At 44.5% G+C, this 72,089-nt stretch overlaps 1 protein-coding gene across 2 annotated transcripts; it reads left to right on the top strand.

Moving 5' to 3' along the window:
- Positions 1-13,392: 13,392 nt before the first annotated feature.
- DPT (dermatopontin) lies at positions 13,393-56,367 on the top strand. 2 transcript variants are annotated; one of them, XM_074947281.1, is made up of 4 exons: positions 13,393-13,716; positions 20,318-20,443; positions 36,376-36,483; positions 56,255-56,367. In XM_074947281.1, exons 1-4 carry the CDS (start codon positions 13,418-13,420, stop codon positions 56,262-56,264), a joined length of 543 nt encoding a protein of 180 aa, XP_074803382.1. In that variant the 5' UTR covers positions 13,393-13,417; the 3' UTR covers positions 56,265-56,367. The 2 variants fall into 2 exon arrangements, with proteins under 2 accessions (XP_074803382.1, XP_074803372.1); XM_074947271.1 differs by lacking the exon at positions 56,255-56,367 and adding an exon at positions 44,103-44,199.
- The last annotated feature ends 15,722 nt before the right edge of the window (positions 56,368-72,089 follow it).

Raw genomic sequence — 72,089 nt, 5'->3', positions numbered from 1 at the left:
AAAAAAAAAGACAGTTATTGGGGCGGGGGGAGGGGGAGAAGCTGCTGTCATCAGATTTATTTAATGTCAAAGAAATTCCTGGGTCTTGAGACTTGTAGCTCAAAAAAGTTATTACCATCCACTGGCTCTCCAGAGGCCCACATGAAAAAGATCAGCTGGGTGCCAGTCCAGTTCCTGGTGAACAGATGCCAACATCATAGAACTCACCACAAGTGTCACATGCAGGTTTGGCAGAAGTTTCCAGGTTTGAACAGGCCACAAAGAGTGAACTATACCCTTATCCCTAGAGGTGGTCCCTTCAGCTATGTGCTGAGGCACATTGACAGGGGACAGTGTGGGGGAAAGAGCTCCCGGTCCACCTGATCTCATTATTTATATTACAATAGCACCCACTGGCCCCAGTTGAGAGGGGGGGTTCATTGTGCTAGGTGCTGTATATAATAAGAGACACTAAGCAGATGGGACAGAAGATGATTGGGAGGGGAAACCAGAAGCCGAGAGAGGTGAAGTGACTTGACTAAGGTCATACAGCAGATCAGTGGCAGCGCTGTTTTGATCCCGTGCTTAGAACAGAAGATCCAGCACCAGTCTCCAGGGCTTAATACCACACCTTTCCCCTGAACTAAAAATAGTCTGAAAAACTATTTTAAAAAAATGAAAATATATGTAGGAGAGAAAGCTAGGAGAACACTTTTCAAACAATTTGCACAGTGTATCTGCTCCATTGGTGTTTTTGGTCACCTCAGGCTCAGAAGGGCAAGTTGCTGTTGTGAATGATTAGCAGCAAAGGGTGCTTCTTGTTCGCACTCCCATCAGCTGGTGCTGAAAACTGGTTAACTGCTAGTCTAGAAGGGCCAAAACCATTTCCAACATGGGTACAGAAAGTGTGAATGAGACCATGTTCCACGAGGTTTCAGTCATGCTTGCTGTGACACACCATCGACATGAGCAGGCAAGCTGAATTATTGATGCAAATTGTTTCCAGTGAATAGTATTTTGAATTATTATTAATAATAATTAATAATGTTGTCATGGTAGCACCAATGCCCCCCACTCATGGACCAGGATGCCTTTGTGTTAGGCGCTATACAGACACTGAACAAGATGGTCCCTGCCCCAAGGAGCTTACAATCTAAGTAGGAATTAAAAGGCAACAGGTGGATACAGACAGACATATGGGGGAACATACAAGGAGACGATGAGACACTAAAATCTAATCTGTTTTTTTTCTTATGCAGTCTCCATAATCATAGACTCTGAGCCCATGTGCCCTCATAATGGGTGCCACATCCATTTAAGTAGATTATTGTTAATAACTGAAGATTTCAGGAATCTTCGGAACCTGGTTGTACTTTACTTTTTTGGCATATTCTGCAACTGGAGAGGCTAGCCTTTGCATTGTGCTGCATGCCACAGATTCCAAGTTTTCACTTATCCTTCCCCCTGAAGTTTTCCTTGGGAAGGCAGCCTTCCCAACCACTGTCATTGTGCTGTCATCTTTCTAAGGCAGCCAAGCAGGAGCTGCTCATACTTAGACAAACAGAACGACAGCAAGAACGAACACTAGCTGTCCACCATTCACAAGATAATAGGGAAGATTTGTAAATGTCTTGTAACAAGGAGCCGGACTACAAAAATTGCCAGTCGCACTCTATCTTGCCAAGAAGGGGAGCTTCCAATTGGCAGTCAGAATATTGGTAGAACACACCCACCTGTAGATCCAAGGACATCTTCAGAGATTAATTCCCCATTCATTTGTAACTACCAGTGACCAGGGGCCCAGCTTAATGATTGGGGCTACAGATTACTTCAATTTCTTCACCTGAAAACGTCATCCAAGTAAAATTTGGGGGCATGTAGTAAGCTATCAAATTCCTTTAACACAGGGTGGCTGGAATAGCAGAACCCAGACATCCTGTCTCCCAGGTGCTCTGCTTAACCGCTAGAAGATCTGCTGCTTCCCAATGCAGCTGGCTTTCTTCTGCCACTCATTTTCCATCTTCCAAGGGGCTGGCATAGCAGGGGGCTGACTTTTCCATCCCAGCACAACATGGTGAACTCCGTCCTGCTCACTGTCAGGCAATACGCCCATCAACTTCAGTGGGTATTTGTCTGAGCAAGGGGATGATCTAATGCCCATTGGCTTCAGTGGACATTAAATTGGGCCCTGCAATGTTATTATTGACTTCTACATACAAAGGTGACAGACATTCTATAAGTACACAGCGAGGCTGACCGATCATCTTGTTAGGTTCAGAGATGGCTGAGTATTGAGAGCAAATCTCCAAATAAGAACCAGAATCTGAGCCACGTCTGGGCTGACTGGGGCTGTCAGAAGGAAGCAAGACCAAATATGGCGGTTTCAGGAAGCAAGACCAAATATGGCAGTTTGTTCAAACCCCAAATTCAGCAGGTGCAAATGTGGAAGGATGGGCCAAGACAGATGGTTCAGGAATGCAAGCGCCACGCTCTAGGGGGTGCAATAGTAAAGTTCTGTGATAGCGAGACCTGTCTTTCGCTTTCAGAAAAGCTGAGAAAGGGGAATTCAGAAAGTGATTGTTAAATTCAGTTACATTCATGTAAATGATCTCTTGTTTTCTTCCACCTTGGCCCCAGTCTATACGTCTCTCTCAGAAACTTAACTCACCCCCTACAGCACCTCTCTCTTGCACTAGTTTCTGAGGAACGGAGTAACACCCTTAATTACCATTTGGGACTCTTATGATTCATCTATGATTTGTATTGCAGCAGTGCCCAAAGGCCCCCGTCTGGATCAGGGCTCCATATGTTAAATGGTTTACACGTTTCATCTCAGTTGCCCAGTGTCACACGATAAGTCTCAGCAGATGTGGTTGCAGAGCCCAAGAGTTCTGAAGCCCCACCCGCCTCCTCTGATCACTAAACCATGCTGTCTCTGTGCTGATGCTCTAATGTACAAAGCTGGGAGTGAATCAATCAGGATGTGTTAATCATGCAAGTCCTTTCCCCGCTCCCACTTCTGAGCCAATTCGATTGTATAAGCTCTTCTAGATAGGTCCTTGCCTTATATTTATATCTAAAGTGTGTCACTTAGGCAGAGGGGATGAGTGGGGCCAGATCCTCAGCTACTGCAAAACAGCACGGCACTTCTGAAATTGATGGAGCGGTGTTCATTTGCACCAGCTGAGGATCTGGGCTTCGGTAGGTGGCATTTTGTTCTCTTTGAGTCAGCACCAAATAGAGCCATGCAAAATATTCACAGCAATCCTCCAGACCATGCAAAACCCATCTGGTTTGGGATTTCATTAAAACGGAGAAGCTCACACCAGGCTCACAAACTATTTCTGTGGCCCTGAGCCCCAAACTTGCTGAAGTGATACCACCCCCCCTTCCCTAAAGAGCATTCCTGTGAAATGAAATGACTGCTTCTCACACAGGTATAGTACTGAATCCAAACCTCAGCATGGTGCTAAGGGGCATTGTTGTTCTCCTGGAGCTGACATGTTTTAAACATGGTGCAAATCCAAGACCGTGGTCATCCATGCCTATTGACTATCCTATGACACTTTAACCCCAGTGTCCTGGTCTAATTCCAGTCTGGGTAATGGTGCTTAGCTGAATTCCCCCACCGGTATCCAATGGATTCACAATGCACCTTCACTTCCTGGCCTGAAATACTGAGTGGAATTCTTGTGTGCTGTTAAACCGATGCTCCGTTATACCCTAGAGGTGGCTGCTGCACTACCGTGTTGGCTGAAGTGGCTCCTGTGCCTTTTGAGTCAGTGTACAGTTTGTAAAGGACTTTGGCATCACTAATGAAATAGAGGATCATTGAAAGTATCCCAATGTGCTCAGCACAGTACAAGATACAGATATTTTTTATTAATGTAGCTCCTAGGAACCCCAGAGGTGGGCCAAGACCCGACTGGGCTAAGTGCTGTACAAACACAGCCCCCAAAGGGTTTATAATCTAGAAAGGAGCTATGGCCCAGATCCACAACGGAATGTAGGTTAAGAGCACAGATACCTATGTTGATCTGGGTCTAGCTGACATTCATGGTCTATAGCCTATAGCCCGAGTGAGCCTACAAGAAGGATCCTAGGTCTAATGGTCAGCTGGAATGGTCACCTTTCCCTGATAGGAATGAAATTACTTTGACGCACCCGCCCTCCCGGGAAAGGGAAGATTCATGGCTGCTCTTTAGAAGTTAGCAATGTAAATAGGGTGACCTGCTGCAGCAAGACTGGGGAGACAAACACATGCACAAATCCACAAGGGGAGGGAGCGGCAGACATAGAAGCACAGAGGGAGGGAGACAGAGAGACACATGCACAGAATGAGCAACAAGGCTTTTTCTGAGCTTCGGCAGATGGAGCTAATTTGGCACGGGCTTGCAGAGCCACATTTGCCATCCGCCTGCACAAACTCCGGGACTGTGGGCTAGATCATGCTCATTAGTTATTCTACATCTCACAGAAAGCACACAGGTGGGGGGATTAGCACAGGGAACAGGAGCAGAAAGGATGCAGAGAGAACAAAACAGGAGAGGCAAGAGTGGTAGATTACACCAAAAGAAGTGTGTGATCATAGAATATCAGGGTTGGAAGGGACCTCAGGAGGTCATCTAGTCCAACCCGCTGCTCAAAGCAGAACCAATCCCCAATTTTTGCCTCAGATCCTTAAATGGCCCCCTCAAGGATTGAACTCACAACCCTGGGTTTAGCAGGCTAATGCTCAAACCACTGAGCTATCATCTGAGTACACCTACTGAAAAGCAGCCACTTCTGGAGCTGGACATGTCAGGCATGCTTTTATCAGCTAGAGTGAACAACGAGTTAGAGCAGGAGCTGAGGAAGAATCCATTTGGAACAGAGGCAATTTTAGGTCGGTAAGAAGATGCCTTACCAGGAGGTTCAGACTTCAACTGGCAAGTATCAGTTGTTAGTGCCTTGATGGTTACAATACCAAGCCAGAGTCCCACAAGGAATTGGGGGTGATTAATCAGGGATGAGAACCCAGAGGCTCAGACACAAGGATTTGCAGAGGATCTTGCAGCAATGAGAATTCTGAGTGTCAGTCAGTGCAGTAGGGGCCCAGATCCCAGTCAGCCCAAGGCAATGGGGCTCCAGCAGTCCGACCCCAACAATGCCCCACTTAAGTCAGTGCAAGCTCTCCTGGTGAGGATGCACACCACTGGCAGAAGGAGGGTAGGGGGGACATGACAAACTGCAGTGATTACTGTGGTGGCTGTACGTTGGTGTAACTTAAGTCAACTTAATTGTTTAGACATTAGTCACAGTTAAGGCAAGAGATTTTGGGCCTCTGTGGCCAGTCATTTCTGCCAGCACGAAGTGGGTGTGGAATGGTTCCTGGTAAGAACAGAAGTATGGTACACTCACTCAGCACTCACTTTGCACTGGGACCAAATGACTGCCTAGAGAGTGAGGCCCATGGAAACATTTTCTGAAACTGAACCACTCATTAGTGAGGTCATTTTTCCCTCCACAGTATTCAGAGGAGCTTGGTTTTGACTGTATGTCATTCCCATGACCAGTCTGAGAATTACAACTACTGTCCCCATTAACTTCAAAGAGCAAGCCAGTGCTGACCTCCAATTTACCTCTGTGGCTCTGTGTAGAGTTACTAAGAGGGATTAGCTCAGAATTACCCCCCAGCATTTTGCAGTGATACTATGATTATTATGTGCTGTAGCTCATAGTATAGGCTTGGGGGAGCCATGTGAAAAATTTCAAATGAAACCCTAATTCTAGAAATAAAACAAGACCCCTGCTCACCATTCTTATACACTTGCTTGCGTGACAAGTTTAGGAGCTAACTAACCACTTAATCCTATTTGCTTTGGTGATGTGGCCAGGATCCCAGAGACCCGCCCACCCACCCCCCAAGCTCAAGGAGACATCCCTGCGCAGGCTCTGATTGAGCTAGACTGCTAAAAATAAAGCGTAGTTTTGGTGTCATGAGGGGCTAGCCACCTGAGCTTGTACCCGTTCGAGATGCTCGGCCTGCACTTGTGCCGCCACAGCTACTTTCTGTCAAGCTAGTGTGGGTGTGTCTTCTCGAACTTGGAATTACACCCCCAACTCAAAGTGTAGGTGTACTCTCAAAGCCCCCCACTGAATCACCAACACCCTTTGCTGAAGCATCCTGGGCTTTCCTTGGAAGTCTCCCATCCAAGTACTGCACCCTGCCTGAGTCTGCTCAGCACATGAGAGCTGATGGGAATGCAGGTTGACATCCACTGTGGATTTTAGTCAAGCCCACATAACTACATAATTGAACAGACTTTTACAAAACAAACGTCTTAGTTCTTAGCAGTTACATGCAATTGGAAAAGTGCTGTACCCTGTTCTGACATCTGAAACTGCAATTGTGCATTTCCAGCTATAGATGAGTTGGCCATCCTCATGTACCCTCTCATGGCTGGGTCCCCCTACATTGCCAGGCTCTTTATTCTCCCTCTTCTAGGCCATTTTACACAGACTCTACCATCTCATACATCCAATCACCACTCGTATTGGGGGCTGGGTTTATTCAGACAAACTAGACTCAGAAGTGAAACTCAAAGTCCCAAAAATCTGTCCCAAGACCTGGCTCTTACCTCAGAGCCTGGGTGAGCAAAAGGGTTTCTTCACAGAGTCTTCTTATCAGTTCTTAGGGGGCAACCTGCTCTGGGGTTTGGCTTGCCGCTGCCCTGCTCAGCTCAGCGCTGACTCCTTTGCAGACTTCCCAGAATCAGCTCTTATAAGGAACCATCTACTTGAAGGTTCCCTCCCTACACCAGGTGTCTCTGGTTGGCTCTTTTAGCAAGCCTACTCCAGGCTTCAAGTCACCTGCAGGCAGCTCCCTCACTCCCTCTGCTTTCTGACTCCATCAAATTGACCCTTCTTCATTATCATAACTCTGGCAGATTGACTGTAATTGCAACAGACTTTTGAGTTAGATACATTTTTAGCCTGATAGGAGTGGTAGGTACTACCGCAATACACCATCTCTTAGAGCCTTCCCTGAGGTCACTCATACTGCTGTTCACACAAAGTGTTCATTATCATTATTGCCACTTCCTGTATGGCTCAGAGGAGGGACAATCTAACCACTTCACCACCACTGGAGCTGAGCAAATAAAGCTCAGGGCATGTCTCCACTACAGTGGCTACAGCAGCATAGCTATGGTGCTGCAGCTGTGCCATAGCGTAGGCGCTTCCTGAATCGATGGAAGGGGTTTTTCATCGATGTAGGTAATCCACCTCTCTGAGGGGTGGTAGCTAGGCCAATGGAAGAATTCTTCTGTTAACCTAGCTATGGCTACCATGAGGGTTAGGTTGACCTACCTACTTCTCACAGGCCATGAAATTTTTCCACAGTCCTGAGCAATGTAGCTGGGTCGATCTAATTTTATGTGTATACCAGGCCTCTATCAGAGTTATCTTAAACAAAGAAATGTGTGTTTACCTCAATGTACATATAAGTAGTAAACAGGGTCCTTGAGACAGCAAGAAGGAGACAAGACAAATCTGCATTTCAGCAAACACAATGGAGAAGAAAGAGGATGGGGGCACCTTCACTCCCAGACTCCACGTAGCTGCACTTACTGTTTGAATAACCTTTGCTTTGAGGGCTAATCCTCAGAAGAATTCATTGCAAAGGGGAACTGGACTATAAAAGTGAGGGGCAAAAACACACCAGGGGATCTCTCTCTCTCTCTCGCTCGCTCGTTCACCTAAGAAGACAAAGCAACCAGCCTTGGGACTTTGTGAGAGATCCTAACTTGAAAATTTGGTCAGCAGTGTTGCTGGGAACCTGTGCTAAAGGATTTCACCTTGAACGAAGTCTAGTTTGTTAAATTTTCATTATTTGTCTTTTTATCTTCATTTCTCTTGTAACCATTTCTGACTGTAATGCCTTATACTTGTACTCACTTAAAATGTCTCTCTTTGTAGTTAAATAAACTTGTGTTATTCTTTAATCAAAACTTTCCAGTGTTGTATTTAAACTGAATCGTTTGGCAACTCCAATTAGAGTAGCAAACTATAGTAAAATGACCCTGTACGTGGGCTACAGATCTATAATATCTGAATTGCCCAGGAGAGGGCTGGACACTGCAGAACATGGAGAATATTTTTGGGGAAAATGCAGGACTGGAAGTGTGTTGGGGTCACCCTGCTGGAAGCCAGAGTGTGGCTTGTGTGTTGCTGACAGGCTCTGGAGTCAGAGTTGCTGGACCAGAGCTGCAGCTATTCACAGACACTCAGAGTGTGACCTGCACGCTGTTTGGCTGTTTGTGAGAGGCCCAGGTTGGGAGCTACAGCAGCAAAGGATTGAGAGACACACAAGGTTGCAGGGCAGATGGTGACACAACCCCTCACTGGTCTGGATTGAGCCCCAGAATATGATAACAACTAAGGGGATATGATAGGGTCTATAAAATCATGAATGGGGTGGAGAAAGTGAATAGGGAAGTGTTATTTACTCCTTCTCATAGCACAAGAACTAGGGGTCACTCAATGAAATTAATATGCAGCAGGTTTGAAACAAGCATAAGGAAGTACTTCTTCACACAACACACAGTCAATCTTTTGCCAGGGGATGCTGTGACGGTCAAAAGTATAACTGGGCTCAAAAAAGAGTTACATAAGTTCATGTAGGATATTAGCCAAGATGGTCAGGGACACAACCCCGTGCTCTGGGTGTCCCTAAACCTCTAACTGCCAAAAGCTGAGACTGGACAACAGGGGATGGATCACTTGATAATTGCCCTGTTCTGTTCATTCCCTCTGAAGCACCTGGCACTGGCCGCTGTTGGAAGACAGAATATTGGGCTAGACGAACCATTGGTTTGACCCATATGGCCATTCTTATGTTCTTATACGCCCTCAGCTGGCCCTCTGTACAGGGGTGAATTTCACCTACAAACAGCCTCATCAGAGTCAATGGAGCTACTCCCATGAGTAATGGATTGCAGAATCAGGCCCTAATCGTGCATGTAATTGAACAAGTGTGCATTCCCCATCATCCTGTTGCTGCTCTAGGATCCTTTTTACATTCACTAAGCAGTAAATAAAGCTTTCATATCCATCCAACTCTAGCATTGGAGCTCTATGCTGAAAACAAACAAACATAAGCAAGTCATAATGTTCCTTTGAAAAATTAGAACTGGATCCACAGCAATGATTCTACACACTAAAAAATATACTACAGTATTTTAAAGCAGTGATCCAAAGCAGTGGTCTTACAGGAGTGTTATTGTAGTGCTATCAGGCAACTACTGCAGAGCAGTGGTTCTCAAAGCCGGTCCACCGCTTGTTCAGGGAAAGCCCCTGGTGCGCCGGACCGGTTTGTTTACCTGCGGGAAGGGCGGCCAGCACGTCCCTTGGCCCGCGCTGCTTCCCGCAGCCCCCATTGGCCTGGAGCGGAGAACCGTGGCCAGTGGGAGCCGTGATCGGCCGAACCTGCGGACGCGGCAGGTAAACAACCTGGTCCGGTGCGCCAGGGGCTTTCCCTGAACAAGCAGCGGACCAGCTTTGAGAACCACAGCTGTAGAAGACAGTATGTGGTTTAGATGGGTTAAACTGTAGCATTTTTAAGTATTGATAAAAAGTATTACTAGTTATTGCATATTTACGGTAAGGCATTGACAACAGGGAGGCTTTAGAGTCTCCTGTCCCCTAACATATTGTTGTTTTCTGCTTTGCTGATTTATGCGTAAGACTGTGAGAACATCAAACCACAAGGCAGGCAACTGACATTTTCAAAGTCAAATTACAGGGCGAGGCATTTCAGAAAGTGCCAGGTTCTGAGATTTTCTCCCAGGCAAACTTCAGCTGAACTCAACACAAGAACTCAGATTTGGCTTATAATGTTGTCCACATCATGCCATGCAGCCAGTCAGACTGCCTGAACTTCGGTTCTGCTACAGCCTGTCTGTTTCAAGACCTCTAATCATTGGCCTTTTAACCACTGTGGTGTCTGTAGACTGCTTTGAGCAGGGTTAGATGACAGGGTGGTCAAAACACCAGGGACCGACTGGAGACCTCTTTATGCTAGCACTTCCCAGCACTGCTACCACTAATGGAACTGCCTTGGTTATAGCAATGATGGAAAGCATTACGGCAAAAAGCCTACTGTAGACACCGCCTAAGTTTTACCCTATGAGCCAGGCAGCTGTGAACTTCAGAGCTCAGTGAACATTGGGTGTTACTCAGAAGGAAAGTTCACACATTTAGGCTTTTCTTTTTAACCCTTCACAAGGGTTCTCGTCCTACAGCTGACCGAGAAACGGAATTTCCCTGCCATGAGAAATTTTGATACTTCAATATTTATTTTCATCCCAAATCAGTGTGAAAACTCGAAATACCAAAACTTCCCGTGGAACTAAGAGTTCAGAAAAAAATTGATTTGGAAATACTGAAACATATTGTTTTGGGTTGACATTAATCTGCATCTATTTGAACTGCCATGGTGCCTCATGGGAGTTGTATTTCCAGATCCCTCAAGGCCCCATTCTCCCCTCTTTGACCCTCCCCTGCCAGACCACATCTCCCAAAATGCAACACAATCATTTCCATGGTGCAGCATGGGAGTCCCACTCTTCTTTTTCTTTCTTTCTTTCTTCCTCCCTCCCTCCCTCCTCAGGCACCCTCAGGTGCATTGGATCCCCACCAGTTTCTACCATTTATTTCAGTCTTGTGCTGGCTTGTTCAGGCTACTGCTTGTCATGTTGATGTATTTAACTTCTTTTTTCCATTTCACAATCTGATTTTCATTACTGATCTTGCCTTGAGCAAGGGACTTTTTGACATGTGGGCTTTGTTATGGGTTTGATCAATGACCGTTATATTCTTCACATGAAGCTGATTTCTTGTTTGGCCTGCTGCACACCGAGATGGCTTTTGGTATTCATTTCTGTAGCAAGTCTGGTCTGACATGATGGGGTTACCAGCCCCATGCACAACTTCAGCTCCACAGCTACTTATTCATTATTCGGAGTTGTCCACATGTGGACATTCCCCTGTCTGGCACCCGGGGGATGCTGTTGGTAGCTTCAGATGCCCCAAGAGTCCCACTCTGCTTTGCTCATATTGCTAATTGGGATCAGGGATCCCAACCAGAACCTAATTAGAGGGTGGTGAGGGGGGAGGGGTTGATCCTGGAGGGGTCCTGCTGTGGAAAACGTGGAGAACCACTGGCTTAGAGCACTGTATAGTTTCCATGTGATAGACACTTGGGAATCGCATGTGGGAATCAGATGGGAAGCTGGTGAGGCTGGGATTTTGCATTAATTGCATTAGGAAACCTACTGTTAGGTTAGGAATGGGGTTGGATCACAGGTTTAGTCCAGAGAAAATATCTAATAAACACTCTGTGATGGCTTCCTGATTTGATAGTGTATTCATAGTAAGATTCATTCATAAAGCCTCACTCATAAATTCACTGAAATAATTTAATTTTGAAAGTTAATTCCAACCCTCTAGAGATGTACTTTTTTTGCTACTGTTCCTTGATGTTGTACTTCATGGGCCATATCCTCAAGTGGTGTAATTCCACATTGCTCTGCTGAAATCAATAGCGTTCCACTCATTTTCACCAGCTGAGGGTCGAGCACCATATGTTGTGTATATGCGGTTCACTATGAACTTCGATAGATTATTTTCATAGCCGCTGTCAAGCAGACACAGAGTAGTGCACCGTACTACAATATGTTGAGCACATGTATCTATGGGGTCAGGCATATGCTGTTGCATTGTGAGAACCAGTGTGAGATCATATAATTAAAGATGACTGTAATGCATATGTACATGGGGACACGTTGTCTTCTTCATCCCAAGGACTCTTCACATCTCTTCCAAGACCCTGGCCATCCAGGTCCCCTACTGCTGCAGAAGGCCTAAGATCCAGAGGCTGGAAGCTTCACTTTAAGATGGGTGCAGGTCAGGAGTTCTATTCCTGTGGAGCTTCTGAGAGCTGGGGCCAGCTGGTGAACCCACACACGTTCTGGGTGTGGTGTTCTGTCCAATCTAGTGGCACCAAGACCACTAAGAGGGAGAGAGAGTTAAATGAGTTTGCTCTACAGCCTTAGCTTAGAGCCAGTTGGCTTTTAGCTCATGTGGTAGAGGCTCATGCTTTAAGCTCCAGAGGCCCTAGGTTCAATCCTGCCCACCGACAACTTTGGTCTGTTGGCGTTACAAAGGCACGTGCCCTGTGGAGCTTCTAAGTGTCATCAGAGCAGTCACCCTGCTGTAATGGAGCTTGGATCTCTAAAAGGTAGTTGGCTTTTCCAGCAAGTCCAGCCCACTCACCGCAGAGGTGTGCTTAATTGTGAATTCTAGGAATAGCAGCAGCTGGGGATGGGGGCACATGGATGTTTTAAGATCTGCATGATATGCAGTGAATGGGCAGGCAGGGACACGTGGGGATCTTTGTCATTTGGATCCTCTCACTTGGGGAGTAAGGCGGCTCTGCAGGCAGTGATTCTGGAGCCAGTTCACTATAAAGTCAACTTAGGCCTCCATGCCTCCAGTACATCATTCCTTAGTGCTCCGATTCAGGAAAGCCTTTAGGCACATGATTAACCTTAAATTCATGCTTAAGCCTCGTTGACTTCTATGAGACTTAAGCACATACTTAAAGTAAAACTGGTGCTTAAGTGGTTTCCTGAATGGGGATGGTTTCCCAAATCAGGGCCTAGGAGTACACTTAATGACCTTAGCAACAATATCTGCTGAACGCGCGGCATATGTCATTTTCAAATGCTCTTAATTCAGTCATTGCAAAATCACTTTCCTCTTGAAACAGCTTGTGCTCTGCTCCTCAATGAGGGCCATTCCCATGCTAGATCAGGACAATCAACCATCAGTCATTTGGGCTCCAAAAAGTCTAAAGGATATTTTTATAATGGGAAAATATTTTCCCCCCCACTCTCTTCTCACTCAAAAATAATAGACCCATTTTTGTTCAAGATGAAAAAAGATGGACAAATGCCAAGAATGGAAAATTGCAACCTAAAGATCAACATTTCACCAAATTCTGTCCATATGTAATAGAGCTTGAATTTCAAATGAAACTGTTTTTCAACCTAACGATTGCACAATGGGTTGCTGCAGCTTATGTATTATCGATGTGTGATGTATATGTGCAACCTTTATAGACAGTAGTTTTACAGTAAGGGATTGGAGAAGGTTCACACTCCTGGGAAACCCCAGCTCCTATGCTCCTAAGCATGACTATGCTTGCAGAGTTCCACCTTAAAAGTAACTGAAAGTGTCTGTAGCCAATATTTTAGGTCAGAGAACTTTTGCTAAACAATGACACATTGCACTTGGATCTCGATATGAAACATCTGGAAGCCACATGTTAGAGGCAATATAAAAGGGCCAGCACACCAAACCAGTGGGGCATTTCTAAACCAGAAACATATTCAACATGGACCTTGTTCTTCTCTGTGTATTCCTGCCACTGGTGACAGTGGCTTGGGGCCAGTATGGGGATTATAACTATCAACCCTATGACTATGGGGATAATGATGAGTGGGTCAATGTGTATCGTCAGGGCTTCAACTTCCAGTGCCCACATGGCCAGGTGATAGTGGCAGTAAGGAGCACTTTCAGCAAGAAGGAAGGCTCTGACAGACTGTGGAACTATGCATGCATGCCTACGCCCCAGAGTCTTGGGGAACCAACAGAATGCTGGTGGGAAGAGATCAACAGAGCTGGAATGCAATGGTAGGATACTGTTAAACTATCTTTTGAAAGAGAAATTGCAATGCCCAAAGTCGAAGGGTGCATATTAGCACAGTGGTGATAGTACAAGTGCACATTAATTATCTGCTTAGCCATTACAAATGACTGTCTTAGTCAAATTAGTAATGATGCATACTGATGTGATAATGATCCTACATTACACTTCTATAGCACTTTCCCACTGGAGGAGTCCAATGCACTTTGCGAACATTAAGTGATTTAGCCTCACAACCTCACCTCTGAGGTGGCTTGGTATTGTTGCTGCTGATTTTACAAATGGGGAAACTGAGACACAGAGAGGGGATGTGACTTGCCCAAGGCTAAACGAGGAATCAGTGACCGAGCTGGGAACAGAACCCAAAATTCCTGACTACCAATCTCCAACCCTAATCATTAGAAAAAGCTCCTTCCCAGCTTAGTATTGTTTTTTCTCTATATATTTTTGTTGCTGAAGACTTTGGCTTGGGCCCAGTATGGGACTGTTTACTACTTACATCAGTGTTACAGGGGCCAAAAATGCATGCTAATCTATGATGATGATAGTGAATATTAATTATATGATAATGATGTAGCATGTTATGTAAAGCCTAATATAATCCTTTGTGGTTCATATGTAACATGCATATACACTACTGTGCTTCTGAGAAGGACTTTATAGAAATGATCAGATTTTAGGAGGGGGTGGCGAAGTTTCATGAGACTATCTACAGCATTTCATTCTGCGGCATTACATGATCCCAAAATTTCATTTTCTCATGATGTTTTCATGAAATGGAAAACAGACACATGCTGAAAATGTTCATGTATTCAGTTTAAAAATTTCAGACATTTTAGATTACAGAATTTTTTTGAGCCAAAGAACACAAACTTTTGCAGATTTTGCATGAAACAGGAAATTTTTAAAAAATTCAAAATGAAATTTGAAACCCTTGATTTTCAAAGGTTTTGAGTCGTTTCTGAATGATTCATGCTCCTCAGTTCACCCTGTGATAAGTTCCTATGGCTGATGCAATTGTTAAGAACAAAATTGACTCTTTATACTCACTTTGGAATAAGACTGAAAAGAAAAAGGGAGGGGTAGGAAGGAGACAGAGATGGAAAGATAAGCAAGAGATTGAGATCATTCTGGTTATGTTGTATTACACAGTACTTTCCATACTTTGATGCAATTTTCATTTATTACATAATAATTTTGAATGAGTTCTTTCTACTGTTTAAAAATAAAGAAAACATTTTTTCTTCTCAAACAATTCTTGACAGTAATTGCTGAAGTCATTTCTCACAAACGGGATATTGTGTAATTCTATACAAAATGTTTTCTTACGCCATCTGAACCATCTAGCAACATTCATCATCAGAACTATATGTACCTAGGAAGTCTATATCCTCTGCATATCATCTATGCCTTATTTCCTTCTCATCTCTTAGATCTTTTTACTTTGTCTCTCACACTTCCTCTTCTCTTTCTTTTCTCTCTCTCTCTTGCTCTCCTCTCTTTTTTTCTATCAATTATCTATCTTAGATATTTCTCTCTCTCTTTTTCTGTGTTTACCTATCTTATCTTGCCATCATTCATTTATCTTGGATATTTTATTTAACTGTCTTTTCCATTTGTTGGTCTTATCTATTTTGGATGTTACTCTCTTAACTAACCTGTCCTGTCTAACTCTTTTATCTGTCTGTTCTGTTTCTCTTATCTCTATATTGAGCATTTTCTCTTTTCCTATATGGATCTATTTCAGGTGGGATTTTCAAAAGCACCTAAGTGACCACTGAAAGTTGTTGGGACTTGTGTTCCTATGTCACTTTCTTAGAATTAGGGCTTTTGAAAATCTAATCCTTCTGTATTTTCTTTATATATCTATCTGCCTCTCTTTTCCAGCTCTCTGCCAGGCTCATCACCATGGTATTTGAGTGCCTGACACTATTCTGAAAATACATCCATTCAGGAACTGTGTAGGAACACAAATATGAATAATAAACTGTAGTACTGTGGGTATCTTTCTGGCCATCTCTGTCTCTGTTTTGGCCTCCTGATTGGTCAGTTCTGCTTGTGAGGGACAAATTAGATTAATTTCAGTTGGCAACAATCTTTGCTGGATTATCTAATCTATTTCGCATTGTGGCGGGATGGATTTTATTATCCTTACATCAGCCCTGACTGGTGGGTGGCTGGCCTCACCTGGCATATCACCAACAACAGAGATTCCACAGCCTCCATTGTCAGCCAGCTCCATTGACAAACATAAAACTGCAAAATTCTTCCTAATATTGAATCTACATTTTCTCTGCTGCAGTCAATGCCTGTTACTTCTTGTCCTGCCTTCACTGACTAATGAGAATAAATGTATTGTCTGCATGACGTCCCTTTAGCATATTAGCAGGTGGTTGTTGTCACAGTTTCAGGGTACCTGTACCTGTATTCCCCTCTGTGGTCCCTTGAGGCCACCACTTCAGGTTTCTGGCTCCCAGCCATCACCTCTCTTGGGCAGAGACATACGTCTCTCTCCCTTTGGAGTGGGGGTTCTAAGGCTGCACAGCTCCCTGCCTTACACTGAGATATCCCAAGCAAGCCAGTCTGCCTAAAGGCCAGCACCTGTGCACTGCTTTCTCTCTGAAGGCTATGAACAGTGTTTTTCAAACTGTTACAAGTTATCACACAGCTCTTTCTGAGCAAGCACATTTATTCTTAAGGTAAAAGTATCACAGAGAAAACATATAAAAACAGTAAAAGTTCCTATGCAAACGCTAAAAGCTTACCAGAGGTCACCCATCAGTCTTCCCAAAGTCTTTTCAACTCTTCTACAAGGGTTGGGGCCCTTAGAGAGAAGGTCCTGCCCGTTTCCTGGATCAGAAGGAAAGCCCTGAGTCAGTTTAAATGCAGCCTTTTTATGCCAAAAGCCTTTTTATGCTTTGTCTGCTGGTCTCTAGAAAACCCAGTTTGAATCAGTATATGCAGGCCTACCCATGGTTGGTACCTCTCTGGAGGTGTTTACTCTGTAATCACACCTCACTGTTTTTGGTTCTGGAGGAGCTGTGATAAACTCCCCCGCTCCCCCCACACACACCTTGCCCCCCAGAGTTGCACACAATCCCTGCCTCATGGTGATACATAAACTTAATACAATATGGGCCCCACAGATATTAATGTGCAGTTGCAATATCTGTCACAGTTGCCATGCCCCCTCTCTGCCTCTTTGCTTTCAGCCTGAACATGTTCTCCATTTGCTTAACTTTTCCTTAGAGGTCTAATTTTCCCAGCTCTTTAATCAACCTTTGATCATTTTTGCTGCTCTCCTCTGAATTCTCTCCAATTGCTGGCTATCTTGTCTAAAACATGCATCAGAAACCCCAGTCTGGTGGAAACACCAAAAAGAGACCTTTGACCAATGACTTGGTACTGTATAGTTGTATGTTTTTAACTAATTACCATCTGTGTATATTGTGCAGTTTTCAAAGCAGAAATAAACCCAAGAGACATTCTTTTGAAAAAAAAAATTAGAGAGAAAATGGAGTGGGGATGTAAAGCTCAGAGAGGAAGAAATATTACGACTTTTCACCATTATGACCGTGATTCAGCATGTGTTCACTTAAGTACAGGATTAACTTTAAGTGCTTTGCTGATTAGGGGATGAGCATAAGCATGTGCTTAAAGTTAGGTATACGTTTATGCGCTCTATTGAATAGAGATGGGCTTAAACATATTGCTGAATAAGCATGTGGGCTCAGTACAGGAGTAACTGGATGAAATTCTGTGGCCTTTGATTTATAAGATGTCAGACTAGATGATCTAATGGTCCCTTTTGACATCTGAATCTATGAATGTGTTTAAAGTTAAGCACGTGTTTAAGGACTTAGCTGAATTGGGGCCTATTTATGAAGGGAGAGATTCTGACACCTTTAGTCATGCTGAGTAGCACCCTTACTTCACAAGTGTCTCCACTGGCTTCCCTGAGACTGTTTGGGGACCAAGATACTACTCATTGTTAGGGGCAGCAGAATCTGGCCCTTAATGACTGGTAGGTAGGCAGTGGTGGGGGATTGGAGCAGTGAGAGGTCTGGGGGACAGTGTCAGTTTCTAGTAATTAATAAGCTACACCTTGTTAATTATAGCTTCATTGTGGCAGCTACACAGTGACACGTTTTGAACAGGGATGTGTAATCCAAGGAAGGGTAATGTATGTCTATCCCATTCCCTCTACAATGGAGGGGGCCCTGGGAGTTCAGGTTTAAAACTTTTCCACCGGAATGAAGGGAGGGGTTGGGTGATTTCTCTGCCTCTGGTGAAGTTCACTTCTTCTGTGACCACTGCTCAATTATCTCTGCCAGAGATTATTTAAAAATATATATTTAGGAAGAGCAACTGTGGATGGAATGAACCAAATTGCTCCAAATGGCAGGGATTAAAATAACCAAACAAACAACTCTTGCACAAGAGAGGATGTCCCTTTGTGAGGTCTTCATTCCCCAGCCCCTCTCCTTATTACATAGACGAATGCTGTGCCCTACCCTCAAAAAACTCTGTTTATTTTTCAGGCACAATGTATAAACTTTTCTAACAATGTATAAACTTTTCTAACAAAGTGCAGTTTAATGTAAGTTTGTTGCCTTTTTTCCTTGGTTAGGATTCTAAGAAAGTGTTTTGCTGGAAGTGGGGAAAACAGATTCTGCAGTCTCTGAATCATTCTCTTTCTCACTCACTCACTCACACACACACCCTTGGGGCACAGATTACATCATGGGCTAAGGAAGCAAATGTGTGTGGGAGTTGCCTGTTAACATGTTGGCAGCACAGTCCAGTACATTTGTGGAGGACTGTTTTTGTGCAGACTCTATGACCAACACCGGGGAAGCATTACACAAACCTGGGAATCACGCTGCCTGCTTTTTAGACTGCCCTTTCCACATGTTCCCATTTATGCTAGATGCCATAAACAAGCTGTTTTCCCTCACAGTTGTAGGTTTATTTTAAAGGGACAGCAGGGAGCATGTTTACACAGATTCACTGTATTGAATCCAGTGGGACTATTTGCATAGATGGAAACGGAAGCAGGGCTGCTTAGGTTTGTGTATAGTCCTCACTAGTCAACCTCAACAAGGAGTGAGGCCATGGGGAAGAGGCACTAGCCTCCCCAAAGGGCAGAGAGGCTGTGTGGGAAAGGAATGGGTCACTGTCAGTGGCTCATGTGAGGGAAAAAGGGTTGCTAGTGGTACGAGCCAAATTGGACAGCAGGGTTGCCTGTGGCCACAGGGAAGTGGGTGACAGGATTCCTAAGGCCCTGGAGGAAATGGATCGTGGAGTTTCCTGCAACCCTGGCAGAAGCAGATGTTGCAGGACCTCAGTTGCAGGACCTCAGTAGAGCTGGACAGTGTGAGGGCCTCCCTAGGCCTGAGCGGAAGTGCTTTAACTACTTTCAGCTTTGCCTCAAGCACTTACCCTTCCCTTCTTGTCCTTAATGGGCTGATAAATAATGATGTTGGGCTTTATCGCTCAGGTAAAGGCTTTCTGTAAAACAAGGACTGCAAAACCAGCAGGCGTGCACTTCTGTCCTGCTGCTCCACTTGGAGGAAATTTTGCATGGAATATTAAAAATAATAGATCTTTGTGCAGCGCCACTACAGGAAAGAGTTTTACAGGAAAACAAAATTACATAGGCCAGTCTTTTTTTTCCCCGGGAAAATATTGTTCTTGATGTTTCATTAGCAAAGCCCTTTCTTGTCTCTTTGAGAAAGAATCAGCTCATCTGCTCTTCATAGGCAGCAGCTGCATTATTCTGGGCTGTGATCTCACCTACTAAACTGGTTCGGGCCTACTCTCTCCTTGAATTTCCGAGGTATCACAGGAAGTGGCACTGGTGATTGAGAGCATGGCGCTGTTCCGACTGAGTCAGTTTGTCATGGCTGCCATCTCCATGATGTGTGAATCCATCCTTTATAAATTGGCTCTGAATAGGGAGCTTTGTGGTAGTATCGTACCATAGGCTTTTCAGGCATCATCTGCCCTACAAGGAAAACTGAGTTTTTTGTAACCCCGGGTTGTTGGTAGAGGACTTTCCTCATAACGTTTAGCCTAGTGGTTTAGTAAATTTAGCAGCGATTCATTTTGCAAATTCAAACTCAAAACCTTGGGCAAGTCTTTTAATCTCCCTCCAGAGAATGTTTCCGTTTCCTCACATGCAAAATAATATTGTATTGCTGTTACCAACTCTTGGGACTTTATCACACAATATTTGATATTTTTATTAAAGCCCCAGCTCCTGGATTCAGGTGGTTACATGAGAAACTCAACTTTCATTTTAATCAAAGTCAATTTCTACACCACAGGATTGCAAAGAAAAGCTTGAAAATGTGACCCCAGTGAACCCTAAATGTTCAAATACCAGAAAGCAAAGAAAAAGAAGCATTAATTTAACATTTTAAAGCCAATCTTTGCCCGATTCATGATTTTTGAATATTTGGGGTTGGCAACACTGTATCATTTCCTTGCCCAGTGCTTTGAAGATATAAATTGCTATATAAGTGCTGCTTTCTTCTTTACAATATTACTTAATAATGTCTTTTGTTTTTCCCTCCCTTTTCTCAGGTATCAGACCTGTTCAAATAATGGACTAGTGGCAGGGTTCCAGAGCCAGTATTTTCCAGCTGTGCTCGATCGGGAATGGCAATTTTACTGCTGCCGCTACAGCCGGAAATGCCCATACTCCTGTAGGTGAGTTCCACAAGATTTACTACAGCCCAAGTCTACTCAGTTTTTGCTGCAAAGCATTCAGAATTGTTGTCCTCCCAATGTAGCATAACTGACCATTGGTCCCGCGAAGTTCAGTGCCCTGTTGTCTTATGCATTGAGAAGAAGTTAGTTCTGTGTACCGAGGTGAACCACGTATATTTCCGTTCTGACCAAGCAGTATCACCTCGGGGGTTGGATGGCTCAGGGGATTTGGGAACAGAGTAGGGAACTTTTCACCTCTAGTCACCTCACACAAATCATTCTCCAATTTCTTTGTAGTACATAGGCTGTTTGGGGGCCTCTGTGGAAATGAATTAGTGATCATAGTCCAAGGCCTGGTGAAGAGATGTCCACATCTCAGAAAAGATCATCACGGTTGCCATTTGTTGGTCTCCTTGTTGGCAGTCTCATCAAGGAGACTAAGGACTAACTGGGCCATGGGTAGTGAGCTCCTTTGCTGCCCCTAGATGTGGTCCTTCTAAATCAAGGAGGAAGTTTATTAGCAGGATATTAGCAGGCAAGCTTGCATTGCTCCTGCCTGCTCTGAGGGAAAACAGAAGACTTCAGTTTCCATGGTTGTTAATCCAGCAATTTTTTCACTGGCAAACTAAATAATTCTCTTACACATTTTTTAAGGAAACAATGTGCTTATAGCTTTGTGGCCAGAACTAGTTTTTGAAGCGCATTCTTCATTGAGATGCATGTGAGATGTTCACATGCCCGCAGGCCTTATTGTTTGGCTGGCTGGCTACCGACCAAACGCAACAGCAGTGCATTAATTTTCAGAATCCAATCTCCTTACAGCCAGGAGGGAAAGAAACTGCATTTTTTAAAGCCCAAGTAAAAGGAGCTATAGCAAAATCTGTAAATGCCCCTCTGTGACCTTCCCACTTTATGTGGTCTGCAGATGCCATGCATTTGCAAATTGTACTGACAGACCGGCCAAGTCTCCAGCCTGTGAGGGAGACTTTGTTTGGATCTCATTTTTAGGCAGATTTTAAAGTCTCTGCCTCTTGTGAGGCAGGAATTTGTTGTGTGTGTTCCGATGAAACAGTTGAAATCATTCAAATCACTCTCCTTCAAAGAGTTTTAGTATTACCACTTGGCCATGCCCTGCAAATCTGAAGGCAGATTAGCACAAGATCTAAAATAATAGTCTTGGGTTCATCACGCCTTGTGTTTCTTTTCTACACTACACACAAGCCTGGAGACTGCCCATCTGTTTCAAAAAGACATGGCATTCTCCATTTCTTGTCATCAGATGTTGGGTAGGGTTTGTTGCATTGTTAAAGAGCAGCCATATTCCAATGCAGAAGTTGAAGCATTTTAAGGAGGGTGAAGTGCTTCCTCCATAAAGAGGGTAAAATCCTGCTTGCAGATCCATGTAACAAATCTTGGCTCCTCTGTTCTACTCTCTGTGCTCAGATTCCACAGTGATTGGTTTGGAGATCCATTCGTCTAAACAGGGCAGGATACAACAGTGGAGATCCATTGGGCAGATCTGACAAGACATTGCCCACAGTTTGTTAAAGGTCTTTGGGACCCTCCAGGGAGACAGAGGCATTATAAAGTCAGATCTGCACTGTCTAACTCGTGCCTGACTCTGTGCTATCATCTCTGGCACTCACTCCAGGGTCCAGTTTGCTCTGTTCAAGCTACATGTCTAACATTCTGCTTTCATGTCCTTCTTCCACTCTTGTGCCATTTCCCATGTGGCTCCCTCAGCCTGGAACCTCTCCCTGACCCAGTGTGTCATGCCCACTGATACTCTCCTCCTTAAAGTCCCTCCTTAAAACATGTTTCTTCCAAGTGGCCTGCAACCCCTAGTCCTCCCTTCAAAGTAGTGTTATCCAGACAGATACAAGATATAGTAATAGAAGAACCCCACTGAACCATTGCAAGGGCCTCTGACATTGATGGACTTCGATCCCTCCTGTCCTCTGCCTGTAGCACACAGTAGTTTAGTCTCCTGAAGGCTGTAATACTTGGGTCTAATTCTGGTTGTTGGCTTCGTGTGGGGGTGGCTAGGTGGGGTTTAGTGGCCTGTGCTATACAGGAGGGCAGGATCCAGTGGCCTATCGCAGGGCAGGTATACACTGTCACCCCTCTGGGGGGAGATATGGCCCCGTGGTCAAGGTAAAAGGGCTGCCTTTCCATGTAGGGCAGCGTGGCCTAGTAGCCAGGGTTGATAGGGCTGCCTTCCTGTGCAGGGTGGTAGGGCCTAATGGCAAGAGTCAGTGGGCCCACGCTTTGGTGCAGGGCAGCACGGCCTAATGGCCAAAAAGTGGGGTGGGCCGCCACCCAGCGGTGGGTTGGCAGCTGGGGCAGGGGAGCCCAAGCCCTCCCTATTCCACCAAGTCTCAGCCCAGGGCCCTATCAGCAGCGAGAGTATCTGCCACTGGGTCAGTGAGGATCTGTCCAAAACACATTGACTGTGTTCCCAGTTCCACAACTGGGTCAATGTCTACTCCAGAGTCCTTAGGCCCTCTGGTTCTCTGGGGGTCTTGGCTGGTGTAGCTCCTGACGACTCCTTCTCATGGGCTCCCATGGGTAGCCAGGTATTCTCCTGCGTCTTGGCATGCCTGGCCTCTGCAGTCTGGGGCTCCGACAGCTCCTGGACAGGAACCTGCAACGCACATTGTTGTCTCAGCGGTCAGAGCAGACTGAGCTGGGCTGCTCCCTTTTATACTGGGGTTCCAGTTGGAGCATGCCCAGCAGGGGAGAGGGGGCCTGGCTTCCTCAGCCCACAGTGTAGGGTTAACCTCTTCTTGCCCAATGCAGGGCAGGTGTACCCCCTCACATGACTCATTCTGGTCTTGCATTCTGTGACTCCAACAGAAAATATGAAACTAACAAGACCCTGCTAAACTTCACTGCTCACCACTTGTTTTTCCTTTACTTCTCTTCCACCAGCCATTAGCTACATATGGTATATTTAGATGCAGGGCTCATGTCTTCTGAATTATCCATGAAGCATCTCACCCACTGTTGGAGCTACTTAAGTAATAATAATGATAATGCAAGATTAATTATTTATTTCAATGTCTGTCCAATTCTGATAACATCTCTCTCTCTCTCTTCCCCACTGCCCCTCTCCCTCTCTATGTCAGAGGCTCCTAAACTGTGGCCTAGTCTGTGGAACAATTTCTGGTTGTCTGTGGAGAACTAGCTGTTCCCATGGTGCTGGCTCCTCCTTCTTGCTTCCACCTCCTCATCTGCATTAAAAGGCATCTAACCAATACAGGCATATTTTCCTAATATTACTTTTCCATGTGTGCAATTACTGTAGTTGCCCCATGGAGAATGTGTGAGCCAGAAGAAAATGTGGTTCACGCTACCAAAATGTTTGCAAATCCCTGATCTACTCTCATCTAAATCAAAACGAGCCCTTCCCTGTGGTATCTGAGTGCAGGGAGATTTCTAAGGAAAACTAATAGGAGCCAGAGATTCACAGAGTAGTTTGAGAATTAAGATGTTCTTGTCTCATTTGTCTGACCCCCTTTCCCACTCAAAATGTTTTCATGCCCGTTTCTTCATCTTCTCTTGCAATATACCTATCACTCATATTTTGGGTTTCACTTTAAACTGCATCTGTGTTTCACCTGAAGGAGAAAATGATCAATTATCCTACCCCGATGCTCCTCATGAAATGAAAAGTTCCTTCCTAAGAGGCAGAGTCTTCCCAATATACAGCAGGCCGGCACACAACTTGTTAGAATCTTTCCAACTTCTCAGCCTAAACATAAAGTTCATTTACCTTTCACTTCTTCAGATTATGTATACTACTTATTAGAATACTTTTTAAAGGCACCATTATATAACTAAAACCCATGCTTAAGGGCTTTGCAGAACAGGGATGGACTTAAGCACATGCTTAACACTGAACATATGTTCTCACCACTAAGTCCCAGTGAAACTCCTCAATATGCACCCCTTTACAAGCTACAACAGTAGCCTGTTCCAGTCTTAGATTTTTGAACTTGATATTTCTGGGGGAGTTCTTGTTTTTTTCCTATCACGATAAGCCTTGTTCTTGAATTCCATGGATTTCTACCATACCAAAGATTGTTAAATTAATTTACAGGAGAGGGAAAAAACACAATACTTTACCTGCCCGGGAAAATGCTACAAAAGTAAAGTATGTTTGGTGGTGGGAAACCAGGTGTCCACCATCACTCTGGAAGGAACCAAATGTAATCTAATTGGAAAGGCAACAAATTCCTTGCAGATGTGGACATGTCATTACTAAATAATCCCATTAGACCTCATATTTTTCTTTTCGTAGGGGTACTTGAAAAGCTTGACTCCATGCTCTCAAAAGCAAACATGTCACCGGCGCAGCCGAAAGTCTGCACAGCGTGTTTATGATTGTTTCCCTTCTCCAAACAACCAGCATTGCTGAGGGCCAGAAGGGTCTGGCTGGTGCTGTGGCTGCTTTCTCTCCCAGTTAGATCGGGCAGGCAACTATGCCATTTTCCAAGCGTTTACAGTTTATTGGCCTTAAAGGAAGTGTCTGTTTCCTTTACCCAAGATGCCATCAAAACCACATTATAATCCACGGGAGCTTTACCTGGCACCTCTGAGATTATGAGCAGTGCCGTTACAGAGTCAGAAAAGCAACTGCAGAATTGGAAACCCACATTTACCGCTCTCAATACCTTCCAGTTGAATGTGGTCATTTTAAGGCAGAAGTGAAGTTTGCTTGCTGACATATACCCCAGTGAATACCACCCGACGAATTCAGTCTCCATGGCGATCAGTCAGCCACTGTGCAAGAGATCCTAATTCATTTAATGTTGAAAAATGACCTAGCGCTATTTCAGTCCTTCCCCTTTGCAGAATGGGCAGCAGCTCCCAGATCACACAGAGAACTGCATCATGCCAGCGTCCACAGGCCTTCAGCTGAGATTGTGGCTTGTTGTGTTAGACACTGTGCATACACATGATAAGACATGGTTCCTGCGCCAAAGAATTTATAATCTAACTAGACAACAGAGGGGAAGGAGAGGTGAAGTGATTTGCCTATGGCCACCCAGCAGAACTGAGGATACAGCCCAGGACTCCTGAGGCCCAGTCCAGTGTCTCATCCATGCTGCCCCCATAAAAAGCTCACTGCCTTTGCAGCGGCTCCAAGCGCCTTGTAGCTCTTGAATCCTTAGCAGCATTCCTCTCTTGGAGCCCTACTAAAATCAAGCGCTAGGCTAGAGCCTCTCGTGAAGCATTACTAAGAGGAGACCTCCCTTCGCTTTTCAACACAGCCTGCTTGCTAGGAGGGGATACCCATAATACCCAACTCCAAAAGTATGAAAATCTTCCTCTCTGTTAAACAAACAATTAACTCCCATGTGCTGCAAACATGCCACATGAAGCCATCACCACCTGTAATACAAAATTCCCCTTAGCGAAACCACATTCTTTATGCAACTACAAACAGCACCTGAAGCAACACGGTCACCCGTGGGCCACTGCTTATCCTGAGAGATCACGGGTATAAGGTCAAAGTTCATGTGCCTTCATAGAATATAAGGCCCCAGCTTTTGGTCACGGCTTCATTGGAGGAAGTGCTGCATGATAATGGGGAAAGACCAGGTCAAAGAGTGGCTTCTCATCTCACTGGCCATACGGTTGTATAATAAATCTGCAATTTACAAGCAAGATAAGGCATCATTAGCAATACAGCCACTATTGGGGAGGGGGAAAGGGGCGCAGAGGCTTGAGCTGTAGAGTGTGAGTCAAGAACATAAGAATGGCCCTACTGGGTCAGACCAAAGGTCCATCTAGCCCAGTATCCTGTCTTCTGACAGTGGCCAATGCCAGGTGCCCCAGAGGGAATGAACAGAACGGGTAATCATTAAATGATCCATCCCAGGTCACCCATTCCCAGCTTCTGGCAAACAGAGGCTAGGGACACCATCCCTGCCCATCCTGGCTAATAGCTATTGATGGACCTATCCTTCATGAATGTATCTAGTTCTTTTTTGAATCCTGTTATAGTCTTTACCTTCACAACATCCTCTGGCAAGGAGTTCCCCAGGTTGATTGTGTGTTGTGTGGAAAAAATACTTTCTTTTGTTTGTTTTAAACCTGCTGCCTATTAATTTTATTTGGTGACCCCTAGTTCTTGTGTTATGAAAAGGAGTAATTAACACTTCCTTATTTACTTTTCCACCAGTCCTGACTTTATAGACCTCTATCGTATCCCCCCTTAATCATCTTTTTTCCAAGCTGATAAATCCCAGTTTTATTAATCTCGCCGCATACGGAAGTTGTTCCATACCCCTAATCATTTTTATTGACCTTTTCTGAACCTTTTCCAATTCCAATATATCTTTTTTGAGATGGGGCAACCACATCTGCATGCAGTATTCAAGATGTGGGCATACCATGGATTTATATAGAGGCAATATGATATTTTCTGTCTTATTATCTATCCCTTTCTTAATGATTCCCAACATTCTTTTCGCTTTTTTGACTGCTGATGCATATTGAGTGGATGTTTTCAGAGAACTATCCACAATGACTCCAAGATCTCTTTCTTGAGTGGTAACAGCTAATTTAGACCCCATCATTTTATATATATAGGTGGGATTATGCTTTCCAATGTGCATTACTTTGCATTTATCAACATTAAATTTCATCTGCCATTTTGTTGCCCAGTCACCCAGTTTTGAGAGATCTTTTTGTAGCTCTTCACAGTCTGCCTTGGACTTAACTATCTTGAGTAGTTTTGTATTATCTGCAGATTTTGCCATGTCACTGTTTACGCCATTTATGAATATGTTGAATAGAACTGGACCCAGTACAGACTCCTGGGGGACACCACTATTTACCTGTCTCCATTCTGAAAACTGATAATTTATTCCTACCCTTTGTTTCCTATCTTTTAACCAGTTACCAATACATCAGAGGACCTTCCCTCTTATCCCATGACTGCTTACTTTGCTTAAGAGCCTTTGGTGAGGGACCTTGTCAAAGGCTTTCTGAAAATATAAATACACTATATCCACTGGATCCCCTTGGTCCACATGCTTGTTGACCCCCTCAAAGAATTCTAGTAGATTGGTGAGGCATGATTTCCCTTTACTACCATGTTGACTCTTCCTCAACAAATTATGTTCATCTATATGTCTGACAATATTGTTCTTTATTATAGTTTCAACCAGTTTACCCGGTGCTGAAGTCAGGCTTACAGGCCTGTAATTCCCTGCATCACCTCTGTAGCCATTTTTAAAAATTGGCGTCACATTAGCTATCCTCCAGTCATCTGTTACAGAAGCTGATTTAAATGATAGGTTACAGACTACAGTTGGTAGTTCTGCAGTGTCACATTTGAGTTCCTTCAGAACTCTTGTCTGAATACCATCTGGTCCTGGTGACTTATTACTGTTTAGCTTATCAATTTGTTCCAAAACCTCCTCTAATGACACCTCAATCTGGGACAGTTCCTCAGATTTGTCACCTAAAAAGAATGGCTCAGTTTTGGGAATCTCCCTCACATCCTCAACTGTGAAGACCTATGCAAAGAATTCATTTAGTTTCTCCGGAATGGCCTTATCGTCCTTGAGTGCTCCTTTAGCACCTTGATCGTCCAGTGGCCCCACCGGTTGTTTAGCTTCCTGCTTCTGATGTACTTCAATTTTTTTTTTTTTGCTATTGCTTTTTGAGTCTTTGGCTAGGTCTTCTTCAAATTCTTTTTTGGCCTGCCTAATTACATTTTTACACTTCATTTGCCAGAGTTTATGCTCCATTCTATTTTCCTCACTAGGATTTAACTTCCACTTTTTAAAGGATGCCTTTTTGCCTTTCACTGCTTCTTTTACTTTGTTGTTTAGCCAGGGTGGCTTTTTTGGTTCTCGTACTATGTTTTTTAATTTGGGCTATACATTCACGTTGAGGGTGTCTTTAAACAGTTTCCATGCAGCTTGCAGGGATTTTACTTTTGACACTGTACCTTTTAATTTCTGTTTAACTAACCTCCTCATTTTTCTTTAGTTCCCCTTTCTGAAATTAAATGCTACAGTGTTGGGCCACTGTGGTGTTTTCCCTGTGACAGGTATGTTAAATTTAATTATATTATGGTCACTATTACCAAGTGGTCCAGCTATATTCACCTCTTGGACCTGATCCTGTGCTCCACTTAGGACAAAATCAAGAATTGCCTCTCCTCTGGTGGGTTCCAGGACTAGCTGCTCCAAGAAGCAGTCATTTAAGGTGTCAAGAAACTTTATCTCTGCATCCCGCCCTGAGGTGATATGTACCCAGTCACTATGGGGATATTTGAAATCCCCCATTCTTATTGAGATTTTTATTTTAATAGCCTTTCTAATCTCCCTGAGCATTTCACAGTCACTATCACCTTCCTGGTCAGGTGGTCGGTAATATATCCCTACTGCTATATTCTTATTATTCGAGCATGGAATTAATATCCATAGAGATTGTATGGTACAGTTTGGTTCATTTAAGATTTTTATTTCATTTAACTCTACGCTTTCTTTCATATATATAGTGCCACTCCCCCACCAGAATGACCTGTTCTGCCTTTCTGATATATTTTGTACCCTGGTATTACTGTGTCCAATTGATTAGCCTCTTTCCACCAAGTTTCTGTGATGCCTATTATATCAATATCCTCCTTTAATACAAGGCACTCTAGTTCACCCATCTTATTATTTAGACTTCTAACATTGGTATTTAAGCATTTGAAAAAAAGTCTCATTCAATTACATCATGTAATGGGAAACAGCTAAAAATTGACAAGTTTTTAATTTGACTGTTTCTCATCAGATCCTACCTGTATTTTATCATCTTCCATCCTCTCCTTCTTACTAGGACATAGACAATCTCCATTAGTAGATCATCCCCTAAGGGATGTCTTTGTCCAAACCACGTGCTCCTCCGCACCTGTCGGCTTTCCCCCAGCCCTTAGTTTTAAAACTGCTCTATGACCTTTTTAACGTTAAGTGCCAGCAATCTGGTTCCATTTTGGTTAAGCTGGAGCCCATCCTTCCTATATAGGCTCCCCCTTTCCCAAAAGTTTCCCCAGTTCCTAATGAATCTAAACCCCACCTCCCTACACCATCGTCTTACCCACGCATTGAGACCCTGCAGTTCTGCCTGCCTACCTGGCCCTGTGCGTGGAACAGGAAGCATTTCAGAGAATGCCACCATGGCAGTCCTGGACTTCAATCTCTTACCTAGCAGCTTAAATTTGGCCACCAGGACCTCTCTCCTATCCTTCCCTGTGTCATTGGTACCTACATGTACCACGACCACCGGCTCCTCCCCAGCACTACACAAGTCTATCTAGATGTCTTGAGAGATCCGCAACCTTTGCACCGGGCAGGCAAATCACCATGCAGTTCTCCTGGTCATCACAAACCCAGCTATCTCTGTTTCTCATGATCAAATCGCCCATTACTAATACCTGTCTCTTCCTAATAACTGGAGTTCCCTCCCCCAGAGAGGTATCCTCAGTGCGAGAGGATACCACAACATCATCTGGAAGGAGGAGCCCAACTATGGGATCATTTCCCTCTGCTCCAGTTGGATGTTCTCCTTCCCTGAGACTTTTATCCTCCTCAACAGCACAGAGGCTGTCAGGCTGAGGGTGGGACCATTCCACTGTGTCTCAGAAAGTCTCATCTATGTACCTCTCTGTCTCCCTCAGCTCCTCCGGCTCAGCCACCCTGGTCTCCAAAGCCCGTACACGGACTCTGAGGACCCAGATCCCCTTGCCCCGCATGCACACATACGCCACCTGTCCATAGGGCAGGAAATCATACATGCTGCATTGGGTTCAATAAACTGGATAGCCCCCACTCTGTAGCTGGACTTCTGCCTGCTTTATCTTTTTAATCCTGAAGTTAGTTCCTTTGCTGATGTTTTGTGCTTATCAGGGCGTGTTTTTTTGGCTTACGTTTAAAGAAGTTTAAGGAATGGGAAGTGTATCTAGCCCCCCTTTCCGCTCCCCCTCTGTAAACTTCCTTGCAAAACTCCCCAGCACTACACATAAGTCTATCTAGATGTCTCGACAGATCCGCAACCTTCGCACTGCTGCTTCTGTTTGCTAGCTCCTTTGGTCGCTTACGAGCAGGCTTTTTAAACGGATTTTTAAAGGACCCTCGGTTATATTCCCTGCTTATATTAACTGACCCTGCCATTAACTCTCTGTGAGAGTTTAGGGGAGTCATTTAAATTCCCTTGGCCTAATTGCCAAAGATGCTGAGCATCTGCAGCTCCCATTGACTTTGCTGGGTTTGTGGGTGCTCAGGGTACTTCTGAAAATCAGGCCACTGCTGCCAGTTTCCTCATCTGTAAAATAGACATAATGCTACTGACCCACCTTGGTCAATTGCTCCGAGATCATGGATGAGACATGCTCGTAATTATTGTTTATTATTACAGACCTCTCCCTGGGTTGAATAAAATAACGTTACCCGTACTTTTAACCTCTTATGCAGTTATTCTTCCCCAGGGAGAACAAAACCCTACTTTCAAGCTAAAATAAAGATCCTGTTTCAGATGCAGCGTCTTTAAACACGCCTTTTATGCAACACATATCCTGGCCCACCCTACGACTTGTAGAATTGAAGTCACGATACACCAAAACCAAACAAACAAAACTCTAGGAAATATCTAGGTGCCAACATGAAGGACAAAGAGAAAATCCATTACTAAATATATATTCATGTAGTCCCGCCAAGCTCCACATACACACAAACGGACGCCTGCTTTTCTTCTGTGCATTTCTACATTCGAACCCAGTCCCCGAGACGGATTCTGGCCCCCATCAGCTGAACAAGCACATCCAGGACAGTAGAACTTTCTAGTTTCTCCCCCGGAGGAGTGCTCTGCTCTGCTCTGCTAATGTGCCTCAACGCTGACCGAAAAGGAGATGATAGTTCACATTTAGATCCTTGGCCTTGCTTCTGAGACTGCTGCCGACAAGCAGTGATGCAGACACCTGGACTGAGACCACCGAGGTATTCCACATAGGCCATTGTACAACATTTAAATGGTAATAACTTACATTCACGACCAGCCTGGCCTGGCCTTGAAGTAGCAACCTCCAGCAGTGGTGAAAGGCTTCATATCCATTACCAATCACATAAGCCAGCCAGCTCAGTTTGAGAGATTTTTAACCATTTACATACATTTCATCTCTGTTTCTGGGGGAAAGACCCAGGTATTGAAAAGGACCAGTAGTAACATGCAGAGCATGATCTCTCTGTGTTTTTGCTCCCAAACTCCAAAAAGGGGTGAAAGACAAAGGGAGAATAATAGCACACCACCCAGCAATAGGATTAATTATTTGCATCTCTCTCGAAAGGATAGCATGCAATCAGGCTGACCTTGAGACATATGGGCTTACGGGAAGAGTTACATAAATGAGCACAGCTAACGTCAAAGAAAATAGAATTAGACAGAAAGACCTAAGTGAACTTGAACCATGCTATCCTAGCCCTATTCATAACATTCCTCTCCACAACAAAAGGGGCTCAGGAGCATCTGTATTCATAATAAAGCAAAACTCAAAGGCTTCAGCCTACATCCCATTAGTTTTGGTAGACTCATGGGGTTGATGGTAGGGGCTTGATTCTCATTTACTCCATTCCCATATTTGGGGCAGGAAGTGTGGAGGGGGGAAGGGCAAAGGTAGCTTTAGATGACCTTTGCACTCCCCACATTCTGATATGGTGCAAGGGCCTGCCTAGCCCACAGCGTAAGTTAGAGCAGCCTCAGGGATGCTCTATCTTTCACTCACCTTCCCATGGCCCATTATGGACTCTGGGTGTAGAGAATGGTCATTGTGTAGTGTGTTGTGGCCATGCCCCTGACGTGCCCATTCCACCTCCCATACTGGAGCCTGAGAACAGGGACAGTATTGAGCTCTTATTCCAGCTCTACACCAGCTGGGGAGACCTCCTGCACAGGAGATATCCTCAGGGAGCGATTTACATCTACTCAAGGGCTCCTTTACACTGCTAGAGTGACTTACTGTAAGAGAAAATCAGACCCTAGATAAGATAGTAACATAAATATTCAAAGTCAAGTTGATTTGCCCATGCTGCAAAGTGTCTGATGTTGCTTAAAATAATACATATTTAGGGCTTCTGATTTTTGCTTTTAACCAACAAATACTGATAAAACACCCCTGACACAAAACGAGAAAAAATAAAAAATGGGTATTTATCCAGTAAACACCAAACCACCCCCTGTGAAATTATGGTATCTAAGAGCTTATCTACACAGAGCAGGAATGCCGACTATGAGGGTGTGATTTTGAAAGCGCACTAATGCGTTGCACATTAATTGCTCCGAGTAAACCTCCCTGGTGTGCGCTAAAGGTTCTCTCGTGTGCTTTAAAGTAGTTCTGTTGGAAGCTTTCAGAGAGAGTACTTATTACAGCACGTACTACTGTAACCAGTAACACGTGGACAGGGTAGGAGGTGGAATGGGCATGTCAGGGCCAAGGCCAGAGCGCGCTACACGTGACTATTCTCTACCGCCAGGGTCCATAATGGGCCAGGAGAAGCTCAGTGCAGGACAGAGCATTGGTGCAAGATACATTAGAATTGGAAAAGGTACAGAGAAGGGCAAGAAAAATGATCAGGGGTATGGAGGAGAGGGCATGGGATGGATAACTCGATAATTGCCTGTTCTATTCATTCTCTTTTGGAAGACAGGATACTAGGCTAGATGCAACATTGGTCTGACTCAGTAAGGCCATTCTTATGGTCTTATGTGATATACATTGCTTATTACAGTATATACAAAGAGAAAGCCCTAAAAATCCCCAATTTTTGGACATCTACATAAAACTCAAAAATTGCTAAAAATTCCCTGCCAATGCTATTAATAAACCCTGAAAAACAGAAGCCCTAGATATATATTTTAAGAGCATGAAGGCAGATGTCCCCAAAGCAGAAATAATACAGTGCCTGTTATCAATCACAATAATACTCCAACTAAGGTTGCCACTTGGGAACGACTGAAAAGAAATTTTGCCATGTATGCCGCACTCGTATTTGGGATGGATCAGTGTTCATGTCACACTCCCTGTCAGTACCCAGCCCAAACTGAGGAAGCTAATGATCCAACCGGTGGACCAAATTCAGCGATGAATTCTAGTCATGTGTCACCTGAGTAGGTTTGCCAACTTTCCAACTGTACAAAAACAAACACCCAGACCCCACCTGCCCCTCCCCTTCTCTGAGGCCTCGCCCCCGCCCCATTCCACCTCCCAGCATTGCTCCCTCTCCCTCACTCCCTTTCACCCAGCTGGGGTTGGGGACTGGGAGGGGGGTAAGGGCTCTGGCTGGGGGGTGCAGGCTCTAGGGTGGGGCCAGGTATGAGGGGTTTGGGGTTCAGGAGGGGCCTCCAAGCTGGGGCAGGGGGTTGGGGTTTGAGGGGGTTGGGGGCTCCAGAAGGGAGTTTGGGTGCAGGAGGGGACTCCGGGCTGGGGCAGGGCTGCAGGAGAGGGTTCGGGGTGTGGGATCCCAGCAGCGCTTACTGGTGGCTCCCAGGAAGCAGCTGCCAGGTCCTTGCGGCTGCTAGGTGCATCAGTGAGGCTCCTTACACTGTGGGTGCCCTCGCGCCTGCAGGTGCTACCACCCCGCAGCTCCCATTGGTCGCGGTTCCCAACCCATGGGAGCTGCTTAGCTGGTACTCAGGGCGTGGGCAGCGCACAGAGCCTCCCATGAGCCTAAGGGCCGCAGGGACCTGGTGGCAGCTTCTGGAAGCCACACAGAGCTAGGGCAGGCAAGGAGTCTGCCTTAGCCCCGGGCCCCTACTGTACCACCAACCGGACTTTTAACGGTCTGGTCAGCAGTGCCGACCGGAGCCACCAGGGTCACTTTTCCACTGGGCGTTCTGGTCAAAAACTAGATGCCTGGCAACCCAACACTTGAGGCACATTGTGCATATGCTAAGACGACGACTCTGGGCCTGATCCAGATCTCTTCAGGGACTTCAGTGGGAGTTGAATTCAGGCCTATCGCCCAAATCCTCTCATCCACAGAGGACACCTCCGTCTCCTTCCTTCTATCAGAAAACTCAGCTCAGCAATCATCCATTCCCCTGGCTGTGTTATTTCTCCCTTCGGACAGGTGTTCTGTTCGGTTGTCTGCAGCAGCTGACTGTATCAGTGATGAAATGTTGTATGTCGATCATCACTTAACAACAAGGCACCACAGAGACTGGGTTGAACGCCAGCCCCCTGGCTGGAATGCTGACCGGGATGCTGTTACGCAGACCTGATCACACACTTCTGAGATAAGACCAGGCAGTGTTGCACTCATGCTGCAATCACTAATTTGTTTGATGATGGTGTATGGTTAGGGATAGGTGGCAGAAGAATGCCTGTGGGGTAAAAAGGAATCCGCTCCTGATACCTTTAAGATCTTAAACATCCGCATCAGAATTCTAACCGGATTCTTATTTTCATTTGCCCGGGAATAATATTTTGCCAACTGTGATGTTGCACTGGATGGTCTTTTCCTTTCATTTTCAAGAGCAGAAAATGACCCGTAATTAAGTCACATCTGCTATGTACAGAGAAAACAAACAGCTCAATAGTATGGTAAACAAAGTAATGTAAAATGCATTTAATCATACAGCCATTGGTGGTAATTTCAGAGAATTTTTAATCACAAAAACCGTTCTGGAATAAAGCAGCCTAAGCTAATACGTAAACATGATCTTTTTGAAAAATCAGATACATTTGCCTTAAAATATTCTTCCAGTTTCTGATAGTTCCCATAGTTACCAGTTAGGGCCCTGATTCACCAAAACACTTAAGCATGTGCTTAATTTTAAACATGTAAGTAATCCCAATAGTACTATCCCTCTTCAGCAGAGCATTCAAGGATGTGCTTAAATCCCATTGACTTTAATTGGGTTCAAGCGCATAGTTGAGTGCTTTGCTGAATAGGGAGGGAGCTATTTGTATGTGTAAGAATGTCCTTAAAGACTTTGCTGAATTTGCTGGGGCCTAGATCAGGGAACTGGGAGTTAGAGCTCCTGGGGTGAAGTCCTGCTCCTATTAAAGTCAGGGGTAGTTTTGCAATTGACTTCGATTGGGACAGAATTTCCTCCTGAAACCTGATTTATCACTATTTTACTTCAGATTCACATGGATATAACTCTGTTTACACCTGCATAAATCCAGTGATGAATCCAGCCTCTTGTCTCCATTCCCAACCTCCACCAGAGTCTTGATGGATGACCTTGGGCAAGCTGCCTACCCTCTCTGTGCCTCTGTTTAGTCATCTGTAAAATGGGAATAATACTACTTGCCTACTTCCCAGGAGGGTTGCTTGTAACTATAATTCAATTAACGTTTGCAGAAGCACTTTGAGATCCTTGGATAAATTACACTGTACACATTTAATCCAGATCATTCTCTCTTAAAGCCTGAATACAAACCGGGAAGAAAGAGAAGAAAGAGGAACACAGTAGCTGTTATATTGATACGTATAAGTCATAAATGGAGACATGGTTGTATTTATTTGACTTGGCAATATTTAGGACACGTTGCAGTATTAAACCAAACAAACTGATATGAGGAAAGTAACAGAAACAGAAGAAATAGACAGGCATTACATTCTTGTTCAGATAGCAGCAACTCTGGGAGAAAGGCAATGTTTAATAATCAGACCTACTCTACACAAGCTAAATTCTTTGTAATTACCTAAAGGATTCCAAGAACAAATTGCATGCAAGAGAAACAAAACCATGTTATGTGTAGGACTCTGCATTATTATGTTGTCAAAGAATAAGAACTTTCAAAGAGTAAAAACTTTCAAAGAAATAGAGGTGAAGATTCTGGCACTTGATCTGCACTCAGTTAATTCTGTTTCATTCCTCATTTCTTCCAAAAGGTAAATTGTGTTTTCTTTTCCCTTGACATAAAGTCTGACAGTAGAGCAGCCGGGACACTATGGAGAAGATATGGACATGATGATGTACACCTATGATCATTACATCCGGGGAGCAACTACTACCTTCTCTGCTGTGGACAGGTTTGCTTTTTGCTTTGTGTTGTTATTGGAAGTGGAAGAAAAAGTGGGTATTTCCCCCGCTCCTCCCCATCTGGAATATAGGGTTGCCATACTGGATCAAACAATGGTCCATCAAATGCACTATCCCTCATCTGGGGAAGTCCATCATGCACCTGGCTAATTGTTATGGGCTGTATGTAGGGGAGGGGAGGAATACCTCCCTGTCCTCAGTGGTGATCATCTTAGCTGAGATTTGATTAGTAGGCATAGCTACAAGCATTATTAGCAGTGGGCCTCAGCCAAGAAGTTCACATGTGGATCTGCGCTCCCCCCAGATTTACTGGTGTTTGGATCTAGAGTTTTGGCTCTGGCCTAGCTCCGGATACTGTTGTTTATAAAATTATCCAGATCTTTAAAATTTCAGCTTGACTATCCCATACCCCTGGAAGGACAGAGGTGCTCATTTCAGCCCACCCTTCATGAAGGCTACTGGGGAGCCAGCAGGTGTGTAGGGCGCTTGGTGTTTCCCTCAGGCCACACAGGACTGCCAAATGCTGTGCGCTGTGTGTGGAGACACATCTTCTGCTCACTTGCATGCTCAGTGTGTGCGCGCCACACTGCATCAGCCGCAGGTGACCCACATCAGATGTATGCTGCTTCCTGACAAATTAGAAGCCAGGCTTTTACGGTTCCAGAAATGAAGGATACAATGCCCTCAATCCCCTGTTACACTGGCGTCAATTGCCATAGCCCCAGAGCCCCTGAAGTCTGCATTTTGCCATCTTTAGCTTGATTAAGGTAGACAGTTGCTAGGTGCTATCATTGGCGGTACAAGGAGAAAAGGACTGGGACTCCTCTTCCACTCCCAACCCCGCCATAACTGTAGATGTATCCCCCCTGAAGCCTCACAGCAGTCCTAATATCACACCACCCCCCGCTTTTATATATGGTGATTGTATGATTATTTTCTCTGACCCATTGGGTAGAGCCTAGTGCTGGTGGCTGGCTGCCGGTTGGAACTCCTTTAAGCAGAGTGCCAACAGGAACAGATCATTGGTCTGACTCGGTACAGTAATTGCCATATTCTTATAGACATGACTTCAGATTATTCCCCATGCCTGAAACCAATTCTTATAATTTACAGTCATGTAAAAGGGACTAAAATGCCTGTGTCTGTCGACATTCAGGGAACTTACATTAACCATTGAGGGTATTTCAATGGCATGTTTTTCAATATGCAAAGAGCTACACTATATGTTCAATCTAAGATTGTTTTCTTTCATCTAAAATAAAAGTAACAGAAAGGAACAAAAATAAAGTCTTCATGAGAGCAGACAGACAGTATGTGCATCTCCCCTGTTCAGGGTGACGCATAAATACACAAAAAGAAAAGGAGTACTTGTGGCACCTTAGAGACTAACCAATTTATTTGAGCATAAGCTTTCGTGAGCTACAGCTCACTTCATCGGATGCATAATGTGGAAAATACAAAAGATGTTTTTATACTCACAAACCATGAAAAAATGGGTGTTTATCACTACAAAAGGTTTTTATGGCTGACTTAGAACAACGCTTCCTCAGCTCTCGTCCCCTAACGCCCCTACTCTACTTGCGCTACATTGATGACATCTTCATCATCTGGACCCATGGAAAAGAAGCCCTTGAGGAATTCCACCATGATTTCAACAATTTCCATCCCACCATCAACCTCAACCTGGTCCAGTCCACACAAGAGATCCACTTCCTGGACACTACGGTGCTAATAAATGATGGTCACACAAACACCACCCTATACCGGAAACCTACTGACCGCTATTCCTACCTAAATGCCTCCAGCTTTCACCCTGACCACACCACACAATCCATTGTCTACAGCCAAGCTCTGCGATACAACCGCATTTGCTCCAACCCCTCAGACAGAGACAAACACCTACAAGATCTCTATCAAGCATTCTTACAACTACAATACCCACCTGCGGAAGTGAAGAAACAGATTGATAGAGCCAGAAGAGTTCCCAGAAGTCACCTACTACAGGACAGGCCTAACAAAGAAAATAACAGAACGCCACTAGCCGTCACCTTCAGCCCCCAACTAAAACCCCTCCAACGCATTATCAAGGATCTACAACCTATCCTGAAGGATGACCCAACACTCTCACAAATCTTGGGAGACAGGCCAGTCCTTGCCTACAGACAGCCCCCCAACCTGAAGCGAATACTCATCAGCAACCACATACCACACAACAGAACCACTAACCCAGGAACCTATCCTTGCAACAAAGCCCGTTGCCAACTGTGCCCACATATCTATTCAGGGGACACCATCACAGGGCCTAATAACATCAGCCACAGTATCAGAGGCTCGTTCACCTGCACATCTACCAATGTGATATATGCCATCATGTGCCAGCAATGCCCCTCTGCCATGTACATTGGTCAAACTGGACAGTCTCTACGTAAAAGAATAAATGGACACAAATCAGATGTCAAGAATTATAACATTCATAAACCAGTTGGAGAACACTTCAATCTCTCTGGTCACGCGATTACAGACATGAAAGTTGCGATATTACAACAGAATAACTTCAAAACCAGACTCCAGCGAGAGACTGCTGAATTGGAATTCATTTGCAAATTGGATACAATTAACTTAGGCTTGAATAGACACTGGGAGTGGCTCAGTCATTATGCAAGGTAACCTATTTCCCCTTGTTTTTTCCTACCCCCACCCTCCCCATTCCTCAGACGTTCTCGTTAAACCCTGGATTTGTGCTGGAAATGGCCCACCTTGATTATCATACACATTGTAAGGAGAGTGATCACTTTAGATAAGCTATTACCAGCAGGAGAGTGGGGTGGGGGGGGGAGAGAAAACCTTTTGTAGTGATAAACACCCATTTTTTCATGGTTTGTGTGTATAAAAACATCTTTTGTATTTTCCACAGTATGCATCTGATGAAGTGAGCTGTAGCTCACGAAAGCTTATGCTCAAATAAATTGGTTAGTCTCTAAGGTGCCACTAGTACTCCTTTTCTTTCTGCGAATACAGACTAACACGGCTGTTACTCTGAAACCTATAAATACACAAGTTATGCACACAGGGAGAGTTCTTAGTAATTGCAGAATATAGGAAGCAAAGGCCCAACATCATAGCTACATACACAATCATAATGTGACTGAATAGCGCCATCCCTTCAATAACTTAAACGTGGATTGGGCCAAACACTGGTGAATATTCTGTACTGTAGATCAAGCTGGTTCACTAGTGTAAGAACCCAATCACAAACAGCTTGATGAATCAGAAGCTGGGTTTCAGGCAGAAGGACACACAGAAAAGGGAAACCCTATTAATCTACTGGGGAATTGGAAGGGGGATCTGCAGAAGTGGACTGTAGAACCCACGGTGTTTCATAAGGCCCAATATGGAGTGGTTTAAAATAGAGAATTTTACCTATAATGGGCCTGATTCTTCCACCCCTTTGACACAACGTAAATGCAGAATAACTTCACTGAAATCAGCAGCGACACCAATATAAAACATGGGGTAAGTGAGCAGCTTGAAGCATGCTGCAAGTCAGGCACAGAGAATTAAGGTTAATGAAATATAACACTGATTCCTTTCCAGAGAATGAGTTAATTACTTTGTATCAATCATGCCAGACCCTTATTTACCATTAGCATTCGTTACCACCTTATGAGCAGGGCTCTGTGTACAATGAGATTATACAGGCATGCAAATGGATATCATTGGTCTGTTTTTGAAGTTGCTGCATTATTGTGCTCCAAAGTCTCCACCTTAAACTAAATTATCTCTCTAGCCGTCATGGTTGCAGAGATAACCTTCAAAATGTGAACCTAATGTAGAAAAATGCAGCGCCCAATTTGTAGACAGTCTGAAAAAACAGGCCTGAGAAGTGTGAACAGCCCCCATTAATCCAATGGGGGTGTTGACTCTATTATAATGAGGTCAATTTACAGGGCAACATTGTTAACTATTTCACTGCTGGCTATTTTAGCCGCGACACCAAGCCAATTTGCTAACCCACCATTATGGCCTGGGATACCATTGCAGATACTGAGTTGGGGTGTACTGAGGCAGCCAGTTGTTGCCAAGAGTGGCTGGAGAGAGGCGAATTAGGAGTTCACCCAACAAGGAGGGAAAGAAGAGATGCCTTGGCCACAGTGACCGTCCTAGCTCCCTGGCAGCATACTAGGGACTCCTCCTGGCCAAGGTTGTCAGTACGATGCCATGGGAGTCGTGGCTTTGCAGAAATAATAATAAATTCCCAGGCTTTTACAGTCCCAGAAATGATAGTTTCTGACAACATTGCCTGGGGCTGATGATTGCTTACTGGCAACCTTGTAGCAGAAATTATTCCTACCAGAGGCAGGAGTAATCGATGCAAGAGACAGGCAGTTGGATCAGAGGTGCCTCGCTCCCTTGTGGTAGAGAAGAGACCAGACTCCCAGGTCATGGCTACACTAGGTTTTTCCCCTTAGCATTTCCCACTGCACTATCCCCATTGATAGTAGCAGTGCGAGCACTAGTGTAGACAAGGCGCTGGCTGCTGGTTTGAACACCTTTGAGCAGGGTTCGATAACACGGTGCTTACAATGCCAGCTATACCCAGGAGCCCCACCATCCCTATCACTGGTGGAGCTGAACCTATGATAGCCGCAGTGGGGGATTTTAGAGAAGAAAAGGCTAATGCAACCCAGCCTGGGAATCTTTAGGGAGGTGTCCAGCAGCCGACAGACCTCGCTGTTTTTTCCAGCTCTCTAGTTGCCAGAATGACTAACCCAGGCTGTTCTGCCCAACTGCCACCAGTCCAGGTCTCCCTAAAGCCTGGCTTGGAATCTACAGTCGCGGAGTGGGCCATGATTCTACTGTACATGTCAAAATGCACGGTGCACACCCCCCTCTGCAACCCTTTGCCGCTCCAGTCCCTGTGGGGACTCAGCAGGTTTTGGCAGTGCAAGTGGTGGGACACAAATGTCATTCCCAGCCACACGCTTTACACGAAGTTCAATAATTTGGTATACAGAGATTTTTGTCATCTGTTCTTCTATGTCTTTGCTTGAGTGAACTGAATAGTGAGAAATCTCTTAACTGCTATGAGAATCATCATTAAAGCCACATTGGCATTCAGCTACCTGTGCGGTAAGTGCAATAGAAATGCCTAGGGAGACCCTGACTACTAGGGTGACCAGAAGGCAAGTGTGAAAAATCGGGACAGGGGGTGGGGGGGTAATAGGCACCTATATAAGACAAAACCCAAATATCGGGACCGTCCCTATAAAATAGGGACATCTGGTCACCCTACTGACTACCCAGATAGATTAGCTAAACTATCAGGTGTTTTAGGCTCCCAATTAGGTTTCGTATAACAACAAGAAATCAAATCTATTAGGATTAGAAATAGTGTAAATTTTTAATTTAATAGGAAACAAGTGTTTGGGTTTCCTCAGATAACAACAGAACTAGGTACATGAGAACCAGAGTGAAAGTGACCGGCAAAGCTTTGCTTCCTAATTAACAGTATGTCTACACTGCAAAAATAGGTCACTGTGTTCTTAACTCAGGTTAAGACACAGAAGCTCAGCTTTAACTCAGGTCAGAGGAGCCTGGGATTGAATTTGAGGGGCTGATTTGAGTTAGAAGCCAAGTTGCTATGTCCTGACAGCTACTTTAACCTGAAAAGAAAAGGAGGACTTGTGGTACCTTAGAGACTGACAAATTTATTTGAGCATAAGCTTTCGTGAGCTACAGCTCACTTCATCTCACGAAAGCTTATGCTCAAATAAATTTGTTAGTCTCTAAGGTGCCACAAGTCCTCCTGTTCTTTTTGCAGATACAGACGAACATGGCTGCTCCTCTGAAACCTAACTTTAACCTGAGCTAGCTAACCTGAGCTAAGAACACACCTATTTTTTTTGGCAAGGTAGACATACCCTAAGAGAAATGCAAAAGATTAAACAAACAGCACAAACGGTACAAAGTAAGCCCAGAATCACAGGCACCAATTCCGTGGGTGCTCTGGGGCTGGAGCACCCATGGGGAAAAATAGTGAGTGCTCAGCACCCACCAGCCACCCGCTGATCAACTGTTTGGCGGTGGGCAGGGGGCGCTGGGGGTAGGGGGCGGAGCACCCACCCAGAAAAATGAAAGTTGGCACCTGTACCCTGAATAGTCCCAAATAAAGTTGAATAGGGCTTAAAATTAAATTTGCTTAATGGTCTGATGGATTGAGGTCTAAATTAATGTTTCAAAACTCTTTCTGGTTTAATATCATAGACAGTGTTATTAATACAGGAAGTAAAGAACATTTCTTTTAGACATGCTTGATTTTTATCTTGACAGTGTCTTTTAATGGCAAAGGTACTGTATCTGAGCTTTTGAGCTTAGAGCCTCCATTCCAACAGGGGCAAGTTTAATAGACCCTAATTTTGAGCTGTAAAACCTTGTTGAAGCATGATGTATCTGTATCTCTGGGTATCCACGCGACCAAAGGAGTAACACGTCTGTGATCAGCACACATGTACCCACAGGTGATGATTTCTTAAACTGAATCTAAAAATAAGTTTGGCGTTGTATTAGCCCTTGGCGACATATGTGTCAGCAAACAGTCAAAATGAGCTAGCCAAGCAAAAATCTAAAAAAAAAAAAAAAGATTAAACCCCGCTAGTTAATATGAGAGACACACTGTTCTAAATAATACTCTGTTAAAATGAGGAAAAAACTACCATAATCATATGTACAGTAAATTAAAACTGAACTGAAAGGACTTTTACTTATAGAGAGTCCAGGGGGACAAAATTTTTCTCTCATGTCCCTCCAGTATAAGTCCAGAGTAACTCAGCTGAAGTCAATCGAGTCACATCCCAGCAAATGTGAGATCAGTATCTGTCTTCCATTCGCTACAGCGCCTCCTGTCTTTCATGAATGCACAGCGGCATGCACTGTTTGGGGTTGCTGGCAGAACACAAAGACTGTGCGTGGATCTGGGAAGGAAATCTCCCCTTTGCCTGGACTAGCTCTCACAACGTTACCAACCCGGCATTCAGACTCAAGCTCTGACAATTAGCTGTAGCAGAGCTTCTGGAAACCTCCAAACTTTGGAGAGCCACTCATTACTAATTTAAATCACAATTGCCATCTGCCAATATTTTACTCTACGTCTGAATTCTTTAGTTACCCAGTACTGCATGACAGCTGAAGACGACCAACCCGTTTCATGTACCACAGTTTACAGAGCAACTCATCACCTGAGCACTCACTTTTGATCATAACCAGCCTGGCTTTTCTCCTCTAGTCACTGGTTTGAAGCTTACTGGAGGTAGATCATGATTAAAAGTCATTATCTTCTGATGGGTAATTCAGTGGCCTTATGCTCTTAAGTTTGTCAGGGGGCAGGGCAGGGCAGGGCATTATCAATCTTTTGAAATATTCAGCTGCCTTCCGTAATGTAACCGCACAGCAGGGAACACTTGGAGGAAGACTGATTGGGCTCGTGGCTGACAGACAGAGTTTGCTAGCTGGAGGCACCTTTAGTGCAAAGTTGTTCTCATTTGTATAATTTTATCCTCTGCGGTTGCCCTCACCTCATTAATGTCTATCTTTTGTCTCTCTTCCCCCGCAGGGATCGTCAGTGGAAGTTCATCATCTGCAGGATGACAGCCTTTGACTGTCAATTTCAAAACCTTTAGACATATTGACGATACCAAACTTGGGGAGGCTGGGGTGGGTGGGAAAGGGGCAATTAAACTCACAAAGAGAGCATCAAGCAGCACCAGCTGGCTGCTGATGTTACAGTTCTTCTCCTTTGCCTGTGGAGCTGTTAACTGCAGTACCAGCCCAAGGCACCTTTTAGTCTAGTAACATGATTGCAGCTGCAACCTCAGAGGACGCCCTTGAACGTTATGTGTAGCTGCATCTCACAGCTAAAATGCTTATGATATACACACATTTTATTAGCAGTTATTTCTTTTTGTATTTAGCCACTTCGCACATGCACAACATTATTTTGCGTAGCACCTTTGTGTCAAATGCCTCCCATCCCCAAACCACTGCACACAAGGTTAAAATACAGTAGAAGCTCTCCCGTGTGCACTTCATTACTTTTTCACACCTTCTAGCTGGCACACAAACCCCAGTGGTCTCTCCCCACCTCTCAGCGTTTAACAACTGAGACTGTGCTGTAGAGAGATTTCACATTGCCAGGATCTTGGCATTGTCCATATTGGGGATTTGCTCCAATTCCAGCCATTGGTATAACTGCACTAGTGCAAATCCCTTGTGTGGACAGGCAAAGTCACTATTTGCATTAGAAGAATTTAGCCCTGTTTGAAATCGGAGTAAGCTCCATCAGTGCAAATAGCAACTTTATCTGTTTGTATTAGGAGCCTGAATCTCCTTTAGACTTAGGGTGTACCTACACTTCAAGCTGGGGCTGTGAGTCCCAGCTTGAAAAAAACATACCTGTGCTAGCTCTGATCCAGGTAGTTGGCTAAAAATAGAGTGTAGCAGCAGCAGTGCAGGCCACCGGAGGGTCAGAATCCCAGATGTTCCTAGTCACATCAGAGTCCATGCTGCCATGTCTTCTAGATTGGCCATGCTCCCTAGATTAAAGCTGGTGTGAGTGTGTCCACACGAGCACCAGTCACAACCTCCAAGTGCAGTGCAGACATAGCCTCAGAGTGATGTTTGGAAATGTTCATTTTCAAGTGTATGTTCTCCTTTCCCCATGTAATTGGCAGTCCATGAGCCTACCAGATTTCAAGAGTGTCACTCAAAAGGACACTTGTGCAGTTGCAGTCCAGACAGACGACCTTCTGATGACTTCTGCCAGAAAGGTCAAATATGGGATTTTTCACACTCAGAGACATTTAGGGCTTGAGCCTTCGCCAAATGAAATCAATGATAAAGTCCCCACCATCTTCAGTGGCACATGATCAGGCCCATAATGAAGACATGCACCAAACTCAAGATTCTAAGATCAAGAGAAACACCGACATGAATGGAGTCAATCATTCAGTTACCCCATCCCAAGCAGCTCTCTTGTACTAGGTATCTACTAGCATACTATGAAATGTTATCATTAAAACACTTGTCAAATAAATGAATTAAGTACATTTTGCAATGTGGTAGCTTGGGTTATTCTTTTTTAACCTGCTTGTCCACTTAACTCACTAATCTGCAAAAAACCCAATCACTCACAGAGTGCATCACTAATTAGTGAGGTTCTGTTCTAGTCAGTTACTAAGCCAAATAAATAAGTAACAAAGACAAAGAGAAATTTGAGAGGCACAGGAAAGGGAGAGAAGATTTTAGGTGACATTGGAGGAGATGGAGAGTTGATGAAGCATAGTGTAACAACAGGCACTGCAGAGGAAAAGGCTATCGCTAGAGTAGTGATGGAAAAGGATATGGAGTTAAATCAAACTCATAGAATTCTTGGTCCTCCACAGGAAGATCTCTCCTTGAGAGACACCTGTTCTTCTCATTTATGTCAGCCCTCCTTCTAGCCACCTTTGTCTGTTTAGATTATAAATTCTTTGAGGCAGTGACTGCCTCTTACTATCTCTACATATAGCACCTAGCATAATTAGGTCCTGATCTTGTGGCCCCTTCTTAAGTATTTCTGTAGTACAAATCATCATCTCAATCTCCTACAGCTGTCAATAGTTACAGACATTTTAAATGGACATGAGCATCATAAATTTGCAGATAAAAGCTTTGCAGAACCCAGTGCAAAGAGTAAAATGAATCACTGTGCTGCATATAATACTTAGCTCTCATATAGTGCTTTTCATCAGTAGATCTCTGTGATGGGATACCCACCCAACACAAGGCCTGGAGGAGTTGAAGTGGCTGGGCAGGCCAATTAATGGCCCAGGCTGCACCTGAAGGAGACAGGAAACAGGCCATTAATTAGAAATGGGCTCAGCTGGGCAGGAACAGGAGGGGCCTGTATAAAGCCCAGGAGTTGTGAGCAGCAAGGGGATTGCAAGGAAGGGGTGTATAGTATAGGTGTTGGCTGCTTGTTATAGGGTCCCCAAGCTGGAGCCTAATGTGGTGGGCCTGTGTTCCCTACCAGCCACTGGGAAGTGATGCAGGACATTGGAGTGGATAGCTGGTCTGGAAGGTCTTTGACTTGTCCAGATAGGGGGGGCTTTAGTGACCTGGCTGGAGAGCCAAGTCACAAGCAGGAAGCTGCAGCTCTGGGAGGGATGGGGGCTGTAGGGTGAAAAAGATCCTATTGGGATCCAGGTAGAGATACTGCTAGAGGAGGGCAATGCCTGGCTGGAGCTAATCCTCAGAGGTGTCAGGAGGAGGTGCTATGTATGATGAGCGGATCCCATGGCAATCTCAAAGCACTTTGAAAGGATGTTGAAATCATTATTTCTGTTTTACAGATAGTGGAAGTGAGGCCCAAGACTCCTGAGTCATAGTTCAGTGCCCCACCCACTAGGCCATATTCTCCTTTCTTTTTAAAAGCTTCTAGCCTGCCTCATGGGACTGACCTCACTCTACGTTCCTGCCAGCTCCCTCTGTTTGTCTAGCATTTGGCTTCTCTTGGTCACTTTGTGCAATGGCCCCCAAAGCCTTCTCTGCTGGAGTGCTTGCAGGTTTAGGACAGCCTAAAGCTATACAAAAAGATATTGATCCTGATTTGATGCTGCCTTGGAACTTGTGCAATCAGTTACATGAGTGCAAAATGAGGTTAAAACATTGGCCCTGCAGTCCGGCTAGTCCCAGCTGCTGGAATTACCCCTTGGGGCCATGGTCACCCAGGTGTAAGATAGAGCATCCTAATGCCGAAGACTGAACTGTTTGTCAGTTTAAGGCTGCTTTTGCTTCCTGCCTGGGTCTTGTGTTGAAAGCAGCGTGGTTACACCCAGGAATGGAGCTTGTAGAACGCTCTGGGGTTCTTTGGGATCAAAGGTGCTATGCAAATTAATGAATGAGGGAGGCTTAGAGCTTGTCTACATAGCACTGCAGTGCAAACTAGAGGGGTGTGATTTCTAGAGCACTCTGACATCATGTGTCCTAACTGCCCCAGGTAGACCCCGCTGGTGCACTCTGACAGGTGCCCAGTTCACAGTGATGTTGTCACATGTCACACAGGGCTATGTTAATGTGCAGTGGTGCCTTTTTAAAGAATGCCAGCACGCTCCACAAGGGGCAGTTAGAGTGCCACAAAAGTCACACCCCCCTAGTTCTCATTGTTGTGTGGCGTAGACAAGCCCTTAGTCGGGGATCTGGGTTCTAGTCCCATCTCCACCGCTAACTTTACAGTGTGATCTTGGACAAGCCATTTTAACGTCTCTGTTACAGCTGTTTGGAAATTTTCCAGAGAAACAGGGTTTCACTGGAAAATGCTGATTTGTCAAACCCAAACTGTTTTGTGGAAATGACTCAGGTTTGACAAACTACTGACAAATCACAGGCAAGTGTCTGTTGCAAATCTGTCCAGTTTCCTACCAGTTCATCTAGCGAGCTGCTAGAAAGCCTAGGCGTCATAGGGCTGCACACTGCCCTGGAACTGGGACCCCCCATGGCGCCCACCTGAGACCATGCAAGTTCTGGCAGTTGCTGATTGAAACTGATATGATTCTTTTCGGCTTCAGGGCTGCTTTTCCATGGTGGGCAGCAGTGAAATTGAGAAGAATCATGCCGATATCAGTCAGCAGCTGCCAGGGTCTGGGGAGCATATTCTGTTTTGGAAACACCCTGTGCTGATGTTTCCACAACAAACATTTTAGAGAATTTCTAGTTCATGCAGAATTTTGATACATTTGGTTTTGTTCTGAATGAGAATGAAAGTAGGTTTCAGAATGTCAATTTCCTGTGAACCAGAAGTTCTGAGTTTTCATTTCTGCTTTTCATTTACCCCTGCTACAAAATGGGAATAGTCAGACTTAGGTGTCCTACCTCAAGAGGCCTGTGAGAGGAATATTTACATATCTATAAAACATATGGATGGATGGTGTTACCAATATGCAACTATTGTGTCACCACTTACTTTGATGCCTTGCAGTAGCTGGGGAGAGGCAAAGTCATTGGTGGGAGAAAATTCACAGGAAAACTCAGATACAATCTCTTATTATTACTTCTGCACAGGTTGTTTTCTTCTGTTTCTTGCTAGGGCAGTGGTACAGACTACTGATGACTAGAGCAGTGCATGAGGCACTGCCAAGGCTCTTCCTAGCCAGACTTCCCAGGGTAACTGATAAATTCTGAACACTATCACACATTCCTCAGGGAAGGGAGAAATACTTTAAAAATGCTAGGAACCAGCAGAGATTCCTCCCCTGAAGTCTTACATAGCCAGGTTTTGTTCACAAGCCAAATGCATATTCAGCTTCTCTGAAAGCCCAGCTGGCCCCATGTAACTGGGGGCCCTGTGTTTAAATAGGGGCCAATCACTAGTGGAGGTGGGTGGGATGGTTTCCTCTGTAGGACAGAGACTTTGGTAGAGACGTAAAGTGTCTGGTAGTTCTGTGGGTCAGTGCGGGCATTTGTCATGGGAAAGATTCTTCAATGACTCATTCACCCCCATACTCATAGACCAAAATGAGCATTCTTCTAACCACCTACTGACAGGCCTTGAAATCTCCTCTCCCTGTACAATGCCTCTCAGCTGTCCCTCCAGTTCCTCCTCCTCACCCACCCACACTAAGCTCACTGGGGGGTTATACCCACCTTGACCTCTTTTCTGTGTATACTTCAGAGTTGATTTCCTGCAGCAACAGAGTCTTTGTTTCCAGCCATCCTTCTGCAGAACTAAAGAAGTCTTTGACTCATTCAGTATCCAGCTGTGGGAGGTGGCAGAGAGCGTCTCTTGTAGTCTTGTTTTCACTGCAGAGATAACTCAAGTAATAGCTCAAATGTTGCCCATAACTCAAGTCCCATCCTCACATTCAAACTCTTGGAGATGAGTACATAAGAACGGCCACACTGGGTCAGACAAATGGTCCCTCTAGCCCAATATCTTGTCTGCCGACAGTGGCCAATGCCAGATGCTTCAGAGGGAATAAAGAGAACAGGGTAATCATCAAGTGATCCATCTCGTGCCTATTAATTTCATTTGGTGACCCCTAGTTCTTGTGTTATGAGAAGGCATAAATAACACTTCCTTATTTACTTGCTCCGCAACAGGCATGATTTTATAGACCCCTATCATATCCCCCCTTAGCTGTCTCTTTTCCAAGCTGAAAAGTCCCAGTCTTATTAATCTCTCCTCATATGGAAGCTGTTCCTTATGTCTAATCATTTTTGTTGCCCTTTTCTGTACCTTTTCCAAATCCAATATATCTTTTTTTTTTTTTTAGATAGGGCGAACAGATCTGCACAAAATTTTCAAGATGTGGGCGTACCGTGGATTTATATAGAAGCAACATATTTTCTGTCTTATCTATCCCTTTCCTAATGGTTCCTAACATTCGGTTCACTTTTTGACTGCCGCTGCACATTGACTGGATGTTTTCAGAGAGCTTTCCACAATGACTCCAAGATCTCTTTCTTGAATGGTAACAGCTAATTTAGACCCCATCATTTTATATGTATGGTTGGGATTATGTTTTCAAATGTGCATTTCTTTGCATTTCTCAACACTGCATTTCATCTGCCATTTTGTTGCCCACTCACCCAGTTTTGTGAGATCCCTTTGTAACGCTTCACAGTCTGCTTTGGACTTAACTATTCTGAATAGTTTTGTATCATCTGGAAATTTTGCCACCTCACTGTTTACCCCTTTTTCCAGATCATTTATGACTATGTTAAACAGTACTAGCCCCAGTACAAGCCCCAGTACAGACCCCTGGGGGACACCACTATTTACCTGTCTTCATTCTGAAAACTGATAATTTATTCCTACCCTTTGTTTCTTATCTTTTAACCAGTTACTGATCCACGAAAGCATAGGTTCCAAGTTTCTAATCTGCCGAGGGTGCTCCCCCCGGGCTCTGCCTAGGCCCCGCCCCCACTCCACTCCTTCCCCCAAGGACCCGTCCCCACCCCACCTCTTCCTGCCCCCACCCCGCACCTTCCCTGCCAAGTTCAACCTCCTCCCCTGAGCACACTTCACCCTTGCTCCTCCACCCCAGTGCCTCCAGACACCGTGAAACAGCTGATCTGCAGCAAGTGGTAAGGATGGGAGGGAGGCGCTGATCAGTGGGGCCCACCAGCGGGCAGGAGGTGCTGGGGGGAGGTTCTGGTAGGGGGGCAGCCGGTGGGTGCTCATCACCCACCATATTTTTTCCCTTGATGCCTACACATGAGAGGACCTTCCCTCTTATCCTATGAAAGCTGGTGGTGCTTTTAACTCTATTTGGATGGCCTACCAGAGGCTATAAGCTATAACCCAAGTTAGCAAAACTCGTCAGCTGCCAACATGACCACTCTGTAGTGCGGATGTAAGCTAGCACCACTCAAGTGAGGCTACTCCTCCAATGCCTTCCCACAATCCCCCCATCCCCATGTGCCTAGAAAAGACAGACAAGTTCTTCTACAGTTCATTTGGGAAAGAATTCATAGACTAGCTCAGCTTACTGCAGTGCAAAGAACCATGGGACATGTCCCCAAGGATGATAAGGCCATTGTGGAGAAACTAAATGAATTCTATGCATTGGTCTTCATGGCTGAGGATGTGATGGAGATTCCCAAACCTGAGCCATTCTTTTTAGGTGACAGATCTGAGGAACTGTCCCAGATTGAGGTATCATTAGAGGAGGTTTTGGAACAAATTGATACATTAAACAGCAATAAGTCACCAGGACCAGATGGTATTCAGACAAGAGTTCTGAAGGAACTCAAATGTGACACTGCAGAACTACCAACTGTAGTCTGTAACCTATCATTTAAATCAACTTCTGTACCAGATGACTGGAGGATAGCTAATGTGACGCCAATTTTTAAAAATGGCTACAGAGGTGATGCAGGGAATTACAGGCCTGTAAGCCTGACTTCAGTACCGGGTAAACTGGTTGAAACTATAGTAAAGAACAATATTGTCAGACATATAGATGAACATAATTTGTTGAGGAAGAGTCAACATGGTAGTAAAGGGAAATCATGCCTCACCAATCTACTAGAATTCTTTGAGGGGGTCAACAAGTATGTGAACAAGGGGGATCCAGTGGATATAGTGTACTAAGATTTTCAGAAAGCCTTTGACAAGGTCCCTCACTTCCCTCACGCAAAGTAAGCTGCCACAGGATAAGAGGGAAGGTGCTCTCATGGATTGGTAACTGGTTAAAAGATAGGAAACAAAGGGTAGGTATAAATGGTCAGCTTTCAGAATGGAGAGAGGTAAATAGTGGTGTCCCCCAGGGGTCTGTTCTGGGACCAGTCCTATTTAACATATTCATAAATGATCTGGAAAAAGGGGTAAACAGTGAGGTGGCAAAATTTGAGGATGATACAAAATTACTAAAGATAGTTAAGACCCAGGCAGACTGCTAAAAGCTACAAAAGGATCTCTCAAAACTGGGTGACTGGGCAACAAAATGGCAGATGAAATTTAGTGTTGATACATGCAAAGTAATGCACATTGGAAAGCATAATCCCAATTATACATATAAAATGATGGGGTCTAAATTAGCTGTTACCACTCAAGAAAGAGAGCTTGGAGTCATTGTGGATAGTTCTCTGAAAACATTCACTCAATGTGCAGCGGCAGTCAAAAAAGTGAACATAATACTGGGAATAATTAAGAAAGGGATAGATAATAGGACAGAAAATATCATGTTGCCTCAAAATGAATCCATGGTACGCCCACATCTTGAATACTGCATGCAGATGTGGTCGCCCCATCTCAAAAAAGATATATTGGAATTGGAAAAGGTTCAGAAAAGGTCAACAAAAATGATTAGGGATTTGGAATGGCTTCCGTATGAGGAGAGATTATACTGGGACTTCTCAGCTTGGAAAAGAGACAGCTAAGGGGAAATATGATTGAGGTCTATTAAAATCATGACTGGTGTAGAGAAAGTAGATTAGGAAGTGTTATTTACTACTTCTCGTAACACAAGAACTAGGGGTCACCAAATAAAATTAATAGGCAGCAGGTTTAAAACAAATTAAAGGAAGTATTTCTTCACACAATGCACAGTCAACCTGTGGAACTCCTTGCCAGAGGATGTTGTGAAAGCCAAGGCCATAATAGGATTCAAAAAAGAAATAGATAAATTCATGGAGGATAGGTCCATCAATGGCTATTAGCCAGGAAGGGCAGGGATGGTGTCCCTAGCCTCTGTTTGCCAGAAGCTGGGAATGAGCGACAGCCGAGGGTCTGGCCCCTGTATTCTTGGGCCATGAACAGGCCTGTCTGGCCCCTGGGGTAAGTGAGAACAGCTGTAGGGCTACTCTAATTTGCCCTCTGCTCTCTGGTATGGGCCCTGGGAAGGAGAGAATAGCTTAGTGCATCCCAGCCACGCTCCTGACATATCCCTGATCTGCCAGGGGCTAGGAGCAGGGCCAGCAGACAGCCCTCTTGCTAGTTTTACACTGGCAAAGGAAATCTTCTGCACGGGAGCTATCTCCACACACGTGATGGTCCCCTTTTGCTGCTGGGGTGGTATAAAAGGCCCAAAAGACTTTTATTGGTTCAGCGGCCCCTGCCCTGTTCTATAGCATGATGGTTATGCCTTGCTCCCCAGAGGTGGCTATAACTCTGTATATTGTGTGGCAAGGGCTTTGGAAGGGAAGCTCCTGCAGTAAACAGAAAATCGTATTGTACCATATCTTACCCCATTAGCCTTTATTTTCTTGGGGTCCATTTACATTTTAAGGTGCCTTTTCCATTTGGTGCCATCTTTTTATAATAATGCTTAGCATGCCTCATCTGCAGATCTCAAACTGCTTCTCAAAAGCAGCCACCATTACCCCCACTGCCTAGGTAGGAAACTGAGGCTGAGGGGTAATGCCTTTACCAACATGGCACCGAGAGCTAGGAATAGAACCCATTCCAGGACTGCGTCCCAGCCACTGCACTCCATACTTAGCTGATACACCTGGCTGGGGAGAGGCCTCCTCAAGTGGAGAGCTGGGACGATTGCGATGGAGAAAGGTACCTTGCTACCAGGTCTCTGCAGGTATGGCTGGACGTAGTAGTAACCAGGAGTAATTCCACTGAAGTCAGTGAAGCTACAGTGGTATAAAACCAGTGCACATGAGATCTGACTCAGGGTCATGGAGTGGGCCAAATCTGCAACCCTAATTCAGACTAAATTCCATTGCAGTGAAGTGCTGTGCACACCTACAAAACAAGGGGTGGAGTTTACCCCTGTGTGGAGGAGCAGCACAAGACCTATGCATCCCTCAAGACCCACTTAAGCCCATAGGGTTAATATGTGTTTGACTGAAACACTTGAGAGAAAAGCAGTCTCTGTTAAACATTCAACACCATTACCCCTTCAGATAAGGGCTGAGGAAGCTCATAGCCTGCATCTCTGGCATTTTCAATGGGTCCTCTAGCAAAACTAGGGAAGACCAGCCTTTACAGACCTGCTGCTTCTAAAGTAAGAAACAAGCCGGGGGGGGGGGGGGGGGGGAAACGACCATTTAATAAACAATAAAAAAAACTTTTCAGGCATATTTTAATACATTACAAAGAGAAAAAATAATTTTAAAAGGTGCAGGGAGGCATAAATCAATTTTTCCCCTATGTAAGTCTCCTTTAATTTGAGATTGAATTGAGTTTGTAGCCAAACAAACCCACTCTTCCTAGCTGGTGGTGTCCTCATGAAGACAGAGGCAAGAGAGGTGGCAGGGGTGATTGAGGAGAGTATGAACAGTATTGCCAATCCCAAAATAATGAGTTGGGCCCTCAAAAACTCATGAGTTTGGCTTAAAAATCAAGAGACTTTTAAAAATTAATTTTGGATTCTTTCCTTTTGCCTACTGATTTCTGAGCCTTCAAGGTACACTTAGATCATGTTTGTCAAGCTTTTCTCTGCGAGCATGAAAGTTAGACATGTACTTTTTTAGTAATAAAAGCTGATGTTCTCATGTAATCACCTGACTCCAGGAGTTGGAGCTTTAAGCAAAACACCAAATATCATGAAACTAGTGATAAAATTGTACAATGTTGCTATCGCTCACATATTTAACCCCCCACTCCAATGTTCAGTAAGTGATGCTGAAATAAGGCATATTTCCTGGATGATCAAGAGGGAATCAAAACCTCTTTCAGTTAAGTGCTTGGGATTTCATAACATAAGATAACCGTGGCACAGCATCTTCCAAGCAGAGAGACGCCAACACAGCTGAAGGGAAACCAGTACACAGTATAAGGAAGTGCTCTGGCAGGACATCAATTGGCTCTCAGGATAACTTGTTTAAATATCTAAGGGTCCTGAGCTTGCAGCCAGTGAATCCTTCCATTTTAAAATTTTATTTCTAGCCCATCTTTATCCCATCAGCCATGGGTTATTGCAGTGGTCTTCCCCTTTAAGATTCCCAGACTGTTTTAAACCTGAGAACCTCAACTCCACTGGCAGTGGAATTTTGTGCCTCAGCTGTTAGCACGTGCAGTAGGCAGAAAGAGCTCTGCTAATAACACCCCAGGCCTGTAGCTCTGAGCGTGCCTGGATTTGCCTTCCATGAGATAGTACAATGACAAAGGAGGATATTACTTTATTCGTGATTATGTATGCTTTGCCACCACAGAAATCCAGGGTCATGCTTTGAGAAGTCTCTGAGGCTGCTCACATGCTTAAAGTTAAGCACATCCATCCATTTTTCCAGGATTGGAGCCCACCGGCCTGATTCAGGCCCCCTCTCCCCCTTACTCATGTTGAATAGCACTGTGCCTTACCCAGTGAAATCAATGAGACTATTTGCGGACTAAGATATTGCTCAATGTAAGAGTGGCGGATCTGGGCACTAACCACACAAAGACAATATAGGGGTAAACAATATTGTCAGGGGGTCAGTCTGCTCTCAGTTACTCAGGTGTAAATGTAGCCTTCACTAAAGTCAGTGGAGACACTCCACAATCATACCGAGCTGGGAGCAGAGTTTGTCCAGCCTATCTGAAACAAAATCATTGTAAAAGAATACACAGGATTTTACCACCTGTGTCATGTATGTAAAAAATCTAGATTCCACACACAATACATTTAGGAGGCCTCAGTCCTCCCAGGAAAAAACCCTACTATGAAGTGGACATCCCCCATTGACTTCAATGGGCGTTCTTCCCTAGTCCTCCATTAGGCCCCAATCATGCAAAAATGTGTGCGTGTGCTTAGCTTTACGCACTGCGTCAATGGGGCTACTCGCAATGAACAAAGATAGATACTTGAATAAACCTTTGTAGGATCAGGACACGAGATCCCAGATGCAGGGCCAGAATCTGCAGGCCATGAGTGAGCAAAACAAATCACTAAGGCGGCAGAAGTTGGCCCTAAGTAACTGGCAGTCTGGACTGCGGGGGGGAACTTTGAAGGAAACAAATTGAGCAAGAGCATGTTAACCCAGCATTTCCCTTGCTCACAGAATGCCAAGAATAGGAGCAAAGAGAAGAGAACTACCAAGCAATCTTATGAATTTTCAGTGGTGAAATTCTGTAAAACAACATACAGTACAGTACACTCGGATTCAAAATGCTGTGATGACCAACGTACGTCTGAAGTCAATAAACAAGTCAAGAAATTGGCAATAACATCCCAAATAACTTTCCAAATTAAAAAGCCAACACCGTAAATCAAATATCTTCCTGAAAGATAGGCAATGTGCCAGGTGAATCCAAGCCAGTTGGTAATGTTGATTTCAATTATTTTTTTTTAGTCTGTGTTAAGAGTGCTTGGCCACAGATCAAAGAAAATGGATAAAGAAAAGAACAGAAGGGAACAAGTCAATGAAGAGGTATTAGATACAAAGATACAAGCAGGAAGAATGATCATACATAAGGAAAGGAGGCATGAACAGATAGTAGGAGAAACGAATTAAAGTGAAACCTACCAAACACTCCCAGCAAGCAAAAGAAAGGGACCTAAGCTACAAAATTGGATACAAATCTGAACTTCTACGTTTGTAGGAAGCTGGATCCAGGGTTTGATTCGGTCCACTATAGATGTATTGGCCAAGCTACAAAATTCAGATCTAGACCTGGATCCAAACATCTTCAAAGTTTGGAGTTGTCCAGGGCTAAGGTTTGGGTTCAGGCTCATCCCTGCTGAGCAAACCCTGACCCAGCAAACTGATGTGTTCAATCAACCAAAAGAACATATGCTAATAGCACAAATCATCCATTATTAATCGTTTTCATGTGGTAGCAGGTCCCATGGCAGATTTCATGGGGAAATGCAAACCCCACCCCCTGATGAAATGTTGGACAGTATCCACAAGGGGAACCTCACAGAGATTTCCTCCTCCTTTCCCCTATCCCAGGATTTATTTTGGGAGGCAGGGAATCTGGTACATTATATATGAAGTCAATTCCTATGGGTCTCCTTTCAGGAGTCATTAGCTGGGAGAACGAACAGCATTCCAGACCCCTACCCATAGGGCAAGCAACGTCTTCCTGGTCTCCAGTCAGTCTTCTTTTACTTGGCTTCTCAAATTTCTGCTCTGAAACTGCCTGCACCCACCCTCTCACTGGACCCTCTGTTTGGATTGTATCTAATGCTGATTGCAAGGCTTCTGGGGCAGTGACCTTGTCTCTCCTGCCTTGTTTGCCAAGAGCCATGTGCACCTACTCTGACACTATATAAGTAATAAAAGGCAATAGCTCAGAAAAGCATGTCATGTTTTGAGATTTCTCTAATTTGGGACTCAGTTATTTACAAACATATCCCCACTGGCTGAAGGCCTGATCCAAAGACCACTGATCTCAGTGGGAGACTTTCCCTGGACTTCAGTGGGCCTTGGATGAGGGAGCAGAGCTATCAGCCATGGAGAAAGTCTCCCCCCACCCCCTCCATCTGCTCTGGCTCCAAGTTCTCCACCAGTCCTCTAAGACTTTAGGGTGTTCTTTGGTTTTGGAGTGGCGCAGTCATAACCATACACTGGGATATTGAATTCAACTATATTTTTCCTACTAAGCAAATCATCTCGGCCCTACAGATAATGTCTTTATTTTATTGTACACGTTTGGAGTGGATTCAGTGCAGTTCAAGATGGACAGCCATGGCATTCTCATCCCCAGCACAGGTACAGCGTGGGCAGTGGCACTATATCTTTTCATATGGTCCACCAGCCATACCCTTCAAGCCTGACCTGGAGAGAACCCGTAGGAGCTGAGACGACAGTTGAGTCCCTATGGCTCATTCACTCATCAACTGTTCTGCGGCTGCTGACAACAAAGGGACCAATTACTGCTAATTGCTGTGGTTTTTTCACTAGAAACTGGCTTGAGACCATACATTTATTTCACATAGGCCACCAAACAGCCATTGAATGGTAATGACTTGCAGCTATTGCAGGTCTTAGGCTGGATATGTAGCATGTGTGCTGGGTTTTTCAGGGATTTTATTTGCTGTGTTTCAGCACTGATCCCAGTGTACTGGGTTTGGAAATGTTATCCAGTCTAATTCCTTTTATGACGCCCCAGACTCAGATCTGGAAGATAGCATCATTTCCCCCGCATTTGGAAACTGTTTAAAGTGGCATCCCTGGCCGCAACATTGCTGTCTCTGATTCCACATTATCAGCTGTGTACAGATTCTTTCAACTCCCATCGGCCATTGCAGACAGGGACTAAAACATTGCATCAGAGTCTGCGCTTAGTATTCCAGCATGACACACAGAGCACAAAGGCATTAAAACATTAAACCAACAAGAGGAGATATCGTTCTTGGTTACTCTTTGTGTTATTTACAAGGCGGGTTGGAGGAGGAAGCCAGGGAGAAATGAAAAACAGTTTGGCAGCTAGAGTAAATGCATGGATAACTGTGGCATTAGTCTTTAAAAATCCCACTTTCTAAGGAGGGAACGTCTGTGCTCTGAGATTGTTCCTTGGGCCCTGTTTCATACGAACACCGAGAACCTATAGGACCCAGCTACCTAGAACTGAGATTCCACAGGGATTAAATGGCACAGTGGCATTGTTCATTAGACTCTCACTTCTGTAGTCATCACGAAGGACAATGAGTCAGATCCTCAGCTTACTGTAAATGTGTGTAAATTCACTGACACCAATAAAGTGATCTTGGTTTGCCCTCACTGAGGACTGTCCCCTTGACCTCTCTGAGTTTTCTCTTAATTCCCATTTGTCCACATCACAAAGCTGCTACACAGCTAGCAAGGATCCAGGACTGCAGGTCAGGAGTGAGTGCACTGGTAGAATTGTGAGGGCCCAGGACTGGAATCACAGGGGAGTGGTGATCTATAGATCAGGTATATTGATGTCTCTGTATAGGCAAAGCAGCTGCCTGACTCAAGCTGATGCTTTGTGCTCATCACTTTCCTAAAGCATGGCCTGATATTCAGAGGTAAAGAGCGCACGTGGCTCCACCTAACATCAGTGGGAGCGTGGCTGATCAGCACATTCACTGAAGGGGATACAAATTCTAAATGCAGATATATTTTGAAGGACAAAAAATTAACCCCACTTCTGCCTTGTTGCTGGAAAGCAGTGCTCATTTGATTCAGCCGGGAGCTGGAATGTCTTTTGTCTATGGGAGAGGTCACTGATGGTCTAAGTACTCATTCTCCTGCTCTCTGTCCTGCTTGAGCAAGTTACTTGTGTTAGGTGCAGCCAGCTCTGCCTCCAGACGCCGCCAGATCTATTCATTTGCAATGGGATCTGCAAATACTTGTGCTTGCGATGCAGTTAATGCCACGTTTACATAATGAGGCTTATGAATGCATGCAAAGCTCAAGGACTGCTGCTGTGGCTTTATGAAGCGGCTGTTTAGCCCAGGAATCGGATTAACTCTTCTGATGCCCCCCAAAAGAGAGACAGAGACTAAAAAATGCTGAGCCTTGGCCTGTTCTAACAACTTGAGTCACTTCAGCCCCGGTAGGCTGCCGAGAGGACTGTGTCACATCAGCCAAGATGACGATGAGGGTGGTGATTTAGAGGTGGGGGAAGGGTGGTGAGCAAGGCTCATTCAGAGAACGAGATCCTAGGAAGCGCATATGTTTTTGTGGCCAGATCCTCAGTGAAAAGAAGGGTGGTCCAGTGGCTAGTGTACCAGCCAGAGCCAGGGGAGATTGGGGCTCAGCTCTGTGTCCCTCTGTACCTCATTCTCCATCCACACCATGGGGGCAATAGCATTGCCCTACCTCACAGGCATGCTGGGAGGATAAATACAGTACAGAGTGTGAGGTGCTCAGATACGGTGGTGCTGGGGGCCACACAAGTGCCTGAGGGAAACTGATGTAAATCAGCAATGCCCGTCTATAGCAGCTCAGGAGCTAGCTCCTTGCTGAGGGATTGCCTGTGAGCTTATCAACTCCACTGCCTCCAACCCCCTGCTACTTTACCTAGGTAGATCAAACAATGACTGCCCGTGCCCCAGGAGGTGCATGAGACCTGGAGGGGATGAGGGAAGCCTGCCAGTGGGGATGTGGAGAAATCTGCACCAAGGAACAAAATATAAGTGAGGTCAAACTGGCTGTAGGAATGGATTTAATATTGGCTTTAAATGTCTCACCCCTGGAGCGTGAAATCTCCAATTAAAACCAAATTGCAGAGGCAGGTTCGTCACATGTCTTTGTTTGCGAAGCTTTCAATTGTCTGAAGCTTAAGAAATGAAGAGCACTTGGGTAGGTGGAGGGGAATGAAAGTAAAAAATAACCGTTGCCTGGGCACAAGGGCTGCTGGTGATTTACCCTGGCAGAAAAAACAAACCTATTATTCTGTCAGAGGAGCGTGCGACTACAAATGTTCAAGCAGCATATTGTGTTCTGTGTGACAAGCAATGAAAATATATGTCTGAGTCATGCCAGAGAGCCCTGGGGGGAAACTGCTGTAGAAAGGAACACCCCCCGCCCCTCCCAGTCAGGGATTCCTAGTGGACAGGCATCCGCAATGGCACTGAGAGGAGATTGTTGCCCTGGAAACAGCTCATATAGATCCCCATGACCATTCCCTTTGTTAAGAGCCTGCCTGGAAAGGATGCTGCAGGGGTTAGCGCACTTGCCTGAAACGTGACAGATCCCAGTGCCATTCCTTGCGCTACCACAGCCTCCCTGTGTGACTTAGCCCAGGGGTGGCCAAACCGTGGCTGCCAGCTACATGCAGTTCCTTTATAGTTAACACGCAGCTCACAGAACCTCCTGTGTCCCCCCTTTTCCACCTACCAGACTGGGGGGAGGAGGCGGAGCTCGGGGCTTCTGCCCTGCGGTGGGGTGCGGGGGCTAGGGGCAGAGACGGCTTGTCAGGGTTCCCTCCCCACTCTGAACTCTAGGGCACAGATATGGGGACCCGCATGAAAGACCCCCTAAGCTTATTCCTACCAGTTTAGGTTAAAACTTCCCCAAGGCACAAATTCTTTGCCCTTGGGGGGTACGCTGCCACCACCAAGTGATTTAACAAAGAATCAGGGAAAGGACCACTTGGAGTTCCTATTGCCCCAATATATCCCCCCAAGCCCTTACACCCCCTTTCCTGGGGAGGCTTGAGAATAATATCCTAACCAATTCGTTACAAAGTGATCACAGACCCAAACCCCTGGGTCTTAGGACAATAGAGAAATCAGTCAGGTTCTTAAAAGAAGGATTTTATTTAAAAAAAAAGGTAAAAGTCACCTCTGTAAAATCAGGATGGAAAATAACTTTACAGGGTAATCTGAAATAGGAAGCCCTATGAATTATGCAGAAAAATAGTGGGCCTGATTCTCACTTACACTAAAGCCCCTTTACACTGGCAAGGTGCTATAAAGAGGCCTTAGTGTAAATGAGAATCAGGCCCAGTGTATCGTTATTCCTTTCTGCACATAGTACCGGATTGCTTCACCTTTCTCCCACCACTGTATTTCCAGTAAAGAGGGTATAACTAAGAGTAGTGGAGACAAAGAGGAAAATTTAGGTTGCAAAGCAGTAAAACTTCCTGTCATTGGGATCAATTAGACTATCTCAAGAGCAGGGTTGGAAGCTCCATAGCTGGGACTTTTAAAACAAACCTGGACAAGAGAAAGCTACTGTAAGGAACAATCTTCATTGGTCCCTAGACAGATGGAATGACCTTGTCTTTGTTCTCCATCTGTGATGTCCATGTTTTTATGTCCGTTTTCAATAAAGGGTGTCGCCGCTCCCTTTTCCAGGGAAATAAATGATCCATTCCTTGCAGACCCAGAGAAAGCAAAACTGTAGAGTTGTGCTGTGTGGATGCGAGATGAAAATTTTGTCAGTAGCTTGGAAGCAAGGAGAGAAAATGATCTGTAATTAGAATTAGCAGAATTATGAGAAGTCTTGAGGCTAAACTAGGCATAGTCTTCCTGTGCTTCAACATGAATAATAATAATAATTAAAATTATTACCAATGGTACAAAGTATACATGGGGGTTCCCAGACTGTGGGCTGTGTCCCAGCATAGTCCCAGGTGAGCCACTGGCGCAACTGCATTCTCCAACCAAGCTCTTAGTTAGTAAATCTTTAACTCCATGTGACTTGGGTAATCAAAGTAAAAGCTATATAGATGTAATGTTTTGAGTTGTGTATGTTGGACTGGGTATAGAAAAAAACTTTATTTATTCATTTATTTTAACAAACTGAGCTGCAATACGTCAAGTTTGATTTTCACGAGTACAGTGCTGCGTTTCACTGCAAGGTAACCTAGCAATATACACACAGCCTGCCATGTACAACTGTAAAAAATGGGAACCAGTGTTTCAATCTGACATGGAGTGATATATTTTTTGAAAACGAGAAGGGTGCACTGGGGGAGAAGATAATGAAAGTCCTGGACCATCTACAGCTACACGAAATGAGCCAGCCAAAAAAAGAAAGTGATAAGAATATACAATGATATATACTTGAAGTTTGGATTCTCCTTTACCAGATCGGATGAGTACCCGTTGCCTCAGTGAGTTATAATATAACTGTTATTTTGTATTTTTATTTGCAGTATTTGATTCTTTTCTAATTAGTAGATGGTAGGGTTGGGGCTTTACCTACACAGCACAGAAATTCAGATTTTACACTAAAAAATGTGAAAATACAAGATAGTGTTCAAAGTCGGACGACTATTTTGTTTTAAAATCAACGAATACTAACACATATTTTTTCACAATTTTGTTACTCTTGTTATGTTTCTTATTGTTCAGTTTTATACAAAATTGTGTTTTCCCTGTTGGAACACGACATTTTGCTCTCGACATTTTTTTAAAGTGTAGCTTTACTAAAGCTGTTTGGTTTCAAAAGATCTTGAAGCTTTTCTTTGACTGCATATTGCTAGGGATTTCTATCCTCACAACTGCTTACATTAAAATGAAAAGAGAACGTGCATTGTTCATGTACAGTGTTGCAGTTTATATGCATGTAAATAAAATTAATAATTTTCCTCAAGAAGTGTTAGTAGTGGGCCACCGTGCCTATTGCAGCTGCACAGGTGGGCCTCAGGGAAAAAAGTCTGGGAACACCTACTGTGTATACATTTCTTTAGCTGTATAGTTTGAGAGAAAAAAAATCAAGGGTCAGATCCTCAGGGTCAGTAACTCAATATGGCTCCATTGCAGTCAACCAAACGGCTCTCAAGAAAATAGATGATGATGATGAAGATCAGCCCTGGCAAGCATGCTAAAAATAGCTTTTTCTTTTTAAAAACAACAGTTGTTATTGCTAGGTGTAAAGGTGTACAGCACCATTTAAACACTACAAAAGTACAAAGGGCAACAAGTGTGTTAGAGTTCATGGGGAAACTGAAGGTAACGAGTGGCTAGAAGCTGTCTCAGAAGACTGCCTTTCCTCCACATGACTAGAGGAAATAAGAACTATGCGATTGCTTCCCTTGCATGAATTCAGTGTCTCCTGCCCCACTCTGTGGCCTTTTTCAAAGCCCATTAAAGACAGTGGCAAAGGGGGCTGCTGAGTGCAGTGGGCTTTGGAGCAGACTCTAGGAACCCAGCTGGGAAGGCTGATGATGATGTCAGAAAGTCAAAAGGCAAACCTGGGGCCTCGATCTCCCCTTGCAGTAATTCCCACTGACTTCAGCAGGAGTTACTCATATCTTGTGGAGGGAAGAACTGGGCACCTGGATCCAGCTCCCACTCCAGTCAAGGAGCATTTTTCTACTGACTTCAGTTGGAGTTTGATTTGGCATCAGGTGAAGACCATATTGTGTTGGAGCCAAAAAAGACAAATGGAGTCTATGCTGAGGGGCTTCCACTGGGACACAGCCTCAGCTACAACCCAACTTAATCCACTGTACAGGGGGGAAACTCGGACACCAAGAGGTTAAGTGACTTGACCCAACAGTCAGCTATAGAACCCAGATCTCCTGACTCCAAGTCACATATGTTAATCCATGCTGCCTCCCATCCTTTGAGCATAGAGATCCTCAGTAATCCAGCCAATGCAGCATGGACACGGGCTGACAAATGACAGAAAGGCAAATTATTTTGGTCTTTCTTTGAAACATGCCTGAGAGTTTTCTCAGTACAATAGTTCCACTTTAAGCCAAAAGCAGGCTCCGTACATTGATCCCCAGGTTCAGCATCACATGTTTTCCATATTAGAATAGCCTGGCGATGCAGGACAAATGACCAAGGGATTTTTTTTCACACTCTACGTGGAATCTCGGAATGATCACCTGTCATCTGACTCTGTTGTTACAGAAATGACTAAAGATGTCACTGTCCTAGTCTGGGCTCTGAGCCTGCAAAGAATGGCGTCAATTTGACTCCAAGGGAGTATCAGGGTCCATTTGTACAGGTCACCTTTCAAGAACCAGGCTTTGCCATGGACCATTCTTTCTATCCCGGGGTGCACTAATTACTACATCACCGTGCTCTATGCTGCGGGTAGGAAAATACTGATGCTGCTGATTCAAACAGTTCCCAAACCTGGCTGAAAGCAGATGGGATCTAAATAAGATATTTTTTGCTGAGGATCAGCATAAATAAATATATACAATCAGCAAGTCACCCACTTGCTTCTTTCTTACAAAAAAAAAAAGTAGATGACTCTATGGGCCAGAGTCACTGGTACACTCTTTTTTCCAAACCCACAGGCATGAGCCAAAGCCTACTGAAGTGAATGGAAAGACTCCCACTGATTTCAATGGGCTTTGCATCAGGCCCTGTCAAGGTTCCCTTCCCACTCTGAACTTTAGGGTACAGATGTGAGGACCACATGAAAGACCCCCTAAGCTTATTTCTACCAGTTTAGGTTAAAACTTCCCGAAGGCACAAATTCTCCCTTGCACCTTGGATTAGGTAAATGCTGCCACCACCAAGTGATTTAACAAGAATCAGGGAAAGGATCACTTGGAGTCCTATTCCCCCAAAATATCCCCCCAAGTCCTACACCCCCCTTTCTTGGGGAGGCTTGAGAATAAACAAGATGAGCACAGACCAGCCTTGGTTTTTTTAGGACACTAAAAAAAACCAATTAGATTCTTAAAAAAAACAGAACTTTATTAGAAAGAAAAAAAGGTAAAAGAAGGACCTCTGTGAAATTAGAATGGGAGATAATCTCAGAGGGCAATTAGATTCAAAACACAGAGAATTTCCCTCTAGGCAAAACCTTAAAGTTATAAAAAGAAAAACCAGGAATACACCTTCCCCTCAGCACGGAGAAAATCACAAGCCAAAACAAAAGATAATCTAATGCATTTCCTTGCTAAATACTTACTACGGAGTTGGAGTGCTTGCTTTCTTGTTCTGTCTCCTGCAAAAGCCACACGGAACAGACAAAGCCTCTCCCATCGGCTTAATTACTCGAGTCCCACGAGAGTGGAAGCTATGTTGGCGGGAGAGTCCCCCTGACACAGCACTGCCTACACTGGCGCGTATGTTGGTGTAACTTACATCGCTCAGCAGGGTGGCTTTTTCACAGCCCTGAGTGACATAAGTTATACCTCAGTAAGTGCTTGTGTAGACACAGCCATCAGGGGCTTACCTATGTTGCTCAGCGGTATGGATTTTTCACATCCCCGAGGGATGCAGCTGGGTTGATCTAATTTTCTAGTGTAGACCAGCCCTTTTAGGCAGCATTGCCGGAGGAAGTCATTTTCTATGCAAGAACATAGTTTCATTTTGACAGTGACTAATGATGGTAATTTCTGCTTTCCTCAGATCATTCCTCTTTGTATAACACATTGCCGATGATTTTATGAAATTGTATCATGAAGCCTACATGTATGTGGGTCCACCGTGAATTAGCAGGATTGTGTCACATCACTGCCAACACAGAGACACTGGTGGGTGATTAACACTCAATAATTGTCTAGTCTTAAGTAAAACACCTTGAGGCAATGGCTTTGCTTTAGCTGGGAGAAGACATTCCCTTTTCTTGCCTAACCGGAAGGGGTGTTGGGAGCAGTGGAAAGTTACCAAAAGGCAGAACAAAAGAAGCAGGTGACTCCAGCAGGAGTCTATAGGGGGACTATAGGAATCTATAAGACTCCCATAGGAGAACTGGGGTAGAGAGCCATTTTGCACCAGATTAAGATGAGGGAGGCTGCTGGCTTCAGGGGCAGGGTAGGCAAGGAGGTCGGTGGAGGATCTTGCCTGCCTGCCTGATGGAACACAGATGATCACCCAAAGATTCACAAGGGAAGGGGGAGTTAGTGAGGGACATTGTGGTTGGGATGTTTTTTGTTTTGTCTATGATCTGTGCTTTATCTGTTAAGAGCAATGGTGCTAGAATTGGGGGCCAAGTTTGTCTACCAGTATGAGTTCTGTGCCCGCAACTACCACATTGCCCCTGAGAGAGTTAAATTGTAGACCAGAAGGTTCATATCTTTTTGGCTGTGTTTTGGGAGAGGGGTGTGTGTAAGTACCAGGGAGCCAGAAAGGTCAGTGCTGTGCCCAAAGGGACTAGGGTTCAAAACTCGGAGAGTTGCCAGATAGAAGATCTGCACCCTGATAATGTGCCTAGGGACCCCAAGATTGGGGTAGTGTCTGGACTCCATTCGGGTTCCAGGACCTTAGCGCACCTCAGGGGCTCCAGAGCCCAGAGGCTTGTATTCCCTTCACAGCAGTACTAGTGGGTGGCCAAGAAGGGGTGCTGGCTAGGACCTGTGACACTTACACATTGTCCATCATTGTGGTATCCAAGCACCAAGTGCGCTTTTCAGCAGAACAAGGAGTCAGGGTTCAGAAAGGAATGTCTAACGGGGTATCAGTGGGGAGTCAGGTTGATCCTAGAAATGGTTGGGACTAATTAGCTTAATGATAGTTCTAAGCGTAATTGTGTGGCATTTAAAATGTAAATGCAGATTTAAATTGCTCCCGGCTGTGAAGAGGCGAGTGAAAAACTGCTCTGTTCCCTTCATTCACATGGGTATCTGGTCCTATGTCAGTTTAAGGAGTAAATATGGGGCTGGATTCTCCATGTCCTAGCACCGTGTTTAGTCATTTACCTCTGGGCAAACCGGGTGAAAAACTACCAGGACACTTTGCACAGGCCTATGACTGCACAGGGCACCAAGCAACGGAGAATTCAGGGCCAACATTTGCAGTTGCTCTTACTAAAGTAAAATTGCAAGAGATTTAGGCTGATGCCTTGTGTTTCAGGACATAAATTGGTCAACTAAGGTTAAGAAGAAACTTTACCCTCCTCTCTCAATATTAGTATGGCACAATAAAGTGCATTGTTGGAGGTTTACACCTTCCTCACCATCCAGCAATGGCACTGTTGGAGACAAAACACTGAACTAAAGTGACCGTTGGTCTCCTCCAACATGGCACTCTCTTTGTTTGCATTGAGGACTTCAGTAACTGAGCCAGAGGTTAGGGGGGTCTATTAATGGAGTGGGTGGGTGAGATTCTGTGGTGCAGGAGGTAAGACTACATGATCACCATGGTCTCTTCGGGCCTTAAAGTCTATGAGTCAATGGTGAAATTTGTCCATTGAAATTTTTTTTATGGAAAATGTTTTGTTGTTATTGAAATGGAAATTTCCTTGGAAAATGTCTGTTTTTCACACATTTTTTCAGGTTTTCATTGAAAAAATGGAAACTGAAATTTTTGTCGTATTTATTTGTTGGAAACGGAAAAATGATGACACATATTGACTTCTGCCCCCTTCATTTTTGTCAAAAATATTCATGAACATTTTCCCCCAATTGTCTCTATTCTCATGCCCATGATTACATTATTTAATCCATATGACTACAGATGTTGAATTTAAGCTGCAAGAAATCTTACTACAGACCAACATTTGTTGTGCTGCAGTTTCTGATCAGAGACTGGCTCCAGCTGAATCAGTGGGTGTGATATTTCCCAGGAGAAACAGGTGTTGAACTGTTTATGTGATGTCGCTATTAGAGGAGCTATGTGACATGATATGCTGCAGTTGTTTCATTGCTTCTCTCTCCCTCCCTCTCTCTCCTATATATATTTCAGTCAAACCTGTTATCTGAACTCGGGTTAATTGAAAGCCTGGGGCCCAGTGGAATCGTTCCCATGGGTTATGTGAACGTTGGATCTGTCCCCTGAAATTTCAGTCCCATTGAGCTCCTATACTAAATTCTGCAGGACGAGAGCTTTCATCCTGGAGAATTTAGTCCTTTGGAGCTCCTAAACTGCACAAGATCCTCAATCCTGTATTGTACAGGAGCTCTGCAGGACCAGAGTTCTTGTTCCAGTGAGCCCACCAGAGCTCTTAAAGTCTATATTACTGCAACTCTTACATCACAGACTTTCTAAGCTCTGCAGTACTGAAGTCAATGTCAGTAAGCTTCTAAACACTGTAGGAGCACAGCTACAGAGCAGCTCCTGAGTTGCTATCATCATGACCCTGAGTACAGATCTCAAAGCCTCCTGAAAGTTCCAAAGACTGCTGGATAAGTGGTTATCTACTGAGTCGTGTGAGGGGTTGTTTTTTTTAAAGAAAAAATGACAGTCGTAATTTGAAATGTGAAAATGGTCAGACTTAAGCCCTTCCTAGACTATAAGAGGTTGAAGATCTCTCAGTAGGTTGTTAGGTTATTTCCCCCTAGATGTGGAATAAACTGTAATAATTTGGTCTATGATCGCCATCTCACAAGGTATTTAATGATCATTAAACAGGTAATGCACAGACCAGACACAGTCCTGACACTGTTTGTCCTCACTCTTCTCCCCCGTTTGTTTTTCTCCATCTTTTGTGTTTCGTCATATGCTAATATTGTAAGCTCTCTGGAGCATGTACTGTCTTTCCCCCCGGCTCATTTCTACAGAGCCTGGCACAATCCAGTCCTCATCCCTATAGGGGGCATAAGTGTTACCACAATACAATTGATAAATAGTTAACATATTTTTTTGCACATTTACAGGGAGTTTATTTCTTTGCAAGGATGGACTCAGTAGCACTTAGAACTCATTACATTCCAAAATATAATATTTAACATTAAATATACTAGTTTATTGGATGGGGTGGTGACGGATAAAGATTTTGATTTATGGAGACAGCCAAGTGGTGTTCTGGTAACTTGGCTAATTTAGCTTATTCCATGTAGTTCAAGCCCATGTTGTTATTTGAAAGAATAAACCTATTCTGTATACTTTTTATGGGTTTTATACAATAAGCAAGCAGATATTAACATTTAAATTAACATATCACTAAGGCTAACACTACTAAAATTTCAGTAAGTTAATTAGGAATTAAGCACTACAATGATTAAATCACAGTAGCAACTGAAATTGAATCAATGGATCAACAGCGTAAGAACAATATTGAAGTGAGTCATCAAGTGGTCAAATTATCAAATTACTACAGCAGGTAATAAAATCATGAGGTTAATATCACAATGAATCACTTTTTATTATCCAGCATCAAGAGACTGAAGGAGACAGCTGTTTGGCTTTAGTCTAAAAACCCCACAATCAAAAGATCTTGAAATACATTTAGCTGGTGAAGGACATCGCTGTCCATTTTGGTTTTAGACCTTGACCAAGAGATATCACCTGTAAGAGCACAATCAATTTAGCTATTCATAAGGAAGTACAGAGACCAAAGTGGTGTCTTAAATTACATCTTCCATGTTATTCCATGCTTCCTTCTGAAATCGCATGTTGTTATGGCAACTAATGTTCTCCTCTTATTATTTACCAAGTTATTTCAGAACAGAACAGAGGTAGTTTTACTGAGCAATGCTTACAACTTACACTATAGCAGCTCTGGATAACACTCTTTCTTAGCTGAGGAAACACTTGGAATGATTCGGTGGCAGAATTAGGATTTTCAGTTAGGGAAACATTACTGATGCTGTTCCCAAGGTGGATTTTTTAAACACACACACACACACACCCTAACAGAACTATGGACAGGTCTTTCTGTAAAATAAAAAGAAAAAAGAAAAAAGGGGGAAAATAAGATACTTAAAAAGATTTAAATTTCTTCTGCTTTGTGCTCTTGGTGTCACATGTTGCAGGATTGTAGCTACAGTTACTAGTGACGCAGGAGTGTGTCTACAGCCACAGATGATGTAATAGCTTTATTGTAGAGCTTGTCACCAGCATGAGTCTGTGCTGGTTCTTGGGGCACCCACAACTGTGAGTCATCTTGTTACCCTCCTGCCTCCCACATGAGAGACACTTTGCTTGGGCTTAACTGGGTGTCAGATCCCTGATACCACCAGCCTGTGAGCCACCCAAGCACCCTCCTCTGGGCTATGCCAGCCCTATTGTTTTCTTGCAGGTTAACAATAAGTGCAGCCCAGTCCCTGAGCTCCTGCAAAGGTTCCCCTGCAGTGTTCAGCACCTTATCCACTGAACAGTCACAGACATAGCAGGTTTGCTGTCCCCAAGAAAACAGTGCACACACCAGCTTGTATGATCCAACTCAGGATCAGCTCCTTGTGTAATACCACAGCACTGAGATATATTTATAGTGAAATCAAGGATAAGTTTGCTCAAGATGCAAGAGAGAGTGAGTAAGGAAAATGGAAGCAAAAGGTTACATGTAAAAAAAAAATCATAACACGCTTTCTAGAGACTAAACCTCCTCTCTAAAGAAGTTTGTCTCACCCCAAAAGTCATTTGCAGTATTTCAACCAAGGCTGGTTGAGATCCTGTTTTCATAAATGTAAATGCACTGCCTAGTCACTTCCTAGGTGCAGGATTATGGGGTGTCTTCTCTGTTCCTCAGATATAGTCCTGCAAACCTTCCCCTGCTGTGTGCTTTTCCTTGTTGACTTCATATCATTCTGTTAGATTCATATGCAAATGTGCCCCCATTTTGTTAGCTTAAAATGTTTAATCTATATGCCAACAGGTGAATGAACATATTTGATCTGACAGGAAACCTGTTTGTCAATTCTGCTTTGATTCAGACTTTAAAGCGTTTTTTTGAGTATACGTACATAACTCCCTGCATAGCACCTGTACATACATTTCACAGTGATTTTACTGACCATTGTAACCCTGGATTTCCTTTGAGACCTCACATGACATTCTTTAGTGAACCAGAATGTAAATACCAGAATCAGGAAATTCTTGTAAACTCCTTGCCTGTTGGCTTTCAGGGGATTCATGGGTGTGATGGGGTGGACTAGGCTCAAAGGTCCCTTTCTGGAGGCCACAGTATCCTGCCACACTCGTTCCAGGAAAGGAGCAGTAGAGAGGTCTTCCAAGCGGGCTAGAGAGGCTGCAGGGAGCAGCCAATCAGGGCCCAGCAGGCCCATATAAAAGGACCTGCAAGGCCAGTGTGAGTTCAGTCTGCTAGCATGGACTGGGGGAGCAAAAGGGGCTCCTGATTGACTTCAGGGACCTCAAGAGCCAAAGCAGGTAGTTACTGGCAGGGACTAGGGGAGCAAGGAAGGAGCTTCTGGCTGGCTGCTGGGACTCAATGAAGAAGGGCTATGGGGAAGTGGCCTGGGGAAATGTAGAGCAACAGTTAGTAAAGGGATGCAAAATGAGCCTGCTATACTTAAAGCGTCCCTGGGTTTGGACGCAGAGCAGCCACTCGGGGGAAGTGGCTACATCCTAAGAAAGGGAATTAGATCTGTGGCACTCTGGGGAAGGGGGCTGCACTGGGACTGACTCAGCGGAGAACTGTGGTCAGCAAATTGAGTCAGAGGGGTGGCTCAGCAGAAGGGCTGGGGTCACTGAGGACTCCAGTAGAGGTTAGGAGTCCCCAGGAAGAAGCCCCCTGGGGTGCTGCTCTGTTCCAGAGTAGGAGCTGTGCAACCTAGCCGGACCAAGCGTGGGTATCATGGTGAGCCCTATAGGACTGGTTAAAGTCTGAGCCTGGAGAGGGATGCAAAGAAGGACACACCAACTGAGCATACCACAGTGGGCCCTGTTGGACTGTTTTAGAAGACTGAGCCCAGGGGAGGCTGGAGGACATTGGAGACATTTTGTACTGTGTACCCTGGAGGGGTTTTTTCAGTTTCTCACATGGACTGAGTGTGACTCAGCTGGAGGGCTGAGTAACCGAAGACCCCCCTGACAAGCACAGCGGCCGATGGGACACCGGGAGCAGAGGAAATTGAGGAAAAAGCTGCAGGCACATGCACACTCAACCAGGGGGCACTGGTGAGAGGTGAGTGCACCTAGACCACTCAGACTGGAAAAGCTGAAGGACCAAA

Source organism: Natator depressus, chromosome 1 (assembly GCF_965152275.1).
Source record: "Natator depressus isolate rNatDep1 chromosome 1, rNatDep2.hap1, whole genome shotgun sequence".
Lineage (NCBI taxonomy): Eukaryota > Metazoa > Chordata > Testudines > Cheloniidae > Natator > Natator depressus.
Note: the sequence above shows the minus strand (reverse complement) of the source record. Positions and strands in the feature narration are given on the sequence as shown.

Coding starts and splice junctions, on each gene's coding strand:
- DPT (XM_074947271.1), top strand. CDS start 13,418: ATGGACCTTGTTCTTCTCTGTGTATTCCTGCCACTGGTGACAGTGGCT. Junction 20,444..36,375: donor AAATGCCCATACTCCTGTAG/GTGAGTTCCACA, acceptor CTTGACATAAAG/TCTGACAGTAGAGCAGCCGG. Junction 36,484..44,102: donor ACCTTCTCTGCTGTGGACAG/GTTTGCTTTTTG, acceptor CTTCCCCCGCAG/GGATCGTCAGTGGAAGTTCA.